At 51.5% G+C, this 53,435-nt stretch overlaps 5 protein-coding genes and 1 long non-coding RNA gene across 11 annotated transcripts; 3 read left to right on the top strand and 3 right to left on the bottom strand.

Moving 5' to 3' along the window:
• Window positions 1-458: 458 nt before the first annotated feature.
• Window positions 459-11,669, bottom strand: Fkbp8 (FKBP prolyl isomerase 8). 5 transcript variants are annotated; one of them, XM_045140073.1, is made up of 9 exons: window positions 11,602-11,669; window positions 10,077-10,391; window positions 4,445-4,614; window positions 4,271-4,359; window positions 3,783-4,003; window positions 3,002-3,174; window positions 1,481-1,558; window positions 1,110-1,241; window positions 459-925 (listed from the first exon to the last, which is right to left on the bottom strand). In XM_045140073.1, the coding sequence occupies exons 2-9, from the start codon at window positions 10,363-10,365 to the stop codon at window positions 839-841; spliced, it is 1,239 nt and encodes a 412-aa protein (XP_044996008.1). In that variant the 5' UTR covers window positions 10,366-10,391; window positions 11,602-11,669; the 3' UTR covers window positions 459-838. The 5 variants fall into 5 exon arrangements, with proteins under 5 accessions (XP_044996008.1, XP_044996033.1, XP_004666073.1 ...); XM_045140098.1 differs by having other exon boundaries at window positions 3,783-4,000; XM_004666016.3 differs by having other exon boundaries at window positions 11,581-11,668.
• A 29-nt stretch (window positions 11,670-11,698) lies between these two features.
• On the bottom strand, window positions 11,699-15,174 carry LOC123456619. Its single transcript, XR_006634597.1, has 4 exons — window positions 15,079-15,174; window positions 13,740-13,789; window positions 13,178-13,310; window positions 11,699-11,916 (listed from the first exon to the last, which is right to left on the bottom strand). It is a non-coding gene; the product is annotated as an uncharacterized LOC123456619 (long non-coding RNA).
• Window positions 15,175-15,306: 132 nt separating this feature from the next.
• On the top strand, window positions 15,307-31,093 carry Kxd1 (KxDL motif containing 1). The gene is made up of 5 exons (XM_004666015.2): window positions 15,307-15,431; window positions 20,274-20,398; window positions 24,695-24,847; window positions 27,153-27,199; window positions 30,224-31,093. The coding sequence occupies exons 1-5, from the start codon at window positions 15,369-15,371 to the stop codon at window positions 30,451-30,453; spliced, it is 618 nt and encodes a 205-aa protein (XP_004666072.2). The 5' UTR covers window positions 15,307-15,368; the 3' UTR covers window positions 30,454-31,093.
• Window positions 31,094-33,615: 2,522 nt separating this feature from the next.
• Window positions 33,616-36,056, top strand: Uba52 (ubiquitin A-52 residue ribosomal protein fusion product 1). The gene is made up of 5 exons (XM_004666014.2): window positions 33,616-33,664; window positions 34,530-34,640; window positions 34,797-34,883; window positions 35,729-35,831; window positions 35,910-36,056. The coding sequence occupies exons 2-5, from the start codon at window positions 34,538-34,540 to the stop codon at window positions 36,001-36,003; spliced, it is 387 nt and encodes a 128-aa protein (XP_004666071.1). The 5' UTR covers window positions 33,616-33,664; window positions 34,530-34,537; the 3' UTR covers window positions 36,004-36,056.
• A 2,343-nt stretch (window positions 36,057-38,399) lies between these two features.
• On the top strand, window positions 38,400-40,599 carry Rex1bd (required for excision 1-B domain containing). The gene is made up of 5 exons (XM_004665927.2): window positions 38,400-38,493; window positions 38,588-38,670; window positions 39,033-39,237; window positions 39,814-39,893; window positions 40,379-40,599. The coding sequence occupies exons 1-5, from the start codon at window positions 38,422-38,424 to the stop codon at window positions 40,449-40,451; spliced, it is 513 nt and encodes a 170-aa protein (XP_004665984.1). The 5' UTR covers window positions 38,400-38,421; the 3' UTR covers window positions 40,452-40,599.
• Window positions 40,600-40,790: 191 nt separating this feature from the next.
• Crlf1 (cytokine receptor like factor 1) lies at window positions 40,791-51,018 on the bottom strand. 2 transcript variants are annotated; one of them, XM_045131533.1, is made up of 9 exons: window positions 50,822-51,018; window positions 46,976-47,257; window positions 46,609-46,738; window positions 46,307-46,476; window positions 44,408-44,565; window positions 44,166-44,334; window positions 41,573-41,760; window positions 41,443-41,490; window positions 40,791-41,089 (listed from the first exon to the last, which is right to left on the bottom strand). In XM_045131533.1, exons 1-9 carry the CDS (start codon window positions 50,931-50,933, stop codon window positions 41,069-41,071), a joined length of 1,278 nt encoding a protein of 425 aa, XP_044987468.1. In that variant the 5' UTR covers window positions 50,934-51,018; the 3' UTR covers window positions 40,791-41,068. The 2 variants fall into 2 exon arrangements, with proteins under 2 accessions (XP_044987468.1, XP_004666070.1); XM_004666013.2 differs by having other exon boundaries at window positions 41,443-41,485.
• Window positions 51,019-53,435: the final 2,417 nt, after the last annotated feature.

Genomic DNA, 53,435 nt, shown 5'->3' with positions numbered 1-53,435 from the left:
TGTGCCTCCCAATGGCTAGGATTTAAAGCATGTGCTACCACACCCAGGCCATCTATCTCTTTTTTTCAAGGTAGGGTCTCTAGCTCAGGCTGACCAGGAAATCACTATGTAGTCTCAGGGTGGCCTTGAACTCATGGCAATCCTACCTCTACCTCCTGAGTGCTGGGATTAAAGGCATGCACCATCACACCTGGCTCCATCTACCTCTTTTGAGGCCAGAACATCCATCAACTAAGTGATTCCACAGCATTCACAGAACAGCCTCAGGTTAAGACCTCTGGGCCTCCTTACTGGATAGGAGACAGGTGCAAATCCATTTCTCTGGAACCCAGATGGGCTGGAGCTGCAGGCCATTCTACAGACCACCGAGCCCACCTTAGCCTGACCATGATGCTGGGGGACCCTGGATCATCTGTTTCTGCCCAGCAGTGGTGGAAAGAGGTTCAGGAGCCAGTAAATGCGGGGTGAGGCTTTATTTTACTGTGGGGGAAGCAGAGGCAGAGGGTGGCAGGCAGGGCAAGAGGGGCTGGTAGGTAGGGCTGCCCCCAGACCTGTTGACCAGAAGAGACTTGAGGCCATCAGCTGAGGCCGCCCAGAGAGCAGGAAGAGGGAAGGAGCTGAGTCTGGAGTTACAGAACCCCTCCATCTGGGCTGCACCTGGCTCCCCTTTCCAGGCCTCAGTCCCTCCTGATCACTGGGCCATGTGACCCCCAATCCTTGCTTCCCCAACCCAGAGGAGGGGGCTCAGCTGGGGTGGGCAGTAGACAGGGAGCCTGAGGGCTGGGGAGCACAGGGTAGGATCCACAATGCGCAGAAGGAGTGGCAGCCACCCAGACAGTCAGTTCCTGGCAGCGATGACGACAGAAAGAGCCACGCCCCCCAGGGCCACAGCAGTTGCCCCAAACAGCCACTTCCATGGAATGGACTATGGAGAAAGGGGAGGGGAGACTAAAGGCTGGCCTCCTGTGCCTCAGCAGCCAACATGGTCCACATAGCCCTCCCAAACAAGCTCCTCACATCTGTCAAAGCCCTGTGCCCCCCAGGCCCCGCCAGCTTTCCAGCTCCAGTGAGGCTCCCTGAGCCTCTCTACCCCAGCACCCCTGGCTCACCCAAGCCCCCTTGCCAGGACACTTGGCAGGCAGTCTGCTGGGGTTGCCCAGCATCTTCCGGTAGAGTGCAGTCTCTGTGCTCCGCTGGGCGGCACGCTTCTTCACCAGCTTGGAGAGCTCTGCGTGGATCGTCTGAGGTGGGGGAGAAGGGGGAGCCAGGGTGTGGGCTGAGCAGATGTGGGTGGTAGACCACCTGCCTGTTGTTGCTCTGCTCTTCTGTACCCGAGTTTCTTAGGTGCAGGGGATATAGGGGCCCATCTGCCCTTATGAGCTTCAGCGAAGTGGGGGCTGCTGTCCTAATGGGACCCGATGGGACAGCAATAAAGACTGGGGGCAGACCACAGGAGAGACTTCCCCAAGGGCCTGCTCACCTTGTTGGAAGGTTCCAGCTTCAGTGCAGCCCTCAGAATGGGAATGGCCTCACTGTACTCACCCTGCTGAGCCAGCACCTGTAGAGGAGGGAGGGGTGGCCTTGGTATCTTCCAGGTCCTCCTTAGTCCCAGCCTTCTCTGCCTTCATGGGTCTCATGCCTGCCTGGGCCTAGTCCCTTCTCCTGCTTCTTCCCTGGATGTCTCTCCAGTGGAGCCAGACATGAGGGCCCACTTGCTACCCACACCTCTCCCTGACACCCCAACTACTTTGTGGAGGCAGAAGGGGGATTCTATGCCCCAACTGACAGGTCAAGATCAGGTGCGTGCTCTTTGTCATGCTGGCCTCTAAAGAGGCTGGCACCCATGACTGGGGAAAACTGGACCCAGAGTCCTCACAGTTCCAAGGTAGACTGGATGAGCTACCAGATACTGAGAAGTTCTAAACCAACAGTGCTTTGTTTTGTTTATTGTTTTTTTCCCCTTTTCTTTTTGTCCTGAGGCAGGGTCTTCTCTACAGCCCAGGCTGGCCTGGAACTCATGAAAATCGTCTTGTCTAAGCTTTCCCAGGTGATGGGATGACAAGTCCATGCCTAGTTACAATCAGTCCTCTTTGCTTCCATCCATCCACAGCCCCACTGATTCCACAGTCCCCAGATTATACAGGATATACTCACACCATAGCAACCTGGCACTGGACAGATGGCTCAGCAATTAAAAGTGCTTGCTTGCAAAGCCTGCTGGCCCAGGTTCAATCCCCAGCCACCCGCAAAAGCTGGACATTCATTTGGGCACTGCTCTCTCTGTGATCATGCACATAAATAAAGTAAAATAGCCAGACATGGTAATGCACACTTTTAATCCCAGCATTTGGGAGGCCGAGGTAGGAGGTGAGTTCAAGGTCACCCTGAGACTACATGTGAATTCCAGGTCAGCCTGAGCTAGAGCAAGACTCTAACTTGAAAAACAAACAAACAAAAAAAGCAAACAGTAACCTGTCCTGCCTTACTTAATTAAATGCTAGCTGGAAAGAGTTCCTGCTCAGGGCTCTCAACATCCCAGGTGACAGCACCTGTACCTCAGTTTCCTTGTTTTTTTCTAGCAGGATTGAAAATACTGTGAGAGCTTGCCCAGACTGTAAGAATCCCTGGGTTCCATGCCCAGCACCCCTAAACAAAGTAGAAAGCCAACTGCACAGGGCCCATGCAGGTACCAGGAGGATGAGCATCATGGGCAGAGGATATACCTATGCAAAGGCCCTGGGGCAGAAGTGACCCTAGGAGTTCATAAAGAGGAAGCTGCATGGAACAGATGGATGGATACTCAAGAGGTGAAAAGGCAGAGTTGATAGTGGGAAGGAAGGGTTTGCTACAGGTGTGGGGTACCCACGGCCATCATTAATACTCATTTTTGCCTCTTGGGGAAGACAGGAGCACAGAGAATTAATAGTATCAAAGAAGCAGTTGCCATTAGACCTAAAGCGGGAGGTGTTAGACTTGGGGTTCAGAGGGGTGGCAGGCCCACCTTGCCCTTGCGGAAGAGTGCCTTGATGTTGTCCGGCTGGTGTTCAAGCACGAGGCTGCAGGAGCGCAACGCAGCACGGTAGTGGTCCAGCTTCAGCTGTGAGGCCGCCAGGTTGTTCAGACACTTCACCTTCAGCTGCAATAGCTGCTCTTCCTCCTCAAAAGTCATGTCCACTGCAGGGGACGGCGGTCACTGTGCCACCCACCACATCAACCAGCAGCCCTAGGGACGTTTCCCAGACCTGGGGCTGCACCTTCCCCAGGGTCTACATCACCACAACCCTGAGATGAGGGCTAGACGGGGCAGGAGAGCTGATGTCACCTACATTATGGCTTTTTATTTCTGACAGGGTCTCATGTAGTCCAGGCTGGCCTCTCACTATGTAGCTGAGACTGGCCTTGAACTGATCCTCCTACCTCCACTTCCCGAATGCTTGGACAACAGGTGTATGCCACCATGCCTGTTTGCACTTTTTTTTTTTTTTCTCTTTAAAGTCAGGGACTCACTGTGTAGCCCAGGGTAGCTTGGAATGCATGACAATCCTCCTCAGCCTCTCCAAGTGCTGGGATGACAGGTGTGAGCTACCATGTACAGCAGTATGTGGGATTCACTAAAACCATGCAGGGGAGCCCTGGCCTGAATTTTAGGCACGACAGGGAATCTACCCATATTCTGAAATGTTCTAATATGGTCTGTGGCCCCCTTGAGGTATGGAGGTTTAGCACTGAGTGGTCACCCCAGCTAGGGAGTTGGGGGAGCTGACCCAGGGATGGCCGGTCACCTTTGGCGCTGGAGGTGATGGCCTTGATGGCCAGGTCGTAGGAGTTGGCAGCCAACACAAAGTCTGCACGCTGGTAATGGGCATTACCACACTCCCTCTTCCGGTTAGCTAGGGCCACCCGCTCCTGCCCACTCAGCATCTCCAGGTCAGGCCCATCCACAGCTGTCTTCAGGGTGACTTCCAGGCACAGGGCCGCGTGCGGGGGAATGTACGGGCTCCTGCTGGGGAAGTGGCCAGCAGGGGACACTCAGACCTAGTGTATGTGCCATGCCTGCCTTGCCAGGCTGGCTTTGGGGCAGGAGGGCCAGACAGGCCTCAGGTCCTGGGGCATCCCATGTCTCCACCCTTGGCCAAATGCCAGCAAGAGACTATCTTCCCACCCTTAAGCTGCATGATAGGGCCAACCCAAGCCTCAGTTTTCACTTCTTCCTAAAAATGGACAGAATGAGGAATCATCTCCAGCATCTCCAGCAGTGGCCATCTCTCACCTGCCCTGTGGACCATAGCAGTACTTGGAGTCAGCAGTGACCATGGCAGTCTCACCCACATCCATGAGTGGGACACTGAGGTCTAGAGCCTGGAGGACAGAGCCAGTAATGGTCAGATGTGCCCAAGACCCAGGAGATGCCCACTCCACCCAACCTACCCAGCCCCGAGCCCACCTGTATGACATCACAGTCACCCAGTGTGAACACCAGTTCAGGCTCCTCTTGCACCCGCGTGCCATTCTCCAGCGACATCTGCAAGTGCACAGTCACCACCTGGCCTTTGAGCGGGCGGCCTGAGCCCAGTGGGCCTGGAACCAGCGTCTTCTTCCTCAACAGCCCATTTCCTGTTGGGCCAGGACATAAGCCTGTCATCCAGTGGATAGAAGTGCCCACTACCTGAAGCAGCCCCAGCTCTATCCATCTGACAAACATCCCAGAGAGCATGGTAAACCCATGTACCCCAACACATAGCTTTGTCATTGTTTTCTGAAATAATGATGGAACTGGGGTCCTCACAAGTAGTCCATGAGAGCCATGCCTCTGTGCCATACCTCAGTCCCAACAAATGACAAGCATGGCAGTGGGAACATTCTGTGAAGTATCATTGACTCTTTTGCTGGTTGTGTTTTGAGACATGATCTCAGGTAGTCCAGGCTGATTTCAAATTTGCTGTGTAGCCAAGGTTAGTCCTGGCTCAGCCTTCCCAGTACTGGCATGACAGGTGTATGCTATCACACCTGACCAACATGGCCCGTATGGATTTTACAAAACTAAAGGGTTAGGCTGGAGGCATGCCTCTAAGCAATGTGAGGCCCTGGGTTCCATCCCCAATACTGCAATCCAAACCAAAAACATATTAAATTTTAAAAAAAATGGAAAAAAAAAACAGGGCTGTGGAGATGGCTGAATCAGTAAGGTACTTGTCATACAAACATATGTCAATCTCTAGAACCCACATAAATGTCTGTCAAGGTGGTACACATCTGTAATCCCAGCACTAGGGGGATGGAGACTAGAGAATGGCTGGGGCTTGTGGGCCAATCATATGAGAGGTCCTGTCTCAAAAGAAAAAGATGGATGGCATTCCTGAGGATAACACCTGAGGTTGTCCTCTGGCCTCCACATGCACACATGTGCGCACACACACAAATACACATGCATGGTTGCATGCGCACACACACAAGAATAAGAATTAGGGCTGGGGAGATGGCTTAGTGGTTAAGGTACTTGCCTGCAAAGCCAAAGGACTTGGGTTTGATTCCCCAGTAGCCATGTAAAGCCAGATGCAGTGATGCATGTATCTGGAATGGCCTGTCCCATTCCTTCCCTCCCTCCCTCTGCATGCATATATATATATTTTTTTTAATTTTTAACAAGGCTGGGCGTAGTGGCACATGCCTTTAATCCCAGTGAGTTCAAGGCCACCCTGAGACTACAGAGTGAATTCCAGGTCAGCCTGGGCTAGAGTGAGACCCTACCTTTAAAAAAAAAAGGCCCTTTAATCCCAGCACTTGGGAGGAAAAGATAGGAAGATTGCTATACGTGTGAGGCCAGCCTGAGACTACATAGTGAGTTCCGGGTCAGCTTGGCTACAGTGAGACCCTACCTGGAAAAATCAAAAATAAAAAAATAAACATCTGAGCCAGGCATGGTGGTATATGTCTTTAATCCCAGCACCTGGGAGGCAGAGGTAGGTGGATCACTGTGAGTTTGAAGCCACCCTAAGACTAGACTATGTATGGAATTCCAGGTCAGCCTGAGCTAGAGTGACACCCTATCTCGAAAAAAAATTTGTATATATATGTGTGTGTGTGTGTGTATCTGAGCTCCTCCCAGTTCCCTGGTCCTGGTTAGGTTCTCCTACAGCTGCCTCGACCCTATGAGCTTGCTGCAGAAACAGGCCTCTTGCTCCATTTTCCTGACTGAAGTGCTCCCAGGCCCCCAATTCCCAGATACCCTGTGCCAGAGGGTGCGCAGTGACCACTGGGATAACCCAAAAAGCACCACAGTGCTGACAAGTGGCAGAGAAGTGTTCGGTACTGAAACATCTCTATCACACCCTCCAAGGCTCATGATCCATTGTGGAAGAGGTGGCAGAAAGAATGTAAGAGCCAAAGGAAGGGTAGGACTGCTAACAATACAACTGTCCAGACAGAAATTGACCTCGGTACCCAGGACCTCGCAGTGCTTAGCAATACCTTCACAAGACCCTCATAATAGGAGGAAAAGACAATGACATCAAAATGAAAGAGAGACTAATGGAGAGAGGGAGGGGTTATGATGGAGAGTGGAGTTGTGAAGGGGAAAGTGGGGAAAGGAAGGGAATTATGGTTTGTTTACACATATTGTCTTCTATAAGTATGGAAGTTGTCAATTAAAAAAACAAATAGCCAGGCGTGGTGGGGCATGCCTTTAATGCCAGCACTTTGGATGCAGCAGTAGGAGGACTGCCATGAGTTCAAGAACACCCTGAGACTACATAGTGAATTCCAGGTCAGCCTGGGCTAGAGTGAAATCCTACCTTGATAAGCCAAATAAATAAATAAATAAATAAATACCTTACTGCTGCCGGCGTTTCAACTCCCCAGCACCCATGTTTACAAATGCATCAAGTAGCGCATGCATCTGGAGCAGCAAGAGGCCCTGGTGTACCCATACACACCCTCCCTCTCTCTGCTCCCAAATTAATAAAACTTAAAAAAAGAAAGGAAGGAAGGAAGGAAGGAAAACAACCAGTTCTGGGAGATTTATGCCTCAGTCTATGCAGTCAGAAGTGGGATGTCTTCTCCTGATCTGCAACACCTTTCATATGGAGAGTGCGACTCTAGTCAAGTCCAGGTGCGCTCAGCAAAAGTGGCCAAGGGAGCGGAGAAGCCCTGCATGTAAAGCAGCCAGAGGAGCTTGTGGCCAGCAAGCCTGCCTCCATGCATGAGGTGCTCACAGGAATAGCCAAACAGCCAAGGCGCTCACAAACACAGCTAGGAAGACCCAGCATGACACCACTGTGGTCTAGGACGGTCACAACAGCAAGGCAAAGCACAGAGAAGGTGGTGCCCGAGGACATACAGCTGGCACTGCAACCACACTCTTAGGTGACCAATCCTCATCATGCCAGCTGAGGCAGAAAGATGGCTGTGAGCTGAGGCCAGCCAGCAGGATCCTATATATGCTTTTTAAAAATTATTTATTTTATTTAAGAGAGAGAAAGGCTGATAGAGAGAGGAGAAAGAATGGGTACTCAAGGGCCTTTAGCCGCTGCAAAGGAACTCCAGATATATGTGCTACCTTATACATCTGGCTTATGTGAGTCCTGGGGAATTTAACCTGGGTCCTTTTGCTTTGCAGGCAAAGCCTGCAACCACTTAGCCATAACAGCTAAGCCATCTCTCCAGCCTCTTAATAGTTATTTTTATTTATTTACTTTTATTTACTTAATTTGAGAGAGAAAGAAAGACGTAGATAGTAGACTTGAACTCATGGTGATCCACCTACCTGTCTCCCAAGTGCTGGGATTAAAGGCGTGTACCACCATGCCCAGCTAAACATTTTATTTGCAAGAGAGAGTGAGGAGAGTTAAGAAAAAGAGAAAGAATATGAATAAATGGACATGTCAGGGCCTCCAGCCACTGTGAGCGAACTCCAGATGTGTGTGCCACCTTGTGCATCTGGCTTACATGGGGCCTAGAAAATTGAACCTGGGTCCTTTGGCTTTGCAGGCAAGCACCTTAACCGCTAAGCCATCTATCCAGTCCTGTTGCTTTTTTTATGTTTATTTTGACTTTTTGAGGTTGGGTTTCGTTCTAGCCCAGGCTTACCTGGAATTCATTATGCATTCTCAGGGTGGCCTTGAACTCATGGTGACTCTCCTACCTCTGCCTCCCAAGTACTGTTTTTTTTTGTTTTTTTTTTTTTTTTTTTTTTTTCAACAGTCTTTCTGTGAACCTTAGGCTGCCTTCAGCCTCCAGAGTACAGACATGACAGGCACGCATCACTATGCTCAGGTAGAAGTAACACAGGGTCTCATGTAGCCCAGGCTAGCCTCCAGCTCACTATGTAGCTGAGGATGACCTTAAACTCCTGATCCTTCTGCCTCTACCTGGGATGACAAACATGTGTTATCTACACCTGGTGCTGGAGATGAAATTCAGGCTTTGTGCATGCCAGGCAAGCACTCTATCCACTAAGCCCCAGCCCCAGCCCCAGCCTTAGACGTGACTTCAGTTTTTAATTATTTCAACTATAATGATGTGTGTGCGTGCCCTGGCATGCAAGAGGAGTCAGGGGACAACTTTTGGGTTAGTCCTCACCTGTCCTAGCTCTGCACTCAGGTGTAGCTGTATCTTGCTGCACTCCCTAGAAGCTGCCAGGACATTCTCCTGTCTCCGCCTCCATCTTGCTGGAGGTGCCAGGGTTACCGAAGCCTGCCACAGCCAGCAGATTCTTATGTGGGGGTGTGGGGTCAAACACAGGTGCTTAGCTTGAGTAGCGAATACTTTATCCACTGAGCAACCTCCCTGGTTCCCTAGAAGTGACATGATTATTAGTGGTGCCATTCCTGGTGACATTTGTTTATCAATGTCAGCACCATCTACTCTACTACCACAGTGTCACTAGTGTCATTGTGCTTGTTGGTACTGGCTCATTAGTAATGGTTCCAGTGCTGGCATCACATAGAAATAGATACTAGAGGGCTGGAGCAATGGCTTAGTAGTTAAGGCATTTGCTTGCAAAGCCAAAGGACCCAGGTTCGATTCCCCACATTAGCCAGATGCACAACGGGGCACACTGGAGTTTGTTTGCAGTGGCCAGAGGCCCTGGCATGCCCATTCTCTCTCTCTCTATCCCTTCCTCCCTCTTTCTCTTTCAAATAAATAAATAAAAATAAAATATTTAAAAAAAAAAAAGAAATAGATACTAGAGCACACACCATGCTTTCCAGGGACGCTAACACATCTCATTTTCAGAACTGCTGTGATTAGGCACCAGGTAACTAATTATGAGAGTTCAGTTTCTTTGCAGGACTTATCTGAGCATTTAAAACAACAAGGAAATGGGGTGTGGCTCCACAGCATCTAGAATCCCCAGTGAGGGGCTGGGGTGTGCCTTAGTGGTAGAGCAACTGCTGGGCATGGACTAGACCCTGGATTCCATCTTAAGCACCACATACATACAAAAAATAAAAATAAGTCGTTTCACAAATGTAGTCATTAGTAAAGACACTTTACAAATGGAAAGCATTTTCAGATGGATGTTGTATCCTATGAGCTAGGCAAGGCATGAACAAAATTAGACATTCGCTAGCTCTGTTGGACCTCAACATATAGTTATTGGGGACCCAGCACATGTGAAGACACATGCTTAGAAAAGACACAGTGGGGGTTGCTTGGAAGCTGCTGACACCCTGCATGCTGGCTGTGTGGTTCTAGGCAGGTGAGTCAGCCTCTCTGAGATGCAGTTACCAGCATTGGGAAAAAGCAACCTGTCACATAGCTTGCGAATGCATGCATATGAAAAAGCCAATAAGTGAATTTCATAAACATTGTCTCAAGCAATTGCAAAAGCTTGGCATGGTGGTGCATGCCTGTGATCCCAGCACTCAAGTGTCTGAGAGTTCAAGGCCAACCTGAACTATAGACAAAGTTCAAGGGCAGCCTGGACTTTGCAAAAAGAAAAAAAAGCCTCTACTGCTCCCACATTACTTCTAACCCCAGAGAAAGAGCAATCAAGTTCAGGGGACGAGAAGGCCAGAGCCAAGGTCACTGCTGACCCCAAGCTCTCTGGAGGAGCCCAAACTCCACATACTTACCCAAAATGTCCAGCCACTCTTCCGGGGCAGGGGCCGGTGCTGGCTCAGGCTCAGTGGCCGCCAGGAACTCTCTGGCAAGGGCTCCTGGCTGCTCAGTCTTCTCCATTGAGGGCTGTCCCATGTCCTCAAGTGGTGGCAGCTCACTCAGGTCATCTTCTTCCTCTTCCTCCTCTTCTTCCTCCTCCCCCTCTGCATCTTCAACACCATCAAGCACTTCGAAGTCCTCCAATGGTGGCACCCCAGCAGGTGGCCGGACAGCAGGCTCAGAGGGCTCTGCCCAAGATGCCATGCTGCTGGGGGGGACGGGAACTGGTCCTGGGGGACAGCGATGGATGACACAGATGGCCACACTTAGCCCCTGAAATTTTCTTCTGGTCCAATGCCCTGCACTAGGGATGGCTGGCTATGTCACAAAGGAACACAGGGCCTCAGTTTCTTCATCTATACAGTGGGTATCCAAACAGTCTGGCTTGTTGGAAAAAGAAAAAAGTCAAAGAACACAGCTCTGAGCTTCAGGCTTGGGCTGGTTAGCTATTACTGCAAGGAACTGTTACCTAATGTTTATCAACACCCCAGGCAGTAGGGAACCCCTCGCCTTCTACAAACAAAGTAACTGACTCAGAGAGGCTGTGCCATTTGACCAAGGTCACAAAGAAAGCCAACAGCAGGAGCATGATTGAAACTTGGGGTTTTAGACTCTGGGTGATTATGATTAAATGACAAAAATGGGTTGCTAGTGTCAATGAGATGGTGGACACTGTCCCTAAGGCCAGAGAAAAGCAATGGTTAGACCCTCTGGGCCATGGAAATTTGAATGTTTAGTAGATTCCTACTAATTCCTACCCTGTTTTCTAAAGGCCCCATCATCATAGGTCAAACGCCAAAACCCTAGACACCCAACGTCCTTTCCGTTCCCCATCATGAAGATACTGGGATCCCCCAGTATCACAGACCCTGGCCCCAATCCTTCTTAGTTCATTAAGTCTCCTTTCAGCTTGAGGAGTGACAGGGTCCCTCCAAAGCATTCTATAGCTTCTTCCTTGCTCCAACTCTTGGGGGAGACCCCCTCAATCCTCGCTCCAGCACCCTAAACCCATACTAGAGCCCACTTCTACAGGCCCCCAAGCCTGTCACCCTACGACATTGCATTCCCTTCGGTCAGCCCTCACCTGACCGGCTGCTTCCGGGATCCGGGCCCGACCCAAGACCCTCCCGCCCCGAGCCCCCACAATGCCCCGCGCGCCCCGCACCCCAACGCGCCCCCAACCACCCTGTAAACAACGCGGTGTCCCCAGAGCCTCCACGCCCAGCCTCGTGGTGCCCCCCCACCCTCGACCTCCGAACTCCAGCCCGCAGGTGACCCGACCACCAGGTCCCCAACGCCCCGCGCGCGTCCGACGCCACCACCCAGGGGCGCCCGGGCCCCGCACCCTCGGGTACCCTCAGCCCCCAGTTCGGTCCCGTCCTCGGCCCTATGACACCCTGTGACACCCTGGACACGTGCCTCCTCCTCGGGGACCCCCACCTGGGGTCCTGCGCCCCCTCCCCGCCCCCAGCCGCGGCCGCCGCGCCTCGGGAACCAGGTTCGGACGCGAGGCCCCGCCCCCAGTGCACCTATTGGGTTTCGTCGCCGAGATAGTAGCTCCTATTGGCCTATGCGCACGTCCGTTTGAGGTCTAGGCACCGCCTCCTTCCTGCTTGGATCCGCCGGGTGTTCTTAAGGGAGCCGCAACCTCCTGGAGATATTGGGGGCGGGGGCGTTTCTCGCGTGGTACTTCCTAACCTGGGCTTCGCCGAGAGGTCGGAGGAGACTCTGGGCTTGACGCTCAGCTTCCCTCTGCTAGAGTGCAAATATAGGAGCTGACATCAGCACACCCATTTTTGTATAGCTTGTTTTTGGAGGGCGCTTTGGGGCCAGCAATAGTGAAATTGTTTGGAACTTTTTTGGTCAGTGTATCATTTTGTAGCCCAGGCTGGCCTAGAATTTATTATATAGCCCAGGCTGGCCGAAAACCTACGGCAGTCCTGCCTCAACTTCCAAGAGTGTTGTGCTGTCTGGCGTGAGCCACCCCAGCTGTCTACTTTGTGTTTCCATACCTAGATCCGGTATCTTTAGACTGTTGGATAATCCACCCTGAAGCCACAGGTACAAAAGGAGACACGAAGACCTGCTTGGTGGTGCACCCTTGTCATCCCAGCACATGGGAGATGGACAGACAGGAAGATCAGGAGTTCAAGGTTATCCTCAGCTACAGCTAGGCCATCTCAGGCTACATAAAACCCTGTCCCCTGTCTCAAAAAAAGGAGCGGGGGGGGGGGGAGGGGGGCTGAAGAGATGGTTTAGTGGTTAAGGCACATGCCTGTGAAGCCTAAGCACCCTGGTTCAATTCTCCAGGTCCCACATAAGCAAGATGTATAAGGTTGTGCATGCATCTGGAGTTCATTTGCAGTGGCTAGAGGCCTTAGCACGCTCATTCTCACTCTGTCTCTAATAAATAAATTAATTAAATTAAAAATTTTTTTTTAAAAAAGGAGCCGGGTTTGGTGGCACACGCCTTTAATCCCAGCACTTGGAATGCAGAGGTAAGAGGATAGCCATGAGTTAGAGGCCAGTCTGAGACTTCATAGTGAATTCCAGGTCAGTCTGGGCTAGAGCAAAACCCTACCTCGGAAAAAGAAAAAAGAAAAAAAAAAAAAAAACATTTAACTGGGTCCACCCACCTTCCACCCTGCCTGTTCTAATTCCAGGAAAGTTGCCTGCCCCACACTGGAGGCACTAAGTTACAGCATGGTGGGCGACTGTGAAGGCAAGGAGGCCAGTTCCCTGGAGAAGGTGGCACCTTTAGTTAGAAGGGGTTTCATGGATCCTTCCCACCTCTGTCTTATTTCTTCACCAGCAGTGACCCCCTTCCAGAATAATTTCATAATTCCTTAACTATGTCTCATCCAAAATTTTGTTTTGTTACTAGCAATGCCTGACACCTATCTATGGGAATTCAATCAAACAAATACAGCATCAATTTTGCCCACAGCTGTCACTGGAGGAGGTAACTGGCTTTTGGGAGTAACTCATGTCAGATCTGAACTTCCAGGATGCTTACTCTTGGCAGCTCTTCCCAGCTTTCTCACGGCTAGGACACCTGATCTTCTGTGTCACTTGATCTACCTCTGGTTGAAACTGGAAGACACTCCCAGCAAGTCAAGGCTGTTTTCTCTTCCTGTAGTCCCAGGGTCCTAACTATAAAAGTGGAGGGGAAGGAAAATCACCATGTTGGAAGCACAGGGCAGCAGGCAGAAGAAATGCTGGGGCAGCTGGGATGTGCAAGAAGGCCCCCAGAAAGTGGCATCAAAGAAACAGTGGGCCAGTCCAGGTTCTGAGGGACTTGGACTATTTATTAGCCATCAAACATTGAACTTCCGTGTTTTTTGTTGTTGTTTTTCCTAGTGCTTGGGATTAATCCAGGGTCTCTGCACAAGTTAGGCAAATGCTTACTACTCAGCCATACTCTGAGCCCTTGAACCTTAGTCTTTTGTTTTATCTGCATAGTGGGGTTGCCCCTCCATTTGCCCCTCAGTTATAGGGATTGGACACCTGTATTAAGCAATAGCAAATAAATGAACAATAAATAACTACAATAAACTTGAAATGGGAATGTGACTCACCAGTAGAGCACTTATGTAGTATGTGAGGTCCCAAGACGTCATCCTCAATACTACAAAAAATAAGCCCATCAATAATAATGGCTGGAACTCATTGGGCAGGGAAAGGAGAAAGCTTTTTACAGATTTAAGTCTCCTTGATGAAACTTAACGCTGTGCTATGCGAAGTTCACAATACTGGCTATGTACACAGTTGCAGTTGACTCCAGGAGTGATGGCGCACCTGTAATCCCAGCCTTTAGGAGGGTGAGGCAGGAGAATTTCCAGGAGTTTGAGGTTGGCCCCTGCAAGACCTGTCTCAAGTAAACCAACAGCAACATCCTGCCAATCCGGATGAGCATAGCCATGTGCCTCTCTCCATTACTGTTCTTCTCATCTCCTTTGGTTCTGATTTCAATTTTTGGTTTTTTGGAGGCAGTGTCTCACTCCAGCTCAGGCTGGCTTGGAATTTACTTTGTACCCCAGGCTGGCCTCAAACTCACAGCAATCCTATCACCTCAGCTTGTCGAGGGCTGGGATAGGCATAAGACACCATGTTAGGCAGATGTTCTTTTTTTTTTTTTTGAGGTAGAGTCTCACTACTCTAGCTCAGGCTGACCTGGAATTCACTTTGTAGTCTCCGGGTGGCCTTCTCCTACCTCTGCCTCCCAACTGCTGGGATTAAAGGCATGTGCCACCATGCCTGGCTCCAGTGTTCTTTTTTTTTTTTTAAATTTGAGAGCGACAGACAGAGAGAGAAAGAGGCAGATAGACAGAAAATGGGCATGCCAGGGCCTCTAGCCACTGCAAAGGAACTCCAGACATGAGCCCCTTGTGCATCTGGCTAACGTGAGTCCTAGGGAATTGAGCCTCGAACCGGGGTCCATACACTTGATAGGCAGGCGCTTAACCGCTAAGCCATCTCTCCAGCCCGCCGGTGTTCATTTTTAAACACCACTCTTCAAGCAAAAGCACCAAGCTCTTTTTTTTATTTAATTTTTTTTATTGATAACTTCCATAATTGTAAACAATATCCCACGGTAGCACCAAGCTCCTTTGAGAAAGAGTCGACTTGAGACATCACAGGATATCTGGTGGTACCCCAGCGGGATGTCATGCCTGAGTCTCATTACCTGGGAGGCTGAGGCAGGAGGACTTCCATGAGTTCAAAGCCAGCCTGGGCTATAAAGTGAGACGTTTCAAAACAAAACCAGATGTTGATGACACAGCCTGTCACTCTAGCTAGCACTTGGGAAGTGGAGACAGGATCAGTTAAGGGATTATCCTAGAGTACCCGAGATGCTATTCCATAACCAATAATTATAACCCAAGGAATCTGAGGCCAGCTTGGGATGCAGATCACCTGGTTAAGGGGGGGCGACGGGCAGCATTTTGGACCTAGGGGAGGCGCCAGCAACTCCTCAGTCTTAGTTTCCCCAACTGTATAATGGGTACTGTGTTTCCGCTTTCCGACTTCCTGGTAGTTACCACCGCACTTTGGACAACTGCGCACGCGCACGGGCAGTTTGCTTATTGGCCACTCCCTTTGATGCACTTGAGACCCGTATGTCAGCCCCGCCCTCTTTCTCCACACCACCTACCGCCCCGTAGTTCGATTGAGCCTCGCGTGCTCTCACGCACATACAGTGCGTGATGACGTATAGAGACGGCGCGGGCGCCATCCCGGAAGCTCGAAACAGGCTGCCAGATGTGCAGGTGCCGTAGCCGGCGACGCGAGCTCTCGTTCTCACGTCGTGGGGCGGCGGGTGGCTGGGAAGCGGGCCAGACCTGGCCGGGGCGGGAGGTGGGGCGCGCCGCCTTCTATTTCCGGCCCTGCATTTCCCCAGCTTCACTCGAGCCTCAGTTTCCCCAGCTGCGCAGCGGGACTCGGGCCTTACCCGAGTCTGGGACGTGAGATCGCTGGGCTCGGAGCCGCCGTGCGCTACCCCGCTTGCGCCTCAGTTTCCCTGTCTCGGAGGGGTGGGATGGGGGTGGGGCCTGAGTGCTTGTTCAAGTTCCACGACATCCGGATCTGTACCTTTAGTATTTTCCTGCGCTTGGCCGGCGGAGTTAAGCGCAGTTACAGGCCTGGATGCGACGGTAGTTTTGTCCACGGGGGCCGTGGAACTTTCCTTCCAGCTCGTTCTCCAGGGTGCATTGTACCTTTAAGTGGTGGTTGAAAGTTGAGTGGAAGTCCCTGCCTCAGTTTCTCTAATGCTGGCCTGTTTTTTATTTTTTTGATGTTTTCCCCCGTTTCCCAAACTAGTCTGGAATTGCCTGTGTAGCTCAAGTTCAGACCAGACCCAAAGTCCTGTGTAGTTGAGGAAGAACTTGAATTTATAACTTCTGACCCCACCTCCGGATGGGATGACTGGTCTGTGACACCAAGATCTGGGCATGGAACCCAGGGCTTTGTGCATATTAAGCTAGCACTTTGCCATCAATCTACATCTCCAACACTATTACGGTTCCTGATTTTTTTGAGACAGTCTTCTTCTCTAGTCCAGGATGGCCTAGAACTCACTTTGGGGCCCCCATTCTGTGCTGGGATCACGAGCTTGCTCCTCTACATCTGGCTTTTGATTCGAGAAAGGGTCTCACTCTAGTTTAGGCTAACCTGTTCACCCTGTAGTCTCAGGGTGGCCTCCACCAACTCACAGCGATCCTCCTACTTCTGTTTCCCGAGTGCTGGGTTTAAAGGTGTGCACCACCACACCTGGCTTGCTTTTATTTTTATTTTTTGGTTTTTCGAGATAGGATCTTACTCTGGCCCAGGCTGATCTGGAATTCACTATGGAGTCTCAAGGTGGCCTCGAACTCATGCCGAACCTCCTACTTCTGCTTCCTGTGTGCTCGGATTGAAGGCATATGCATATCCGGTCCCCATTTTTTTTTTTTTTTTTATTTGAGAGAGAGAGAAAATGAGTGGGCAGGACAGGGTCTCTTGCCTCTGCAAATGAACTCCATACTCAGTGTGCCACTTTGTGCAACTGGCTTTATGTGGGCACTGGGGAATTGAACCTAGGCTGGCAGTCTTTGCAAGCAAGTGCCTTTAACCACAGAGCCACTTTTCCACCCCCCATTGTTTTTTGACATAGGGTCTTATTCTGTAGCCAGGCTAGCCTCAAACTCCTGATCCTCTGTCTCAGTCTCCCCAGACCTAGGATAACAGTCAGAAACCCACCTGGTTTCAATATATGAATCTTTAAAATAAAATATTTAAGGGCTGGAGAGATGGCTTAGTGATTAAGGCAGATTTTGGCAAACCTAAAGGACCCAGGATCAGTTTCCCAGTACCCATGTAAGCCAGATGCACAAGGTGGCACATGAATCTGGAGTTTATTTGCAGTGGCTGGAGGCCATGGCATGCCCATTCTCTCTCTATCTGCCCCTTTCTCTCAGATTAAAAAAAAAAAAATTAAATAAACCGGGCGTGGTGGCTCACACATTTAAAACTTTGTTTTTTCTACGGGAGGTAGAGTCTCATTCTAGCCCAGGCTAACTTGGAATTCACGATGTAGTCTCAGGGTGGCCTCGAACTCACGGAGATCCTCCTACCTCTGCCTCCCGTGGCGCACACCTTTAGTTCCAGCACTTGGGAGGCAGATATATGTGTGTGTGTGGGTATATATATATATATATATATATATATATATATATATATATATTTTTTTTTTTTTTTTCACTAGAGAGAGAGAGAATAGGAGTGTGCCAGGGCTTTTAGCCACTGCAAATGAACTCTAGATGCATGTGCCACTTTGTGCATGTGGCTTTATATGAGTTCTTGGGAATTGAACCTAGTTTGCTAGACTTTGTAGGCAAGTGCCTTAACTACTGAGCCATCTCTCCAGTCCCCTGTGAACCTTTTTTTTTTTTTTTTTTTTTTTTTTAATCTTTGTCTGGGAGCCTGGTCAATGTGCTTTCATGCAAAGCCTAAGGATCCAGGTTCTGTTCCCTAGTACCCACATAAGCCAGATGTACAAGGGGGCACATGCATCTGGAGTTGGTTCGTTTGCAGTGGCTGGAAGCCCTGGTGCACCCATTCTCTCTCTGCCTGTCTCCCAAATAAAAATAATTTTTAAATTTTTTAACTAAAAAAAAATTCTTTACTGTGCTTGTGTGTGTGAGAGTGTGTAGGTATACATGTGCCACAAGTGCATGTGAGCAGGTCAGAGGAGAACCTCAGGTGTCGGTCTCACTTCCCACCTAGTTTGATGCAGGGTCTTTTCTTTCTCCATTTGCTAGACTAACAAGCTTCCAGGGATTCCCCTGTCTCCACATCCCATCTCACTGGGCACACTGGGATTATAAATATGCTATGGTGCCCAATTTTATGTGAGTACTAGGACTGTGAACTCAGAGCCTCACACTTGTTCAGCGAGTACTTTATCCTCAGCCCCAGTATGTGGAATCTTTTTAAAAATTATATATGTATATGTGTGTGTGTGTGTGTGTGTGTATATAATTTTTATTTATGTATTTATTTTGTTTTTCGAGATAGGGTCTCACTCTAGCCCAGGATGACCTGAAATTCACTAGAGTCTCAGGGTAGCCTCGAACTCCTGGTGATCCTCCTACCTCTGCCTCCCGCATGCTGGGATTAAAGGTGTGTGCCACTACACCTGGCTCAATATATGGAATCTTAGTAAATGGAAAGTTGGCTTTTATGAGGCAGGTTATGTCAGGATTTGGGTGTTTTCTTGAAACTCCCAGAAAGATTGGTGCTGTGGCTTCCTGCTCCCTGTGGTCTGGAAAGCTCTTACTACAAGGGTATGAATGGTCAGGTGCCTGCCAGGGAAGCTATGATCCTTAGGTTAGCTATGTGCCCCTCTTCACTCCCCAGTCTGTGAGTCCCTGAAATTATTGGCTTTAATTTGCTAATAAAGATCTAGCTAGGGCCAGGCGTGGTGGCACACACCTTTAATCCCAGCACTCCAGAGACAGGTAGGAGTATCACCATGAGTTTGAGGCCAACCTGAGACTACATAGTGAATTCTGGGTCAGCCTGGGCTAGAGTGAGACATGAGACCCTACCTCGAAAAAAACAAAATCTAGCTAGGGACAGATAGCTTAGCAGTTAAGGTGCTTGCCTGCGAAGCTGAAGGACCCAGGTTCTATTGCCTAGAACCCATGTAAGTCAGATGTAAACTGTGGTGCATATGTCTGGAGTTCATTTGCAATGGCTAGAGGCCCTGGCAAGCCCATTCTTTCCCACCCCACCTTATAAATAAAAGTAAAAGATAAGTATTTTAGGGCTGGAGAGATGCCTTAGCTGTTACGGCACTTGCTTGCAAAACCAAAGGACCCAGGTTCGACATCCCAGGACCCACATAAGCCAGATGTACAAGGTGACACATGCATCTGGAGTTTGTTTGCAGCAGGTAGAGGCCCTGGTATGTCCATTCTCTCTATCTGCCTCTTTCTCTCTTAAAGATTTTAAAAAAGTATTTAAGCCAGGTAACGCATGCCTTTAATCCCAGCACTCAGGAGGCAGAGGTAGGAGGATCACTGTGAGTTCAAGGCCACCCTGAGACTCCATAGTGAATTCCAGGTCAGCTGGGGCTAGAGTGAGACCCTACCTCGAAAAAAAAAAAAAATTAAGGCTGGGCGTGGTGGTACACATCTTTAATCTCAGCACTCAGGAGGCAGAGGTAAGAGGATCACCATGAGCTCAAGGCCACCTTGAGACTACATAATGAATTCCAGGTCAGCCTGGGCTAGAACGAGACCCTACCTTGAAAAACAAGCAAACAAAATGATCATATATATATATATCAGGCATGGCGCCACACACCTCAGCTCATCTCAGCACTCAGGAGGCAAAGGTAGGAGCATCGCTGAGTTTGAGGCCACCCTGAGACTACATAGTGAATTTCAGATTAGCCTGGGCTAGATCAAGGCCCTACCTCGAAAAAACAAACAAAAAATTAAATCTAGCTACCCTGGGCGTGGTGGTGTATGCTTTTAATCCCAGTACTTGGGAGACAAAAGTAGTAGGATTGCTGTGAATTTGAGGCTAGCCTGAGACCACATAGTGACTTCCAGGTCAGCCTGAGCTGGAGTGAGACCCTACCTCAAAAAACAACAAAGCCAAAACCACTGATTCCAGGTGGGGTGACTTCCTGAGGCAGTCACATACAGTCCTCCCCTGAGAAAACACATGAAGGAGTGATAATGCTGGCTGGTCTGTGTATGAAAGGCTGGCACCTGAGGCATGGGGACAGTAGGAATGTGTTACAGTGATGGTCTTACTCTGTAGCTCAGGATGGCCTGGGTCTCTGTCCTCATCTGCCTTAGCCTCCTCAGTGCTGGGATGACATGTGTGCCACCACACCTGGCTTTGTGTGTGTTACAGGGTACAGGACCCCAATGCTACATACCCTGGAATTGCACCCAGACCCACATGATGTCTTTTAGTCCTACAACCCCCCCCCAATGTTCTCAGTCTGCTAAACCCAAGCTTACCATCTTGTGGGGTTCTCTGGTCTGCTCAGACCAAAACCTTTGAGATTCCCACCCACCCTGGTTGGACCACAAGTATGTTCTGCTTTGTTTCAGGCCAGCCAGAAGGAGGAGGAAGAGATGGACCCCCCGGACTCGGCCTCGAGGGTCTTCTGTAGCCGCTTCCTGAGCATGGTCAACACTGATGACGTCAACGCCATCATCTTGGCCCAGAAGAACATGTGAGCTGCAGGCTGCGTGTGTGGGAAGGAATGCACTGGCCGGCTGTGCACGTCCGGCCCAGGCCCATGGTGGTGATAAAATGAAATGAGCAAGCTGGGCACCTGGCCCTGGAGCAAATTCCTTTGTGGCCTGGAAACCAGACCCTGGCACGGAACATGGGTTGCAGGATCAGTGCTGCAGATGTGCACGGCTTGGCAGGGGCTGCTGTGCTGGGGAGATTTGGAGGGATCAGAGCTGCTAGGCCAGCTTCCTGGGGGAACTAGGGCCCTGGAGCTGAAGCTGGGTATGCAATGTCCTGGGGACTTCGTGCAAACCTTCTTGGGGAAGTCTTTACCCTTTCTGAGGGTCTAAATGTCACATTTGAAAGCTCACACTAATCCCAGCTAGTCCTGTGAATAAGAAAGACAGTACTGCACTGTGCAGGGCTCAGTCATAAGCGTCTACCCAGAATTCCAGTGGAAAACTTGGCTTTGACTTTTCTTTTTTTTTTTTTTTCCGAGGGAGGATCTCACTCTAGCTCAGGCTGAACTGGAATTCATTCACTATGTAGTCTCAGGGTAGCCTCAAACTCACAGCAATCCTCCTACATTTGCCTCCCAACAGCTAGGATTAAAAGTGTGCTGCCATGCCTACCCTAGCTTTGACCTTTTTAAAGGAAGAATCTCACTCTAGCTAAACTGATCTGGAACTCACTCTGTAGTCCAGACTGGCCTTGAATTCATGATGATTCTCCTATTTCTGCCTCTCAAGTGCTGTGATTAAAGATGTGAGCCACAGTACCTGGTATTTTCTTTTCTTTTTTCTTTGAATCAGGGTTTCCCTATGCAGCACTGACTGGCTAAAACTTACTATGTAGACTGGCAGTGATTTCTCATGCCTCATCCACCTGAATGCTTGTATAACAGATGTTACCCATCACACCTGTCTCACACCTCATTTTCTTTTTAATTTTATTTATTTATTTGCAAGTAGAGAAAGAATGAAACAGAGGGAATGGGCACGCTAGGACTTCTTGCCACTGCAAATGAACTCCAGATGCATGCTCCAACCTGTGCCTCTGGCTGTATATGGGTACTAAGGAATTGAATCTGGGCTGTCATGCTTTGCAAGCAGGCACCTTTAATTGCTAAGCCATCTCTCCAGCCCCACACCTCATTTTTTTCTCAATTTTTATTAACATCTTCCATGATTATAAAAAATATCCCATGGTAATTTAATACCCTCCCTCTCCCCACTTTCCCCTTTGAAATTCCGTTCTCCATCATATCCCCTCCCCATCTCAATCAGTCTCTCTTTTATTTTGATGTCATGATCTTTTCTTCCTCTTATGGTGGTCTTGTGTAGGTAGTGTCAGGCACTATGAGGTCATGGATATCCAGGCCATTTTATATCTGGAGGGAGCACATTATAAGGAGTCCTACCCTTCCTTTGGCTCTTACATTCTTTCCGCTACCTCTTCCGCATCCACACCTCATTTTTTTTTAATTTTGTTTATTTTTATTTATTTGGGAGTGACAGACAGAGAGAGAAAGAGGCAGATAGAGAGAAAGAATGGGTGCGCCAGGGCCTCCAGCCATTGCAAACAAACTCCAGATGCGTGCGCCCCCTTGTGCATCTGGCTAACGTGGGTCCTGGGGAATCGAGCCTCAAACTGGGGTCCTCAGACTTCACAGGCAAGCGGTTAACTGCTAAGCCATCTCTCCAGCCCCCACACCTCACTTTTAAAAAATATTTTTAATTATTCCTTATTTGAGAGAGACAGAAAGAGGCAGATAAAGAAAGAATGGGCACACCAGAGCCTCTAGCCACTGCAAACAAACTTCAAATGCATGTGCCACCATGTGCATCTGGCTTACATGGGTTTTGGGGAATCAAACCTGGGTCCTTAGGCTTCGTAGGCAAGTGCCTTAACCCTCTAGCCCCCTACACCTCTTTTGGTTTTGTTTTAGTTTTTCCAAGGTAGGGTCTCACCTTAGCCCATGCTGACCTGGAATTCACAATGTAGTCTCAGGGTGGCCTTGAACTCACAGCGATCCTCCTACCTCTGCCTCCAGTATCCTGAGATTAAAGGTGTGCACCACCATACCTGGCTTTTTTGGCTTTTGAGTAGAGTCTTACTCTAGAATTCACTAGGTAGTCTCAGGGTGGCCTCCAACTCACAGTGATCCTCCTACCTCTGCCTCTGTAGTGTTGAGATTAAAGGTGTGCACTACCATGCCTGCGTATTTATTTGTAAGTAGAGAGAGATAGAAGAGACAGAGAGAGAGTGGATGTGCCAGAGCCTCTAGCCGCTGCACACAAACTCTAGACGCATGTGCCACTCTGCATCTCACTTTACATGCTTTGCAGGCAAGTACCTTAACTGCTGAGCCATCTCTCCAGCCCTACAAGCCCCTTTAACTATTAAGCCATCTCCCCAGCCCTTACACATCATTTCTTTACTGTGTTTCCTCTTGCCCTGTGTCAGGGGTTGAGGATGTTTGGATCTTAGAAGCACCCATCTATCTCCTGGCTGTCTTGGGATGGACCCCAGGGTCCCATGTATGTATGTATGCTTGGCAAGCACTCTCCTACTGAGCCACATCCCAGTCCTCTCCTCCCCACCGTCCTGCCCAGGGTAGGGTTTCACTGTAGTCCAGGCTGACCTGGAATTCACTATGCAGTCTCAGGGTGGCCTTGAACAGTGATCCTCCTACCTCACCCTTCCCAGTGCTGGGATTAAAGGCATGCACCACCATGCCCAGCTGGTTTTTGTTTTCTTTTTCTTTTAGTTATTTACTTGAGAGAGAGAGAAAGAAAAAGAGGCAGATAGAGAGAAATAGTGGGCATGCCCTAGCTTCTAGCCACTGCAAACTCCAGATGCTTATGCCACCTTATGCATCTGGCTTTATTTTTTTTTTAATTAATTTATTTTTTTTTTGGGTTTTTTGAGGTAGGGCCTCACTCTAGCCCAGACTGACCTGGAATTCACTATGTAGTCTCATGGTGGTCTCAACCTCACAGCGATACTCCTACCTCTGCCTCCCAAGTGCTAGGATTAAAGGTGTGCGCTACCACACCTGGCTATACATCTGCCTTTATGTGGGTACTGGAGAATCAAACCTGGGTCCTTTGGTTTTGAAGGCAAGTGCCTTAACCACTGAGCCATCTCTCCAGTCCTCTTTTTTCATTTTTTAAAAATACTGTTTTATTTATTTATAGGCTGGAGAGATGGCTTAGCGGTTAAGTGCTTGCCTGTGAAGCCTAAGGACCCTGGTTCAAGGTTCTATTCCCCAGGACCCACGTTAGCCAGATGCACAAGGGGAGCACACATCTGGAGTTTGTTTGCAGTGGTTGGAGGCCCTGGCATGCCCACATTCTCTCTCTCTCTCTGCCTCTTTCTTTCTTTGTCTGTCACTCTCAAATAAATAAATAAAAATAAACCAAAAAACATTTTTAAATATTGTTTATTTATTTATTTGAGAGAGAGGAAAATAGGCAAAGAGAGAACGCACCAGGACCTCTAGCCACTGCAAAAGAATTCCAGATGCTTATGCCACCTTGTGCATCTAGCTTTCATGGGTCCTGGGGAATCAAACCTTGGTCCTTAGGTCATAGGCAAGTGCCTTAATACTTACACTATCTCACCAGCAAAACCCCCCCCCCTTTTTTTTCTTCTGAAATAAGGTTTCATGTAGACCAAGCTGGGCTGAAACTTATTGTATAGTCCGGATGACCCTGAATTTCTGGTTCTCCTGCCTCTACTTCCAGAGAGCTCTTCTCTCCTTGGTTCATTAGGTCAGGTTCAGATCTGGCCTTGTGAACTCCCAGACTAACAAGGACAAAAAACCGTATGGACTGTTCTCTCCTGGGTGTTAGGGCTGGGACTGAGGAGCAGCCTGGGCAGGTGGAAGTGAATGGAGAAGAGACTGTTAGCTTAATGGGGAACAGTAACATGAATTATCACTGTGAAAAGAATGCCTGGGAGTTATTCAGCTTAAAGGACCCAGGTTCAATTCCTCTACCCATGTAAGCCAGATGCACAAGGTGGTATATGCCATCTGGAGTTCATTTGCAGTGGCTAGAGACCCTGGTGCACCCATTCTCTCTGTAAATAAATAAATATTTTTTAAAAATTTAAAAAGTAAAATCCATAAATTATCACAGAAAGATATACCTCAGTAGAGCTTTAAAGTGTGAATAGAAGTTTGGTGGCTGAGACAAAAGCTTATGAATGTTGCAAGGGTTTAGCAGAGTCAGTTGGCAGGGGTCCTGGAGGCTGAGTGCAGGGACTCACACCCTCTTGCCACCTCCAGGCTGGACCGCTTTGAGAAGACCAACGAAATGCTGCTGAATTTCAATAACCTTTCCAGTGCCCGGCTGCAGCAGATGAGCGAGCGCTTCCTGCATCACACCCGCACTCTGCTGGACATGAAGCGAGACTTGGACAGCATATTCCGCAGGATCAGGTAGTCCACGCCCCTCAGAGCCCCTTCCTACCTAGTCCACATATTCATCTAGGCCCCGCTCCCACCTGCCTCCTGGCCCTGGTTGGCTTTTCTCACATAAGACTGGGATTCTGCTGGCTGGTTTTACAAGGCTTCATTGTAAAGTGAAGTATCCCCAAAAGATCTGAGTTAGGAATAAAATTTAGGTAAATTTGCATGTCACTCATTTTGCAGATACCTGGCATAGTGGAGTATTGTTGTGACAGGCTGTGGGCAGTAGATAGCACTCAGACCCAGGTTTTCACCCCACCCAGAGAGCCCAGGTCCTAGGTTCATCCTGGTACCAGAACAAAGACACAAGAGCAGATGATGTTTCTGGTTTGTTGGGACCTTCTCAGGCTGGATACATATGATGGGAAGATGTCCCTGGGCACACAAAGTACCATTGCCCTTCACTGCAGAGGGAGACCACAGCAGCTGTGGTCCAGAAAGGATTTACATTACAGTAGATTCACATGCCTGTGTGCCTTTCCTCCTGTCCTGCTGCTCCTAGGAGAGGGAAAGGGTAGCTTATGCTGAAGAATAAGGACAATATTTGAATTAAAAATTTCTTTATAATTTAAAATTTAGCTGGGCATGGTGGCACATGCCTTTAATCCCAACCCTTGGGAGGCTGAGGTAGGAGGATCACTGTGAGTTCAAGGCCACCCTGAGACTAATAGTGAATACCAGGTCAGGCTGGGCTACAGTGAGACCTTACCTCCAGAAACCAAAAATAAATAAATAGAATTTAAATTTTGAAAAATTTATTTGCTCTGTGTGTGTGTGTGTGTGTGTGTGTGTGTGTGTGTACACCAGGGTCTTTTCCTGGTGCAAATGAACACCTATTCTGATTTATGTGGGTAGGTATGGAATTGAGTGTGGGTTAGCAGGCTTTCAAGCAAGTGCCTTTAACTGCTGAGCCATCTCCTCAGCCTTAACAACATGCTTTAGTAAGTATGCTCTGTGTGGAAATTGTTAGATGTGGAGGCTCTCAGAGTTTCTTTTATACTATTAACACAAGGTCTTCTATAGCCCAGGCTGGCCTCATTCTTCTTCCTGTAGCCAGAGATGACTGTGAGTGTCCTGTCCTCTTGTTTCTACCTCCATGTGCTTGGATGATCGCTTGTGTCATTACTGGCTCCTAGAATTCTTCATCAAAGCCTTTGTTTTCTGGGAGTAACCCCAAGCCAGCTGTGTGGGTGTTTCAGGGAGGAAGCATGGACTCTAAGAGCTGATATCTGGGAGCATATGTCCCTGCTTCCCAGGAGAGAAATGCAGTCCATTCAGTTAAGGACTAGGACCCTGCTGAGGTGGTTCTGATGGCTGCAGTCACATTAGAACCCGTGTCCTGAAGACCCCCATTTCATCCTCTGTAAATACAAGCAAAGATCATCTCATTTATAAAAAGCCAAAGATAGGTATGGTGGCACATGCCTTTAATCCAGTACTCAGGAGGCAGAGGTAGGAGGATTGCCATGAGTTCAAGGCTACCCTGAGAATACAGAGTGAATTCCAGGTTAGCCTGGGCTAGAGTGAGACCCTACCTCAAAAAAAAGAAGAAAAGAATATTGTTGGGTGTGATGATACATGCCTTTAACCAGCACTTGGGAGGCAGAGGTAGGAGCATTGCCATGAGTTCAAGGCCACCTGAGACTACCAAGTGAATTCCAGGTCAGCTTGGGCTAGAGCAAGACCCTACCTTGAAAAACTAAAACAAACAAATAAATAAATAAATAGAAATGAAAAGCCAGGTGAGGTAGCACAGGTCTGTCCTCTCAGCACTCAGGAGGCTGATGCAGGTGGACCTCAATTTCAGACCAGCTTGGGTTACAGAGTGTGTTTGAGGCCAGCCTGGATTACATGGAGAAACCTTGTCTCAAAAAAAAAAACAAAAAGTTCATGACATGTCAGTCTGGGGCGAGGCTGTGAGTACCTACCTGCCTCCCCCAGGTGATGGTGTGAGCCAGATAGACACAAGGACTAGCCTGAGAGGCGCAGCAGCAGAGGGGGCCAGGATGCTTCCACCACCTTTCTAGGGAGGAAGAGGAATGCAGGATAAGGCATGGCAGCAGAACATATCTGCCCAAGCCCAGGTCTGTCATTGGTGTCTTCCCTGATATAGGTCTGCAGAGAATGAAAGAGAGACAGAGAAGAGACATGGAGACCCAAAGACATAGAAGCAGAGACAGAGATGGGGTGTCATGTGGGGGCATGATGCATGGGCCAATCAGGTGACAGGCAGAGGTTCTGCCTAGCATCTCATACTCTGTCCCCTTTCTCACAGGACACTAAAGGGGAAGCTGGCCAGGCAGCACCCAGAGGCCTTCAGCCGTAAGTGTCCCCAAAAACTCATGTGTCCAACAATGCTGACACTCCCCACCCAGGGCTGGGTAAGGCCACTTGGAGCATCTGTTGCAGCCAGGTTTGCATTGCTGGCAAAAATCAACCAACCAAGAGTAGCTTGTGGGGAAGAAAAGGTTTATTTTGGCTTACAGCTCCATGGTGGGAGAGAAAACAATGGCATGAGCAGAGAGTGGATATCACCCCCTGACCAACATAAGGTAGACAACAGGAACAGGAGAATATGCCAAACACTGGCATGGGGAAACTGGCTATAACACCCATAAACCCGCCTCCAACAATATACCTCCAGGAGGTGTTAACTTCCAATTGCTATCAGCTGGGAACCTAACATTCAGAACACTTAAATTTATGGGGGACACCTGAATCAAACTACCACAGCATCTGACCCCGTCCCTGGCTTTGAGGCCACTGTGTGGAGAGGCTGCAGTAGGGGGCAGGGACAGAGAGCTGCAGTCCCTTCCCTGGGGAGGTAACCAAAGAGAAGGAATGGTGACAGTTCTCATCTGTGTTTTACCACATAGCCCTTGGAGCCAGACTTTTAGGGTCTGCCAACCTCTGTTTTACAGAAGAAAACCACAGGCAGCCCTTGGGGGAAGCTGTATCACTTTGAGGAAAGCCATGAAGGGCCAGGATAGTAATCAGGCTGTCTGAAAGGTCCCTCCCCCTCCCCCCAGCCTTGGGTTATCCCAGTTGCTGAATGGGACATACTGGTCCAACCCAGGGATGCCATTAGAGGTGGATTTCTGGGTTTTTCTTTTTTTCTTTTTATTAATTATATATATATAATTTCTTCTTCTTCTTTTTTTTTTTTTTTTTTTTTTTTTTTTGGTTTTTCAAGGTAGGATCTCCCTACTAGCCCAGGCTGACCTGGAATTCATTATGTAGTCTCAGGGTGGCCTCAAATTCACGGCAATCCTCCTACCTTTGCCTGCCTCCCGAGTGCTGGGATTAAAGGCATGTGCCACCATGCCAGCCCTTTTTTATTAACTTTAAAATATATTTTTTAATTTTTTTTTTATTTATTAGAGAGAGAGAGTGGGCATGCCAGGACCTCTAGCCACTGCAAACAAACTCCAGACATGCACCACTATGTGTATCTGACTCACATGGGTACTGGGGAATTGAACTTAGGTCCTTAGGCTTTGCAGCCACATGCCTTAACCACTAAGCCATCTCTCCAGCCCCCCTCTTTTTTTAATCATAGAGAAAGAGAAAGAGGAAGAGAATTGGTGTACCAGGGCCTCCAGCCACCGTAATCAAACTCCAGATGCATGTGCCATCAGTGCGCATGTGTGAACTTGTGCTCTTGCATCACATTGTGCATCTGGCTTATGTGAGACCTGGAGAGTTGAACATGAGACCTTAGGCTTTGCAGGCAAGCACCTTAACCACTAAGCCATCTCTCCAACTCTTGTATTAAACTTTTTATTGACAACCTCCATGTATTCACAGTGTACTCTAATCATAATCCCGTCTCACCACCCTCCTTTGTCCCCCTCTCCTATCCCCTCACTGAACCTCTTCTCTCAAACTAATCCTTCTATTTTAGGGAAGCAGATAAAGAATGGGCACACCAGGCCTTTAAGCCACTGCAAATGAATTGTGGACACATGTGCCACCTTGTGCATCTGGCTTACATGGTTACTGGGGACTAGGACCTAGGTCCTTAGGCTTCACAGGCAAACACCTTAACCACTAAGCTATCTCTCCAACCTGGGTCTTTCTATTTTTTTTCTTTTTTTAAGGTAGGGTCTCCCTCTAGCACAGGCCGACCTGTGTAGTCTCAGGGTGGCCTCAAACACACAGCAATCCTCCTACCTCTGCTTCTCAAGTATTGGGATCAAAGGCGTGTGCTACCACGCCCTTCAGTCTTTTTATTTTTATTTATTTATCTATTTTGGTTTTTCCAGGTAGGGTCTATAGCCCAGGCTGACCTGGAATTCACTATGGAGTCTCAGGGTGGCCTTGAACTCACGGCAATCCTCCTACTTCTGCTTCCCGAGTGCTGGGATTAAAGGCGTGCGCCACCACACCCAGCAAGTCCTTTTATTTTGATGTCATCATTTTGGGGATGTTTTTGCCCACATTTTATGCAGGTTTTGTATAGGTAGTGTGAGCCAGTGTAAGGTCATGAATATTAAGGACATTTTGTGTCTGGAAAACAGTATTGTAAACATTTCTGCCTTCCTTTGGCTTTTACATTCTTTTTTTTTTCTCCCTGAGGTAGAGTCTTGCTCTAGCTCAGGCTGATCTGGAAGTCATTATGTAGTCTAGGGTGCCCTCAAACTCACGGCAATCCTACCTCTGCCTCCTGAGTGCTGGGATTAAAGGCATGCGCCATCATACCTGGCTTGGCTTTTACATTCTTTCTGCCACCTCTTCTGCAATGGTGCCTCAGCCTTGGAAGTTATGAGATTTTTTTTCTTTTTCTTTCTTTTTTGTTTTGTTTTTGTTTTTCAAGGTAGAGTATCACTGTAGCCCAGGCTGACTTGTAATTCACTATGTAGTTTCAAGGTGGCCTTGAACTCATGGGAATCCTTCTACCTCTGCCTCCTGAGTGCTGGGATTAAAGCCATGGCTGGCTGTTGTTGTTTTTTTTAATCTTTTGTTATTATTTTTTGAGGTAGCCCAGGCTAACTGGAACTCACTCTGTAGTCCAGGCTAGCCTCACATTGGTCCTCCCACCCTGAGTGCTGCGATTATAGACATGAACCCTCATACCCAGATTTGTTTTATTTTTGAGACAGGGACTTATGTAACCCAGAGTGTTTTCAAACTTATGTAGCTGAGAATGACCTTGAACTTTGTTATCCAGCTAGAACCTAAGTGCTGGGATGACAGGCAAACAGTATTACGTCAAGTCCAGCCTGTTTCCTCTCTATAAAATGGGCCAAGTCATGCCTTGTGGGTGGAGGGTACTTTTCAGGTGTCATATGCACACTGAGTTCCTCATCCCTATGACTTGAGCAATTCCTGATCCTCTTTCCCCAGATATCCCAGAGGCATCCTTCTTGGAGGATGAGGACGAAGACCCCATCCCACCCAGCATCACCACCACCATTGCCACTTCAGAGCAGAGCACCGGCTCCTGTGACACCAGCCCTGACACAGTCTCACCATCCCTCAGCCCTGGCTTCGAAGACCTGTCACACATGCAGCCCTGCTCCCCCACTGTCAATGGTCACAGCCAGACAGAAGATGAGGTGCTGCGGGGAGAGTAGCTTCTTTGTAACCCCAGAAAGGTTCAGGACAACAGTGGCTCTCCCCCAGAGGTCACTGCATCTCGCTATCTTCAGCTTTGCTCCTCCCTGAAGGCTGCAGAGCCCCTAGGGGTATGTGTCTCTGATTCTGGCCCTTCCTCCCTCTGCAGACCCCCTCACCAGGCCAGGATACATTCGTTCTAGTAGAGTTGTGGGGCCAGGCTTTGGTCAGCTGTGAGCAACACTGAAAAGGTTCCCAAAAACAAAAACCAGATGTTCCCATGCCCTGGCTAGGCTTCCTCTGGTGGACAAGGCACCATCATACCAAGTCTAGCCCCACCCATCCCATGGCACTCATTCTGATCTCCTTCCCCTTTGCTGAAAAAAAAAAAACATGGAGTACTTTTTTGGGCTGGGACATCAAGGAGGTTTCTGGGACAGGAAATTTTGAGGTAGAAGCTGGCCAGCCTCTTAGCCCCGAGCCTGGCAGGGCCTGTTTTTTTCCAAACAGAGCCAGGGTTCCCAAAGATTCAGCAGGTATCTCCTGGAGCCGCTGAGGAACAAGGTGGGCCACTCCAGACATAGTTGAAGGGAATATTTTTGTACCCGATGTTTACAGATGGGAAGTTATCAATAAAAAGACTCTGTTACAAAAAGGGAATACATCTAGCCATGGCTTGCTTCTGTCCTCAGGCCTCAGAAAGTAGAAGAGTTGCGGGTGTAGGCCAAGGGGACCCTGGCCAATCACCAGGCCGCATGAACTAGAGAGAGATGTGGCTACTCGTGGCTGTGAGTGCCCCATGGTAATGGCCATAAAACCCAAGTTCATATCACCACCTACCTATGCCCTCCCACATTCTGTTCCTACTGCTAGTAATACTGTTCCTTCACCTGGAATGACTTCTCATACTCTGCCAAAGTCTTTGATGTATTTAGAAATGACCTTGTGGGGCAGGAGTAGCTCAGTGACAGAAGTCTTGGATTCCCTACCCAGCACTGCATCCCCTCCCAGTCCCCCCTTCAAAAGAATAAACATTGGCACGTTCTCTTCAGCAGCACATATACTAAGTTCAGAATGGTGGTGCACACTTTTATCACAGCACTCAGGAGGCTGAGGCAGGAGGATCCTTGTGAGTTTGAGGCCAGTCTGGGCTAGAATGAGAACCTACCTAGAGAAAAGAGACATTAATGTGCAGGGAAGACAGCTTCGCAGCTAAGGCACTCCCTTGCAAAGCCTGCCAGTCAGGGATTCAATTCCCTATCCAGACACGGAACCACACACAAAGTGCATCTTGTGTAGCCCCACAGCACGAATAAGTTTTATTTATAGTTATTATTTTGTTTTTTGAGGTAGGTCTCACTCTAGCCGAGGCTTGTAAGGTTCAGGAGTGACCAAGGACCATGGAGACCAGTTTGAGGCAAAGATGGAAGTTTTTTTTCGGGGGGGCTCAAAAAACACGAGGGACCAGGACTTACTCTCAAGAGTGGCACAGTCAGTCTGGGGTTACAGATCGTGGGCTTTATAGGGTTTTTCAATTGGGGGAAGGTGAGAAGGGAAAGAATTTTCTGGTTAGGGCAGTAAATCCCTGTTCTTTCACATTAGCCGTATGGAGAGACCAGGAGTAACCTGATGAAATATAGGGGGACAGTAAATTTCTGATCTCAGGGTGAGACCAAAAGTGACCTGGTGAGAGATGAGACAGTAAATCCTGTTCTTGGGGCATCGTTCTTGAGGAATGTGGACGATCCATTTCCTTGTATTGAAAGGCCCAAGAATTCAGAAGCTCAGAAATACTATCAAGCTCCAAAGGGAGCTTAAGTGGGCCACCTGCATACCTCAAACTCCAGGTTTTACTCTCTGTTAGAAGCAAGTAAAGAATCCCTCTTCTCATTGTATCAGAGCCCACTCCTAATATAAAACTAGGTAAAAAGGGCATGAGATAGCCCTCAGGGATGGGAAATGAGTAATAAAGTAGACCACTTAGTTTCTGTAAATAGCCTGCACCATAAGCCTTAATAGCCCACACTGTAAGCCTTAATAGCCCACACTGTAAGCCTTAGTAGCCCACACCATAGGCTGTAGCAGCCTGCCTCAGACCACCAAGGTCATAGGAGGCTGATACCATACTCTGTTACCCCCACCTAAGGAATTGCACAAGTGCTGACCTCCAAGGTCACAGGAGACTGGTACCATACTCTGCTACTCCCACCCAAGGACCTGCGCAAACGCTGACCACCAAGGTCATAGTCATAAGAGAGTGATTGGTCCATGAGGGGCTTGAGCAAAGTAAACTAATTGGCTTAGAAACTGTGGGGTGGCACAAACTGACTGGCTAACACCCTGCAGGGGCTCCTGATATTAAATAATGATTGGTCTAATACACAGGCTTTGTTAGAAACCCTATAAAAACTACCCCATTCCTACATTTGGGGCTCTGCAGTCCTCTACCCCTGTGCAGTGTACGACTGTGGGCCCCAGCGCGCTTGGAATAAAATCCTCTTGCAGTTTGCATCAAGACCGCTTCTAGTGAGTGAGTGATTTGGGGTGTCACCTTATCGGGGCAGAGCGTGGGGACCCCCTGGGGGGGTTTTTTCCCACAGTATCTCCCTGTAGCTATCCTATTTTTCTTTGGTGACTCTATTGGGAAGCCCATTTTGACCTAACAAGGCTGACCTGGAATTAACTGTAGTCTCAGGATGGCCTTGAACTCACAGCTATCCTTCTACCTCTGCCTCCCAAGTGCTGGGACTAAAGGTGTGTGTCCCCACGCCCTGCTTCAGGCAATATTTTTTTAACCACTGAGCTATCTCCCTATTTATTTTTTTCCAGTGTTTCTTGAGGCAGGGTCAATAGCTCAGGCTGGCCTTGAGCCCACAACTGTCCTTCTGTCTTAGCACACTGAGGGCTGGGACAACACGTGAAAAACCACGACCCGCGACGACGCCTAGAACCAAAAAAAAAAAAATGTCCGTGCTGGTCCGAGAGAGCGTGAGACCCAGGGAATATCTCCCAGGACCAGCACCTACACGCTCAACACGGAAGCAGGTTAGAGTCTCCGCTTCACATGCCAGCACTCAACATGGCGCCCAGGAGGGACGGGGGAAGGACCCGAAGCCAGGCGGGGATTGTGACGTCAACGCGTGTGTTGCTCAGTACGCAGGCGCGGCGGGCAGCGAGCCGTTGGCTTCCGGTTCCGCCGTCCTCTTTCTCTGTAACGAGGCGGCCGAGCGGGTTGGTAGTGGAGGTCGTGCGTCGTGTCGCGGGGTGCGGGCGGGCGCGGGGCGAAGCCTGTGCCGGGGACCGGTCTGCGCTCTGTCGCGGGGCGGCGGGCGCTAGCCGGCCCCTCTGTGAGCGGCTAGGAACCGGGGCGCAGGCCCCGCGCGTACTCGGAGTCGCCCCCACACTAGGCTTCTCTGGCTTTGGGGATTTAGTTCGCGTCTGGACAGGGCCAGGTTGGGCCAACAGAGTTCACAGCCAGTTTGCCTTAGTGGGAGGCAGGCTGCTAAGGCAGTCCTGGTTCCGTAAGGACTCTACCCTGTAGGATGAGATGCTGATTTCTAACATGTTACCGAGACCATCTGGGAACTGGAGGGCCAAGGAAAGGCGCTTGCGAAGGGAAGGATACGGTTTATCTCAAAATGCCTGTTGGGAAGTTCCCATTCCCAGGTAGCGCTGGGTCTGTAGAGGGCATTTTCGAGACAGGGACAGAGGAGACTTCACTGAGGGAGCATGGTTCCCTGCCAGTAAGCCCAGGAGTGCCTCCCATACTGAGCCTGAAGACCTAGCAGGTGAAGGCTTTATGGAGCGAGCGTGAGTCCTTAGATCCAGGAGTTGCTTGCAGCCCGATGCGGTGGCGCATCCCAGCACTTTGGAGGCAGAGGTAGGAGGATGGCTGTGAGTTTGAGTCCACCTTGAGGCTACAGAGTGAATTCCAGGCCAGCTTGGGCTAGAGTGAAACCTTACCTCGAAAAACAAAAACCAAAGAAGCAGTTGCTTGGGCTGCAGGACACAGAGCAGTTCCCAAACGGCCCGGCACCTGGGGGGGGGGGCGACTACGGTGCTGTGGCTTAGGCTACAGTTCTTCCTGTGTCCACAGATACCAAAATGCAAATCTTTGTGAAGACCCTGACGGGCAAGACCATCACCCTAGAGGTTGAACCCAGTGACACCATCGAGAATGTCAAGGCCAAGATCCAAGACAAGGAAGGTGGGTTAGGCTGTGTCAGGGTTCTCTTGGTGTACAACAGGCAAAGGACTTGGACCCCTGCTTTCTCAAGAATGGTCTCCCTTGTGACATTGTGGGTGGGACTCACAGCCCTGCTATGAGCAGTTGTGGATGTGTATATGTCAACTCTCTCCCCAGGCATTCCACCAGACCAGCAGCGGCTGATATTCGCTGGCAAACAGCTGGAGGATGGCCGCACTCTCTCTGATTACAACATCCAGAAAGGTAAGCCTACCTCTGGCTCCAGGGCAGTGTGTGTGCAAGCATTACTGGGGTAGTACCACAAGACCAAAAAATGAGAATCAGGTGGAGGGTCATGTGTTCCTGATCACAGGCAACTGGCAATCCCTGCTACCCTTTTCTTGCTGCTTGACATGGTTCTTGTTCACCTTCCTGCTGCTTTCTTTCTTTCTTTCTTTCTTTCTTTTTTTTTTTTTGGTTTTTCAAGGTAGGGTCTCCCTGTAGTCCAGGCTGACCTGGAATTCACTGTGTAGTTTCAGGCTGACCATGAACTCACAGGGATCCTCCTACCTCAGCCTGATTAAAGGCGTGGACCACTAAACCTAGGGGTTTCTTTGAGCAGAGTCTGTCTTTGTCTGTCTGTCTGTCTGTGTCTCTCTCCCTCCCACCTACCCCCCACTCACTCTCTCTTCCACCCACCCCCACCTCTCTCGCTGAGGGTGGGCCTGGAACTTGCCATATATAACAGGCTGCCTTAACCTTGCAGTGATCCTCCTGCCTCTCTGCCTCCACCTCCCAAGAGCTGTGGTTCCAAGTGTACATCCTCATGCCTGGCAACTTTTTTTTTTTGTAACGTGCTTGGGATCTATGTGTGGTTGTGGTCTCTTAACACCTCCCTACCTCCACCGCTGTAATGAAAGTGTCTGGAAGCTTAATGGCAGTAACCAGCTGAACCCCTTAATTGGGGAGTTCCTACGGCTCATAGCCAACCCTGAACTGAGGTCTTGTGGTGCCTGCTTAGCCAGGCCTTTTATATTCATATGGGTGGATTACTGGGTGGCTCTGTCCTGTTCTGAGTGGCACTCAGTGGCTATTCAACTGTCTCACAGAGTCCACCCTGCACCTGGTGTTGCGCCTGCGTGGTGGCATCATCGAGCCCTCTCTGCGCCAGCTTGCCCAGAAGTACAACTGTGACAAGATGATCTGCCGCAAGTATGCACTTGGGATACAACCAGATGTGGTCTGGTGGGGTGGGGACACATCCTTAACCAGCTGCCCCTTCCCTTGCAGGTGCTATGCTCGTCTGCACCCCCGTGCTGTAAATTGCCGTAAGAAGAAGTGTGGCCACACCAACAACCTTCGCCCCAAGAAGAAGGTCAAGTAAAGCCATGGCCTTGGGGCACTAATAAAGACCCCATACACTGACTGCAGCAAGAACCTGTGTCTGTGTGCTGTTCTGTCTGGGGGTATTGCTAAGCAGGGCCACTTTATCAGCACTCTGATTTACCTTTCTTGTCTCTTTCATGTGTGGTGAGGCCCAACACACAATTTCTCTTGGTCTGTTTCAGCCTCCCAAAGATAACACATCTGTGTTGGGCAAACACATTCACTGGGCCAGGCCCAGGACCCATCTTGGTATCCGATAGGGGAGATAGTAGGAGAAGAGCCAGATACGGCAACTTGGGTGTTTTAGCCTTGGGATGACAAGCATGGTTCCACCACACTTGGCTTAGTATCCTGTCTTTCTGGACTCTGCCCTACATACCTAACAGGCTTGTCTGAGCTGGATGTGGCATCTGCAGAAACATGGCTGGGTCTGGCATTGGGATTGAGACTAGCCCTGTTGGGAGTATCCGTTTGGCCACTTAGTTTAGGCAGTAAGGCTTGCCCTTTCTGGAGTTAAACATTTTGTGTGATTGTTTGAATACACACAATGATGTCAATCATTGGTTTGAGAGCATATTTTATTCTTATTTGAAAGGGTAGGGGAGAGAATGGGCATACCAGGGCTTCCAGCCACTGCAGATGAACAGATGCATGTGCCACTTTGTGCATCTGTCTTATGTGGATCCTGGGTAATCAAACCTGGGTCCATTGGCTTTGCAGGCAAGTACCTTAACCTAAGCCATTTCTCCAACCCCTTCGGGGCTCATTTGCTGTCCCCATCTAATCTCTGTTGAGAGTGGATGTCAGCTCCATCTGTGTTGGGCAAATGTGTTCTACTGGGCTAGGCCCATGACCCATCTTGGGATCTGATTGTAGGGGAAGAGCCAGATAGGGCAACCTGGGTGTCGTCTTGCCACCTCAGCCACTGCCCGTGAAGGGATTTCAAAGCAGAATATATCTTTGGTTTGTTTTTGAGGTAGGATCTCTCTGGAGCCCAGGCTAACCTCACTCTGTAGTCTCAGGGTGGCCTTGCTCATGGTGATCCTCCTACCTGTGTCTCCTAAGTGCTGGGATTATGAGCGTGCACTACTAGGCCCGAATATAAATATTGGTAAGCTTAGTGTTGGGTGGGTGCATCACAGGATATATGTATAGATCGGAGGCCTTTCACCTCATTTGAAATGGTATTGTGGGTGTGGGTGCTGTGATGCACGTGGAGAGGACAGTTAATCTCACCCCTCAGTTTTTCTGGAGATCTTGCTCTGCTCTTCTTTGTTCCCTGTGAGTTCGGGGAAATTTTGTCTCCCACCAGCATATAAGTATTAGCAGCTGGGATCACAGAAGCCTGTCTGGGTATTGGGGGTGTGTGTGCTCTTTTACAATTTAATGGATTTACAACTTAATCACACTTCCACCTCAGTGCTGTGTTGTGGCAGTTGTGTATCCCCACCAGTTTATGCTATAGAGAATTTTTTTTACTATTTTTATTTACAAGGGGAGAGAGAATGGGTGTCAGATACATTACTTTATGTGGGTACTGGGGAATCCATTCCAGGTCATTAGGCTTTGCAGGCAAACACCTTAACCACTGAGGTAGGATCTTGCTGTAGCCCAGGGTGACCTGTAATTTACTATGTAGTCTCAGGCATGTCCAAACTCAGCGATCCTTCTAACTCTTTGCCTCCTGAGTACTGGGCGTCACCTTGTCCAGCAGACAAAGGGCACATCTACAACTGTTCACACCGAGGTTATAACCTTAAACTGCAGAGCCACCCCAGGTTGTGTATTTGATGGCCCAAGTGTTATAAAAAACAGGACACATTGGGCTGGAGAGATGGTTTAGCGGTTAAGCGCTTGCCTATGAAGCCTGAGGACCCCGGTTGGAGGCTCGGTTCCCCAGGTCCCACGTTAGCCAGATGCACAAGGGGGCGCACGCGTCTGGAGTTCGTTTGCAGAGGCTGGAAGCCCTGGCGCCCCATTCTCTCTCTCTCCCTCTGTCTTTCTATGTCTGTCGCTCTCAAATAAATAAATAAATAATGAACCAAAAAAATTAAAAAAAAAAAAAAAGAGAATGGGCGCGCCAGGGCTTCCAGCCTCTGCAAACGAACTCCAGACGCGTGCGCCCCCTTGTGCATCTGGCTAACGTGGGACCTGGGGAACCGAGCCTCCAACCGGGGTCCTCAGGCTTCATAGGCAAGCGCTTAACCGCTAAACCATCTCTCCAGCCCCCATTCTCTCTCTCTCTGTCTGTGTCTGTCCCTCTCAAATAAATAAAATTTAAAAATGAAAAAAAACAGGACACAGCCATCAAACAGCGCTGATACTCCAGGTTTGGGTCCTGAGACCTCCAGGCCTGCAGGGGGCGCCGGACGCCTAAGAACGGCTCGCCTCTAGCACGTGGCCAGGCTGCACAGCCATGATCCCCGAAGTGCCTGGTGCTGCAGACGTCACCGGAGCTCCTGAGTTCGAAGATCCCGTTTGGCCCTGGGTGAGCCCGGGCTTGAAAGGGTACGGGCGCGGGATGGTCGGTAAAGGTCTCGGGGCCATGGCGTCATACCCCAGGCGTGCTGCTCGCCCCACAGAAAGAAGCCCCGATCGCGACGCTGGTGCAGCGAATCCACCAGCTCCAGGCTGAGCGCTCACAGGCCTTCCGCCGCTTGGACGAGTGAGTGCGCGGGCGGGCGGAGAGTTGGACCCCAGCTCCTACTTAGTTCGCCAGAGACCTCGCTCTAGTCTTAAGCGCGTAGGGGCCTCGCCTGAGCTCCCCTGGCCAGAGTCAGGAAGTATCTTTTCGTATTTTTGAGACTAGATCTCTTGTAGCCCAAGCTGGCCTTGAACTCCTGATCTCCCGCCTCCACTTTTATAATACTGGTGTGGCGTCACCACGCCCCGCACTCCAGGAAGCATACCGACGGGGATGCTCGAGTTTCTGGGGTCTGAGGTCACGTCCCCGAAGGTGGGTGGGAGGAAGAGGGTCGTGACCTCCGCGGAGTGAGCATTCCCTCAGGATTCCCCCACCCGCCACAGAGCGCACCGCCAGTACCTACGCAGTGGTCCGCACTATGACTTTCCTCGCTACCGGACCGCAGTACATGAGGTGACCCAGGTCTTTGCCGCCGCCTCGCGGGAGGTGCTGGCGGTGGAAGCGGAGCTGGCAGGGCCGCGGGAGCAGCCGCTGCTCGCCGGCCACGTGCGCAGCCTGCAGCAGCTGGAGCAGACCCGCCTGGCCACGGTGAGGGCACCCTCGCGAAGGGGCTTGGATCCTATAACCATTGCTGTTCACCCCCAGCCCCATCTCTTTCTGCCAGTCTTTTTATTTCCTCCCAGGTTGGGCTTATTACAGGACCTGCCCATACTTTATCCCACTTCCACCGTCTGGTGCCCCACACTTCTCCCGCTGATCTGAGTGGACTCAGGCCACACCCTCCCAGTTATTCCCGTTGGATGACTTCCGGGATGCTTTAGCAATTTCACCACGGATCCACCCACTCTTACCTTGCAGCCAATCCTAACGGGGAAGGGGCACATCCAGCCTGAAGCCAGGCCACATGGAAATTTCCACTGAAATTCCCCCAATTCCTGCCCGAGTTTCCTAGCTATTTCCACCCTAGAATTTGGACACCCTGCCCCGCCCTTAGGATAAAGGTTCCCTCTGCCACCAATCTCTGATGCCTACATGGTGTTGTGCCCTTTGAAGGGACCTTGATAACATCCTGTCTTCACCTTGCCTGTCCTTCAGAATAAGTGGGTGGGAGAGAATGACTTCTGCCCACAGTGACACCATCTCGACTTCTCATGCCGCCTCCAGGTGGCGCTGCTGCAACTGATGGCAACGCCAGAGGTGACAAACCAGGAGGACTCCACAGAGACGCACCAGCTGAAAACAAAGTGAGCGCTGCCACCTCTAGACCTAGCACGTGTACTGCATGTGCAATGTCCCCAGGCTGGCCCAGTAGCAGCAGCCACAGAGGGGACTCTGACCTGTGCATGTCCATGTCCTCGCCTGGTGGCCCCTGATGCATGCAATTTGGAACATGAGTATTCCCTGCAGTTTTCCCCAGCTGTCCTGAGTGCTTGGACATAGTCACCCACACTCCACTGGGCACTGAGGTCCCCAAACACATACACTCAATTATCCACATCTGCGAAGCGGAAGCTCTGTACCCTTTTGGTGTACCCCCCCCACTTTCCCATGAGGCCACTGTGACCCACTAAACTACCCCTCCTGCAGCACCCTCCCAGGCTAGTGCTGCGTGAGGTTGGCGGCGGGCAGGAGGGCCCGGGGCTCACCACAGCCCCCTCCGAGCTAGCTGTGCTGCAAGGCTAATTCACTCCATCTGGGTTTTATTTATAGTTCCCATCCGTTCTTGTAGGGTAATTAAAACCATGGAGGCGATCAGCGAGGTTCTCCAGGAACTCAGGTTGGATGCCGAATCTGCTGAGTGAGGGTGGCTCCCCAGAGATGCCGAGAAAGGAAGATTGGAAAAGAGGCTGGTGGCTTCCAGCCCAGCCCTGACCGCCAGCTGGTCGAGGTCATGCCCTTCTGGGCTGTCCACCTATGTACTTCCCACAATAAAGGAAACTCAGTCTGCAACCCTTCCACCATCTCTGTGGACCAGCCATGGTTTAACCCCCCCCCCCCACCAACGGGGTCTTCAGAGTCACCCTCCAAGTTTAGATATGGCTACATCCTGGAAAGACATTTTGGAGTTCTTTGAGGCAAGGTCTCTCAAGTATTCTACCAAAGCCCCCAACCCAGAGCCCCAAACAGCTTCACCATCAGAGGACCTGAATTAGCTCATTTATTTAAACAAGACTCTTGGAGGTGACCCTAGGTGACAGGAAGCCTCCCTTCTCCCCAGACCCTACAGGGGTCCTGGGCAGCTCAACCCATCCGGACACATAGGAGCCCCCCACGTGACACGAGTTGTGTCTGGGGAGCTCAATGTATCTGCCCAGCTCCTGCTGATGGTACTCAGGTGCCTTGGAAGTGACACCACAGTGGTGGCTCATTTGACTGGAGGCTCTGGGTCTCCACAAGACAGGAAGGACTGTCCTAGTCCCTAGAGTTTATCTGGCAGGACCTGCAGGCAGAAGGAAAGACGAACTGACCCAAGAGCCTGAGAGGATTTTGCATTCAGGTCCCATCTTTGTGACCTGCCCCTCTCTGAGCATTGGTATGTCCACGTAAAGCACTTGGCTAGGCGCCCATATGCACTAGGTGCTCAGACATGCTAACCGAGGGTATGCTTATTCTGCCTTTATGAGTTCGCCTGGGACTTTTCAGGGCAGTCAGGATGCCCTTAGTTTAAAAGTTACCGTGCAAAGCAGATGGTGAGTGCTGCTGACAATTAGAAGCCGGGATTCCACTGCAGTGACTCAAAGGCTGCGGCCACCACCTGGTTCCCCACCCACCCATGTGCCTGGGTCACCTTACCTCTCGCCGCGCCCCGTCTGCCCGAGGGCAGGATCCCCTCGTCCTGTGCTTGGAAAGAAGACCGCACAGTCGCGGAGGCTGCAGAGCTGCCTCCCTAGCCGAGGCCTCCCCCTCCCTCCTCCCTCCCTACCTGGTTGCGCGTCTTGTGTGACTTCTGCATCCAGGCTCTCCACTGGTCGTACAGACGGAAACTGAGGTTCGAGCAGTACGCGTGTTTCTTGAGCCAGCCGAGGAACTGTTTGAGCTCGCGCCGCACCGGGCCCGAGCTGGGCTCGCCGCCCCGCGGTTCGCACGCTCCGCCGCCCGGGCCCGGGCGCTCTAAAAGGGACAGAGCGGCAACGTTGGGGCGCCGTAGGTAGGGGGCGCGCGCGGGCGGGCGCCAAGGGCCCGCGTAAATCCAGGCCTAGCAAGGCAATCCGGCTGCGCGCCTGGGAACCTATTCCCCTGGCTTTAGCAAGGTGGCCAGGAGGCTGAAGTCAATAAGGGGACAAGACAGGGAATTTAATAGGAGGTAGAGTGGGAAGAACTACGTGGGACACACACAAGTCCTCAGCTCACCCACTCTGGTCATAGTAACGTCCTTTGTCATTCCAGCACTAGAAAGAGGGTGAGGCAGAGAGAGAGATTGCCTGATCTACATAGTCCAAGCCAGCCTGGACTACGCTGTGGAACCTTGTCCTAAACAAAAGGCTGGGTATGGTGCAGCATGCCTGTTATCCCAGCACTCAGGAGATAGATGCAAGAAGTTCAGGAGTTCAAGGTCATCCTCAGCTACACAAGTGAGTTTGAGGCCAGTCTGGGCTACATAAGACTCAGAGAAGGGAGGGAGAAAAATGAGAAAGGAAGGAAGGAAAGAAGAAAACTGGTAAGATAAAGAAGGAAAAAGAAAGAGGATGAAAAGGAAGAAAGCAAGGAAAGTGAAAGAAAATGAAGACAAAAAGAGGCAGACCCACATGCGGAAAGTGAGATGGAGGTGGAAGGAGACAGATGCTAGGAAAGCCCAAGGGAACAGTGGCCACGACGAGCGAGTGGGCTGGGAGGCCAGGCTCAACAGTCAGTCCAGCCCCCAACAGGCCAGAGGATAAGGACATCGGCCTCACGTCATAAATAAAGCTGGGGACTCGCTGACAGGCCCTGGCACGGCCTAGGCCCCCGCCGGCCTCCCCCCAGCCTCCCCACCTCCCCAGCAGACACAGCCGCCTCCTGGCTCCCATGCAAGAATCACAGGTGCTGGGCACGAGCAGGGGCCAAGGCTTTAACCCCTCCCGGCAGCTTGCTCCCGCCCAGACCAGAACCTAGAGGGGCCCCAATGGGGGCAGGGAAGCTGGCTGGAGCCTGGCTCTGCCCCTCCCTCACTTCTAGGATTCTCAGCCTCAGTTTATTCAATATCCCACCAGTAGGACCTATCACAGTCAGCAAACTGTGTCCAGGTTCTGTGTGAGCTCCTAGGTCTTAAGTGTCCTCACCCAAATAAAAAGGATCTCCTTTGGGATGAACACATGAAAGATAGGAATCCCCTCATCCACAGTATGAAAAAGTATTTGTTTTGGACTCCGACAGGTAAACCTGACCACAGCCCAGGGAAGTTGACTCCTCCCAACTTTCCAGATAGGAGGAGTAAGGCCAGACATTTCAAGTAACTAATACAGACAGGTCCACAGACATAAACAGTCCAGAGGACCACAGAAATCACACCCAAACCACCACCTTGATCAGAAAGGGACATTAAGAGCCAAATGTGAAGGCTCATACTTGTACGCCCAACTCTCAGGAGGCTGAGGCAGGAGGTTCATGAGCTTGAAGTTAGCCTTGGCTGCATGGCGCAGGATCTCACCCTGTCTCAAGATACCAAGAGCAAATCTGGCGTGGTGGCGCATTCGGGAGGCTGGGGTAGGAAGACCGATTGCTTTGACTTCGAGGGTAGTCTAGGCTACAGACTGAGTTCAATGGTAGCTTGAGCTAAAATGAGACACTGCTCCAAAATCACCAAGAATCAAACATGGGCTGGGGGCGTGGTTGGAAGGTAAAGCCCCGCCCAGAATCCTAGTGAGGAGGGGGCGTAGCTGGGAAGTGGAGCTCCGCCTGGACTCTCAGTGAGGGGGGCGTGGCTAGGAGGTAGGGCACTTGCCCAGCAATCCCAAACCCCTGGGTTCCATTTCCATTCCACCCATAAAAGGAGGGAAATGCAGAGGCTCATCAGCCTCTAGGAGAGTGTCTTAAGCTCAGTTGCTCTGAGGGGCCTGAGAATGGAGTACTGGGTAGACGGCTCCTGTGGGACAAAGAAAGGCTCCCTCTGATGAAAGGCCACACAGCAACTTTAGCTGTGGTATTCTATTTTCTAGAGAAATACTTTTTCTAGGGAGTCTAGATTTGGGTGGAAACGTCCTGTTTTCAATCTCTACAGACAGGTCAAACTATTTTTTTGTTTGTTTGTTTTCCCTTTCTCAAAATGTTAGGCCAAATAGAATCCAGAAGTCCCAGGGGCCACCAGTCTGATTTTTGTCCTTTTGTAGAAAGAAAAGAGGCTGAAGTTGGGTGTGATGGCACACAGGCTCATCTGGGCACTTTGGAAGTGGTAGCAGGATTAAGAGTTCAAGGTCATCCTCAGCTACACAGGGAGTTTGAGGCCAGGCTGGGTTACATGAGACCCTGGATCAAATATAATAGGAGACAGACTGGATTGGGGCTGTCACCAGGGCCACCCAGCCGAGCGGGGTGCTCACCACTGCGAGGGGTGGAGGCTGCGGTGGGGTGGCTCCACTCGCTCCAGATGCCGGCTTTTTTGGAGCCGTAGATACCAAATGGGTTGCAACGCACTTGGACGAAGTAGACCGTGCCTGGCTTCAAGCCTGCCAGGCGACAGGAGGTTTGGTTGCTGACGTCATCCACCACCTGCGCGGTGAGGGCGGGGTCAGATGCCGAGTCCGGGTCCCTGGCGGGGCGGGGCTAGGGCAGGGCAGGGCACCTTCCAGTCCACACTGTCCTCCACGCGGTAGCGGATCTGGTACTTGGCTTGGAAGAGAAAGTCCTTCAGAGCAGGTGGTGAGACCCAGCGCACGCTCAGCTGGTCCTCCAGGCCCCCTACGCGGCTCACGTGCACGTCGGGTGGGGGGTCCGTGGTCACTGTGGGAAGGAGCGGGCCTGGTCACTGGGGATTGTTCTCGGCTGGCATGGTGGGAAACTGAGATGACTAGGGGCAAATATCCCAGAAGCGTGGTCCAGGTCACAAGTGGCTTGGTTGGCACCTGCCTGCCTTTTGTCCCCTCCTTCCTCTGCTCTCTCCTCCCCAGGCCTGATCTATTGGTCAGGTAATAGTACAGAACACTCAGCAACGTCTCCCATGGAGGAAACCTAATCCTATCTTCAGGTTGGGACTGGAGCTCCTTGATAGAGACATTACCCAGTACATTCAAAAATCACCTAGTACCTGTCAGATTCACCCTACACATGCAAGGTTCACTCAGTATGTTTGAGATTCATCTAGCATGTGGAAGGCTCTCCTAATGTGTGCAAAGATCTCCTAGCATGTTTGATTGATGGTCACCTAACAGGCTTGAGGATCATTTAGATGTGAGGCCTAGGTTCCATTCCCAGCACACAAGTCACAGATTGCAAGTTTGTTTGGTGAGACAGGGCCTAGCTGTGTAACCCAGGTTGGCCTCAAAACATGTGATCCTTGGGGGCTGGAGAGATGGCTCAGTGGTTAAGGCACTTGTCTGCAACGCCTAATGACCTGGGTTTGAGTCCCCAGTACCCACGTAAAACCAGATGCACAAAGTGGTACATTTGTCTGAAGTTCATTTGCAGTGGCTAGAGGCCCTGGTGCAACCATTCACTTTCTCTCTGCTTGTAAATAAATAAATAATACATATATATTTTTTTAATTATTTTATTTATTTGAGAAAGAGGCAGATAGAGAGAATGGGTGTGCCAGGGCCTCCAGCTGCTGCAAACAAACCCCAGAGGCATGTGCCACCTTGTGCAGCTGGCTTACATGGGTCCTGGGGAATCAAACCTAGATCCTTTGGTTTTGCAGGCAAGCACCTTAACCACTGAGAAATCCTTCCAGCCCTGTATATTTTTTTTAAGAAGAAAATTATTTTAATAACCCTGTATATTTTTAATAAAACCAAAACCTTGTGATCCTCCTGTCTCTGCCTCTAGTGTTGGGATCACATTTCTCTACCCAAGGGGCTATCAGCCTCCAGACCTGAAAAATCCCAGCCCCCACTACCTACTTCTGTTCCCTCTCAAGCTACTGAAAGTCCCAGTGGGACAATTCTGTTGGCTGAGGAGACAATTGATGCTTGGAAGGTGCCCGCCTCTGCTACAGGATACAAAGAAGAGGCCAAGCCATGGGGTGCTCAGGGATCTCTCAGGGGACCTCCATGGACAGCACACAGGCTGGTGTCTCCCCAGAGGCCTCAGCGAGGTGTTGAAAGGGTTAAGGTCTAGGCTTGCTCAGGGCTGAGAAACACCCTAATTAGATTAGGCCCAATTCTGCTCGCAGATCATCTACTTCCTGCCTCCATCCCTCAGCCCCCCAGCTCTAGGCCCTGACTTCCTGGGGTGCCTTCTGACCTGGGTGCCCCCCTCCCAGCTCCTTGGGGGCCCCCTCCTGAACACCTGGGCTGTGGAGGGGGTAGGGCCACCAGGCCAGGTGCTCTCTGTAGAATGGAGGAGGGGATCCTGACTGTTTGGATTGAAATGTGGATAGCCAGAAAACACAGTTAAAGCCAAGGCTAGCGGGGACAAGAAGGCCCCCAAGAAACTTAACAAGATTTGAGATGGGGGAGACCCCTCAGGTAGGGTGGTGGGTCTCAGTGGGCTTGGCGAAGGGGTGGTGTGTCAGATACCAGCTCACCTACATCCAGGACGTCCAGTGTGAGCACATCTGAGCGGGCTGAACCCAGGCGGTTGGTGGCCTCCACCCAGATTTCATAGGGTGTGAAGAGAGCCAGGTCCTTGGGGATGTGGCAGGAGTGAGGCCCCACAGTGTGGTACTCCTCACACGTGTTGTCCTGCCCATACCACCTGCAGAATTGGGAGTGTCTGTTTTAGTCCCCAGACCCAGTTATGGCAGCCCTGGGGTATAGCAGGAACATAGATCAGAGAGGGTGAACATCAGCTGGAGGTCACACAGCCAAGCTGGGACACACCACCAACCTCAGCTTATACTTGAGAGAGTAGTTGGTGTGGAGGAAGGTCTCCCCATGGGCACCAGGAGTCCAGCGACAAGTGAGGTCCTTCATGTTCCGGGACCAGCAGCTGATGTTGAAAGGTTTCTCAGGGGGTACTGGGAGAAAGCAAGGGGTGAATGGGAACCAGCCACAGACTCACAAGCCACTGTCTCTGCTGTTCCCAGGGAACAGCAATGTTGGCATGACTTGCACAGCTCATTCCCACCCTAGAGACTGAAGATTGTTCCAGTCTGACCACCTTTCAGCTCCATGCAGGAGGGCCCTGTGATTCATGCCCCACTCTCCAGAGGGTGATATTCTGTGTCCCAAGGTTAGTCCTGGGGGCCACTTACAGCCAACATAGAGGCAGGAGCCAGCCAGGATGCTGCCGTCACGGGCGTGACACACCAGGTTGTCCCCTGACTGTTGCCTGGACCCATTGAGGTTGGCCAGGGCAAGGGCCAAGGTGGACGTGTTAAGCAGGTGGGACAGCTCAGGGGGCAGGCGGCGGCCATTGAGGGTCCAGTAAAGACCCTCGGCAGTGGCCCCAGGTGGGTCCCCGTGCACCGAGCAGGTGGCTTGCAGGGAAGAACCGATGAGCAGCGTGGGATCCTGGGGGCTGATCACAGCTGTGTCTGGGGTTAAAGAGGAACAGCTATCAGACTTGAAGTGTTGCTACCTTGAGTCCCACCCTGCCAAAACCTCTAGGGCTTAGGACAGCCCAGAGAAGGCACCATCCATTTGCACCAGTTTAACAGAGAAAAGAATTCATGGGGAACAAGTGCTCAGTACAGGGTTAGTTGGGCAAGGGCAAGGTCAACCCCAAAGCTATCAAGACTTCAGAACCTTCCCAGGTACATTCACCATGGACTCTATATGGCTTACAAAGGCCAGGCACAGCTGGGCATGGTTGGGGAGACTTATCCACACATTTCATTCATTCACTCACTCATTCACAGGGCATACAATATGCCAAGAGCCGAGGGTACCACAGTGACTAAGGCACACAGAACTTATGCCCTATAGGGACTTTAGATTCAAAGAATCAGAAAAAAGAAAACGAGAGAGGAAGGGGAGAGAGGGAGAGAGAAAAGGGAAGGGGAGAGATAGGGAAGGAAGAAAGAGACAGAAGAAAAGGGGAAAAAAAGAGAAAACAAAATTAGGAAAAGTGAGTTGGAAATGTAGCTCTGTTGGTAGAGCAAGTGAGGCCTTACCAACAAGCAAGAGGCCTTAGGACTGAGCCTCAGCAGAGAGGTAGGAGGGGGGCATAAGAGGGGAGGCAAGTTAGTGGCAACCACTGATATGGAAGACTTGCAAGTGCAAAGGCACTGGGGCAGTAGTGTAGGAAATAAACAGAAATCCCAACCTGTGAGGCAGGAGAAAGTTTGATTCCAGGGTTCCGAGCTGCAGGGGAGGGGGGTCTTGGTTTGCATTTTAAAAGGATTCCCCAGGCGACTGAGAAGGGACTTCAGGGATTGCATCCAAGACCCCAGGGAGGCGGTTTGCTTGATTGCAAGCCTCCCTGGTCTGTCCCACACTGCCCCAGAACGATTTTTCCCGGGCAAAGTTGGCTGCAGGAGCCGCATCTTGCTGGAGCCTGGGATCTCAGCAACGTTTGGGGCTTGGCCCAGGGCTCGCCGGAGGTCTCGTCCGTGCGAAGGAGCAGGCAGAGCAGGCCAGAGCTGAGCAGGCGGGGGCGAGGGGCCAGGGGGCCGCCCTGGAGGTCCCAGGCAGCCAGCCGCCCGCTAATTCGGAATTCCTTCGGCATGAACTCGGGCGTGCCAGCGTCTCTCTACCCTGGCCCACCCACCGCTTCCTGCCTGGGCGTCCCCCTCCGCCCCCCAGCAGGGTGGAAAGCACAGCAGGGCCTGCCCAGACCCCATCTCAATTCTCCTGAGGTGGGTCATTTCCCCCTCCCAAACCCGGTTTGGCAAGAAGGGGCTCTCGGAAAGTGGGGTCCTGGCCCCCTTTGCCACACCCGCCTGGCCTCAGATGGCCAGTCCTGGTTGCCAGCAGCTGCAGCTGCCCTGCGGGTCAGGAGAGGGGGAGAAAGGGGTAAAGCCAAGTGGGCCACCCCTCCGTGCCAGCAGGAAAGTTCAACCCCAGCTCTCCTCCTGTAAGTGGGTGCAGTCTCCAGCAGCACGCAGGTTACCTGGCACCCCCCCCCATCCCAATCTCTGGTTCTGCTCTCCAGAAAGTGGGAGGAAGACTGTCCTACCTGCCAGGTATCCGATGAAGAGCAAGCCCCGTACCCTGGAGCGCACAGGAGTCCAAGGACTCCAGCCCCTGGCAGCGCTGGGGTGCCGGCTGGCTAAGCAGGGCACTCCCTTCGGGCCTCGGCAAACAATGGGCCAAGGCGCTGGGGACTGGGGCGCACACATTCCATCCAAGCCATGAGGAGGAGCAGCTGGGAACAGCCCCCACCCGTAGCCTGAGGAGTGGGACACCCCCCACCGGCGCTTTTAGCTCTCTGCCACCCCTCCTTTCGCTGAAGAACTGGGGCCTGTACAACCCCCCCCCCAATCTGGAGCCGCTGCCGTTATTAAAAAAGGACGCCATGTGTTTTAAAAGGGAAAAGTGTGAGATTCCCTGAAAGCCGAGCAGGAGGGTGGCCTCCATCCCAATGTCTCCACAGGGGTCCCCATCTCCCGTCCCGCAGGTACCTGCAGACACACTTTACGACCGACCCGCCTGCTGGTCAGGTGCTAAGACACACCGTAAGTAGAAACACATTGCAGAGGTGTGACAATCCTTTATTTAATTTCTTCCCCCTTAAAGGAAACACACACACACACACACACACACACACACACACACACAGAGCCCCCACCCCCACCTTCGCCTGTGGCTCCATGCTGGGAGACAAAACTAGGTGCTATAGGTGTTGGAAGATAGTTCCAAGGCCTGTTAAAGCCATCAGGGTCCCTGGAAGGATGCAGGGTTGCCCCTCTCTTGCCCAGGCACCTAGGGCAAGCTGGATGGTGGGCCGTGCCTGGGGGAGGGGGTGCTGAGGGGGAGGGGGGCTGAGGGGGAGGGGTGCAAGAACATGACCCTCGGTGGAAAGCTACTCCCAGGAAGAGACCAAACTGCCGAAGCTGTTCTAGTGCCACTGCATGTGCCCTGCCCGTGTCCTCGGATAGGGTACACGGAGTGTGAAAGTTCCCAGTGGACTCGGCCCACATGTTTGCCCCCGTGTTGCCTCCCCAGTGGAATGAGTGTGTGACCACGAATGTGTGTGTGTGTGTCGGGGATGGAATGCGGCGATGGTGTGCGAGCGCGCATCTGGGCTGCAGCGTGCGTCGGAGGGCAGGGTGACGGGACATCAGCCAGTGTGAGTCTTTTGTGTCTCAGGGTGTGTCCCAGAGCGGGTCTGGATGCGGAGACCGCGTCGTGGTGTGCGTTAGGTGGGGGTGACCAAGAAAATGCCCAGGCCGCGAGCTCCCTCCAGGGAAAGGGTGTGTGTGGAAAGGGGGTTCGGGTGCTATGGCCCTGCGGCTCCTCACTGGGATCCTTCTCCCCAACGTTTGGGCCCGCGGTGCCCGGACTCGCTGCCTCTCATTCCCTCTCACAAAGATTTCATTCTCTGGAGAAACTCAGCCCCGCGCAATCCGGACGAGAGTGGTTCTGAGCGCCACCGATGGCGGGGACTTCGCCGAGTCCACCCAAAGTGCGGGGTTCCGCGGAGGGGGTGGGAAGAGGGAGGCCCCGCGGAGAGGCACGTCCCGGGGGACCCCCGGGCCGCACGCCAGGCGGTCAGAGCCGAGGGGCCCTCCCCGCGGGGCTCATCCCTACACTAGGGGGAGGAGGAGACTCCATTCCGGGCCTGCACCGAGCGCGGCCACCGCGTGCGCCCCCCAGTCGGAAGCGGTGCCCGGTGCTCCCGGACACTATGAGATCACGGATGCAAACGCGGCGTCCCAGCGCTGCAGAGAGTCCCTGGCCACGTCAACTCACCCACCCAAGTGTCCCTTAGCTCGGGCGGTACAGGTAAGAAGGCCTCGGGGCGCGGAAGCCAGACCTTCGGACAGGGGCACGATGCGCCCCGCAGGTGAGACGCCCCGAGGGCCGCCTTCCTTTGTTCCCGGGCCGTCCAGGTGGCGCTCGCGCTCCCTACCCCCCCCCACCCCACGAGTGCTGTCCCTCGGGGCGTCTGATTCCGGCTCCCGGGGGACGTGGGGAGCGGGGCGCGTGGTACTCACGGGCTCCCGATCCGCCTCGCGGCGCCCCGAGGACGCAGAGCAGCAGGACCAGCGGCAGCGGCGGTAGCCGCCGCGCAGATGGGGCGACGGGGCCTGGGCGGCCGGCGGGCATGGGGCCGGCGCTGCGGAGAAGGAGCGCGCCGAGGGCGGTGACTGCCAACGGGGGGACTGCAGGGTGCAGATCGGGGCCTCCCGCACGTCGTTGGGCGCGGACCCGGAGGCCGGAGGAGCAAGTCTGAGCAGCCCAATTGACAAGGCGCTAATGCGTCGCTGGCCCCGCCCGGCCCCGCCTCCGGCCCGGCCCGGCCCCGCGGGGGAAGCGGCGCGCCCCGCACCGGCCTCCGCCACCGCCACCAACCACGCACGCCCCAACCTGCCACCCAGAGCCCCCTACATTCAATTCCCACCCACCCCGGACCTCCCACTCCAACCTCGTAACTTTCAAGGCTTCCCACCCCCCTATCTGGGACTCAGCGCCCCCAACCCGCATCCACACTTCCGACACGCTTGTCCTTCCCAACTTGCAACTGAGTACCAGTACAGTGTCTCCTAAAGCCCCCACCCTGCTCTGCTCCTCCTAACCCTCATTAGGGGCCACACCCCAGTTCCAGCCCAGCCCCCAACCCCACTAAGAGATCCCGAGCCTCACCCATCCCCCACTCATCCACCCCAGGGGCTTGGACGTTGCCCCCCAGCTCCTCGCCCTCGGCGCGCGGGTCCCATGGGTCTCTACCCTCCCGGGTTATCCCGCCTCTTTTCAGTCTCGAGTGCGCAGCCTTTGCTGGGGGGGGGGCTGGGAAAAGTTGGTTAAAAAAGTAAGGAAAGCATGGAGTCCAGGGGTCCCCTGTCCCGCCTCGCGCCAAGACCAGTTTGGAGATGTCTCTAGAGCCCGCGTGGGAAACCTCTGCGTGGGCCCATGGAAAGAGGTGATCCCCATGGGAGGGGATCTGGGCCCTGCATTTTGGGGGGAAGCCTTTCAAAGGACTTCTCCAGAGTCATTCACATCCCCCCACGGAAAAATCCACTCAGCGGCCCGCGGGTGGGGTGCGCCACACGGTGAGTAATCGCTGCGGCCGCCGCCCGCCACCTCCAGGTAACGCCGGCTGCCCGGAGCGACGCATAGTTTATCTGTCTTTTAGCGCAGAGATCTTTCCCTAAGTTATTATTTTTGGCCACTGTTTGGGTTTCGGGGACCCCTCCCGACCCAGCCCAGCCCTGGCGTCTCATTTCCCCCACCCCCGTGCTTCTTTGTCTCCACCCTATCCGAGTGCCCAAGGGCGAGGGGTACGGGGGGTCGGTCCTCTGGCCTCCAAGGTTTCTACAGATGGGGTTGAAATGCGAACCCTCAATGTTTCCACTCTACGGGTTGGGTGGCAGCCTCAGCTTCAGTGCCCCAAGAGAATATAAGGGAGGGTTAGTCCCTCCCTCCATAGCCCCCTACATGGCAAGAGGCTCTGGATAACAACATGAAGGACTTTGCAATTTGGGGGGAGGGGCAAACCAGGTCTGTTTTGCCTCAGTTTCTTCTTTTTCATGGTGGAGAGCGCTAAGCCTTCCAAGAGTTCTGTGGGAGTGTGCAGAAACCTCCCAAAACAAAAAATAATCTAAATTGGCACAGTAGGGTGCAGAGGTGGGCCCCTTTAGAAAAGGGGACCAGGTGGAAGCGCAGGGTAAGTAGAGGCCGCTCATGGTCCCTCCCCCACAGTCCCTGTCACACACGTGCTCCCTGTGGGGTAGGGATATGTGACTCCTGCCTGGAAACAAAAACCTTTCTTTTTTTTCTTTTCTCTTTTTTTTTTTGGCGGCCAACATTGCTTCCCGCCCCCCACCCCAGCCAGGCCATGGGAGGGTGAGGCGGGGAAAACTAGCTCCCCATCCACCCAGGTGCTCCAGGCAGACCTGGGATTGTGCGTGACCACTTTCTCCTTCCCTCTTCCCACGCGGACCATCCATCAGCAAATGCTGTTGGCTCTGGTTCCAAATATACATCCTCATCCTGAGATTCCGACCCCGGCTCTCCCTCATCCTGGTCCAGGCCCCTCCGACTCCAGGGATGCTAAAGGGAATGGGGGTCCCCTCTAGGGCTTCTCCCCACTTCCACCCTCCTGATTTTGCCCCAATAGCTAGTGTAGTTTTGAGAAAGACATAGAACACAGCTCTGCTCTGCCACCCTGCTCCTCTTCTTCCCAAGCCTGCAGCCTCATCTGGGCAAACATGCCAGGCCTGTAATACTGACAAGACCCTCGCTCCCCCGCGGTTCCTTTCCCCAGATGCTGTTCCCCAAACTTTCTCCTGTGAGCCCCTCCCCAGCTCCCCCCCCCCACAACCCATCCTCATTGCTCTCCATCTGGGCACTGTCTTTCATTGTCTTTGTAACATTGCTCTCCAAACAGCTTGCTCTCCTGCAGCTTATTTTCTTTATATTGTGAATACCTGAGGGCCCTTGGGAATTCCACGCTGGGCCCAGTGAGGGCCAAAGAACAGCTCAATAAATATTTGCTAAAAGGACTGGACAGGATTTAGGAAAAGCCTTTCCCTCCATGTAGTAAGTAGCCCCAGCAATCCTGCTACCTGGGCTCTCAGATGATCTATGACCCCCTCACTTGCTGTGTGA

This window comes from Jaculus jaculus, chromosome 1 (genome assembly GCF_020740685.1).
Source record: "Jaculus jaculus isolate mJacJac1 chromosome 1, mJacJac1.mat.Y.cur, whole genome shotgun sequence".
NCBI lineage: Eukaryota > Metazoa > Chordata > Mammalia > Rodentia > Dipodidae > Jaculus > Jaculus jaculus.
The sequence above is the reverse complement of the archived record's forward strand: the minus strand, read 5'-3'. Positions and strand labels throughout refer to the sequence as shown.

Bases quoted from the DNA above. Each gene is read 5' to 3' on its own strand.
- Fkbp8 (XM_045140073.1), bottom strand. From the start codon at position 10,365: ATGGCATCTTGGGCAGAGCCCTCTGAGCCTGCTGTCCGGCCACCTGCT. The intron at 4,615-10,076 runs GTAAGTATGTGG...CTGGCCCAACAG, and splicing joins AGAGTGGCTGGACATTTTGG to GAAATGGGCTGTTGAGGAAG. The intron at 1,242-1,480 runs GTGAGCAGGCCC...CCCCCACCTCAG, and splicing joins AGCTGGAACCTTCCAACAAG to ACGATCCACGCAGAGCTCTC.
- Kxd1 (XM_004666015.2), top strand. From the start codon at position 15,369: ATGACGTATAGAGACGGCGCGGGCGCCATCCCGGAAGCTCGAAACAGG. The intron at 15,432-20,273 runs GTGCCGTAGCCG...GCTTTGTTTCAG, and splicing joins ACAGGCTGCCAGATGTGCAG to GCCAGCCAGAAGGAGGAGGA. The intron at 24,848-27,152 runs GTAGTCCACGCC...CCTTTCTCACAG, and splicing joins AGCATATTCCGCAGGATCAG to GACACTAAAGGGGAAGCTGG.
- Uba52 (XM_004666014.2), top strand. From the start codon at position 34,538: ATGCAAATCTTTGTGAAGACCCTGACGGGCAAGACCATCACCCTAGAG. The intron at 34,641-34,796 runs GTGGGTTAGGCT...CTCTCTCCCCAG, and splicing joins CAAGATCCAAGACAAGGAAG to GCATTCCACCAGACCAGCAG. The intron at 35,832-35,909 runs GTATGCACTTGG...CTTCCCTTGCAG, and splicing joins GACAAGATGATCTGCCGCAA to GTGCTATGCTCGTCTGCACC.
- Rex1bd (XM_004665927.2), top strand. From the start codon at position 38,422: ATGATCCCCGAAGTGCCTGGTGCTGCAGACGTCACCGGAGCTCCTGAG. The intron at 38,494-38,587 runs GTGAGCCCGGGC...CTCGCCCCACAG, and splicing joins AAGATCCCGTTTGGCCCTGG to AAAGAAGCCCCGATCGCGAC. The intron at 38,671-39,032 runs GTGAGTGCGCGG...CACCCGCCACAG, and splicing joins GCCTTCCGCCGCTTGGACGA to AGCGCACCGCCAGTACCTAC.
- Crlf1 (XM_045131533.1), bottom strand. From the start codon at position 50,933: ATGCCCGCCGGCCGCCCAGGCCCCGTCGCCCCATCTGCGCGGCGGCTA. The intron at 46,477-46,608 runs GTTGGTGGTGTG...CCAATTCTGCAG, and splicing joins TCTCTCAAGTATAAGCTGAG to GTGGTATGGGCAGGACAACA. The intron at 41,090-41,442 runs GTAAGGTGACCC...TTCTGCCTGCAG, and splicing joins CAGACGGGGCGCGGCGAGAG to GTCCTGCCAGATAAACTCTA.